Source organism: Homo sapiens, chromosome 5 (assembly GCF_000001405.40).
Source record: "Homo sapiens chromosome 5, GRCh38.p14 Primary Assembly".
NCBI classification, from domain to species: domain Eukaryota; kingdom Metazoa; phylum Chordata; class Mammalia; order Primates; family Hominidae; genus Homo; species Homo sapiens.
The window spans coordinates 143,768,915-143,841,003 of NC_000005.10; the positions used below are offsets into that span (position 1 = coordinate 143,768,915).

At 39.5% G+C, this 72,089-nt stretch overlaps 1 protein-coding gene across 1 annotated transcript, besides 6 other annotated features; it reads left to right on the plus strand.

The window, feature by feature from the left end:
* Positions 23,473-23,572: an enhancer, noted in NCBI's record as "active region_23351". NCBI's record gives its function as "activates an Ori minimal core promoter by ATAC-STARR-seq in GM12878 lymphoblastoid cells {active_cell/tissue: GM12878}" and the evidence as "EXISTENCE:reporter gene assay evidence [ECO:0000049][PMID:35858748]".
* Positions 23,693-23,772: an enhancer, noted in NCBI's record as "active region_23352". NCBI's record gives its function as "activates an Ori minimal core promoter by ATAC-STARR-seq in GM12878 lymphoblastoid cells {active_cell/tissue: GM12878}" and the evidence as "EXISTENCE:reporter gene assay evidence [ECO:0000049][PMID:35858748]".
* Positions 27,982-28,041: a silencer, noted in NCBI's record as "silent region_16485". NCBI's record gives its function as "represses an Ori minimal core promoter by ATAC-STARR-seq in GM12878 lymphoblastoid cells {active_cell/tissue: GM12878}" and the evidence as "EXISTENCE:reporter gene assay evidence [ECO:0000049][PMID:35858748]".
* Positions 32,400-32,459: an enhancer, noted in NCBI's record as "active region_23353". NCBI's record gives its function as "activates an Ori minimal core promoter by ATAC-STARR-seq in GM12878 lymphoblastoid cells {active_cell/tissue: GM12878}" and the evidence as "EXISTENCE:reporter gene assay evidence [ECO:0000049][PMID:35858748]".
* Positions 37,851-37,920: an enhancer, noted in NCBI's record as "active region_23354". NCBI's record gives its function as "activates an Ori minimal core promoter by ATAC-STARR-seq in GM12878 lymphoblastoid cells {active_cell/tissue: GM12878}" and the evidence as "EXISTENCE:reporter gene assay evidence [ECO:0000049][PMID:35858748]".
* On the plus strand, positions 43,247-51,802 carry HMHB1 (histocompatibility minor HB-1). Its single transcript, NM_021182.3, has 2 exons — positions 43,247-43,390; positions 51,566-51,802. The coding sequence occupies exons 1-2, from the start codon at positions 43,354-43,356 to the stop codon at positions 51,652-51,654; spliced, it is 126 nt and encodes a 41-aa protein (NP_067005.1). The 5' UTR covers positions 43,247-43,353; the 3' UTR covers positions 51,655-51,802.
* Positions 56,327-56,466: a silencer, noted in NCBI's record as "silent region_16486". NCBI's record gives its function as "represses an Ori minimal core promoter by ATAC-STARR-seq in GM12878 lymphoblastoid cells {active_cell/tissue: GM12878}" and the evidence as "EXISTENCE:reporter gene assay evidence [ECO:0000049][PMID:35858748]".

Here is a 72,089-nt window from a genome sequence, read left to right on the forward strand (position 1 = left end):
ATGTTGGAATTGATTCCAATGTTTGTCAGTAAGAGAGCAGAGATTAATGAATTGTGATGCATTGATGAAGATGAAATGTTGTACAATAGCTAAAATAAGTTAGGAATATTTTCATACCTCAACTTGGAAAGAGCTTAAAAACAATGTTGAATGAGAAATGCAAGTTATATTTTGAAACCATTTCTTTACAAAATGGTGCATATAATAATGTTATGTGGCATTTATGGATATATATGTATATCTATATAGCCACTCACATTACATGTTTAAAACCGTGATTTTCAACATATGTATACAGATTGAACATACTGTGTGGTGATGTAAGTTGCTTCTGGGATTGGAGAGAGTAAAATACGTCTGAGGATGGGAAGAGATGAGATGGCGTCTTCTTGGAAATGTGTGTGCTTATTTCTTTAAATACAAGATATTTTGAAGTAAATAATATACAATATTGTTCATTTTCAGTGGTGGGTACATCAGTATTTATTGTATTTCCTTTGTAAATGTTAGGTTTTTTCATTAAAAACATCTCAGACATTTACTCTTTAGGTCACTGGCCCCCTGTAACTAAACCCTCTGGGGCCTTGTGAGCGGCAGAGCACTGGAAGGATGAGCAGGGGCTTCTTTTTCTTTTCTGTGCCTGGAAAGCTGTCTTGCCAGCTCTCGATTTGGTCTAGACCTATCTTTTCTGGCAGCATTCTGCTCAGCTAAGCATATGTGAAATACTCTTAAAAGGCAATTCCAATCCAATTTTGGGGGAGGATCTATTTTAAAACTGCAATAATTTATCTCCAATGATTTTTAATTTTTTAAATATTTTAGGATAAATGCTAGAATACAATCTAAATAGAAAACAATAAAATGAAACATTTTTGTACTCAGACATTATTCCTATTTGTTTCATTGCCAACTTTAGCTGGCATTCTCAGGGGAATGTAATTCTTGAAAAAGTAGATTGTGGTCTTTTTGTTTTACAACACAACATTAGAGATGCACACATATTTCTCTGACTTTCTCCACCTGATAATCCTCCTTTTAACAGCTAACCCAAGAGCCTGAGTGTTGTTAAAGTAAAATGAATATGTAGAGACAAATCTCTAAATGTAAGGATTTATTTGGGATATAAGAATTGCAATTTGGGGAATACACACAGACCTGGTGGTCTTCAGTATGTCTGAAGAACAAAGAGGAATTTGCAGGTTTTATAAAAAGGAGAAATGTTACATATTGCTCTTTTTTGTTCATTGGCACAAGTACAGTTTTGGGGGGCTGGCAAGTTCTGATTGGTGAGTGATGGCAGTGGGTAAAATTAGAGTTGCAGCAGTTTATTTCAGAAGCCATTAGATCACACTGGCTTCAGGTTACAGCAGGCAGTTTCAGCAACCATGCTGCAGAGAATTAACATTTTTGGAGCAATATTATGTGTCCCGAGTGCTTTTCTCCCCCTGGCTTCTGACTTTGTTTGAGTTGGGTATGATGAGAATGACCCAATTCATATGACTGACTTTCACGGTGTTATGAAAAGTAAAATCCAGGGGAAGAATTGCATTTTTAAAGACCTCACCAAAATTATTTGGAGGGCTTTGAAGTGTTTTAAAGGAAATCCTGCCTTGCCTTGGGCTGGTGAGGGCTGGGAGTAAAGAGGATAGATCAATATAGACTCTGCCTGAAGTGCTGTGGTGATGAGAGGAAATGGCTTATCAGTTGCTTTTACAATCTGGAAAAGAAACCATTTGTGGAATCAATGGGTGGGTGGCAGAGCCCAACAACTGGAGCTCAAAGATACAGTACATCTTCATTACTATCAGTCACCTGCATCAGTGGGGCGGTAACAAGGGACCTAAATTCTACAGCCCGGTGCATTGTCGCAGTCAAATGCATCACTGTGGTTTTAGACATGATTATTATATGCAAGGAAAAGCTTGGCATTAATTTGTCTTATAGAGAAACAAATGCTGGTTTTACTTTTATTATTTACACAGCATAATACGTTCCTTCTGAGAAAATTTCAGCTCTATCTTGACCCACTTGCAAGGACCAGCAAAAATAATGGAAGGACATAAAATATAACTACTCTGGCAATGATGTGTGCAATCACCTCAGCTGCTGGAAAACTCTGGGTTGTTCAAACAGCTAATGTGAAGTCAAGAAGGAGAGAATATTTTTCTGATTAGTGCTGTGTAAGGAGTGCTGAAAAAGAGTACATAGAAAATGTTTGTACCTGAGTGAAACAGCCCAACCAGAGCTGAAATAAGACCCCCTTTCATCCTGCAAGTTATTTCTGGGCTAGAATGTTTAAATAAGAACAAGACGGATAGTTCCTCAGGATTTCAGAGCTGGAACAGAGAACCTTTTAGCTGAGGCAGGGTGGAATTGTGGAGACAGTCACATTCCAAGGAAAAAGTCCTCAACCAAGAAGGTTTGGCTCAGAAAGCAGCAGCAGGGCAGCTGGAGTCCAAAGACTTGCATCTTTCAACCGGGAAAAATCTGTTTATAGGTCCTTGGAAATTTTGGATCCTTGCGGTCTGGACTGGCTAGGGAATTGCATTGCAGTGTAAACAAACCATACTGGGCTTGAGCATTTTTCTTCTAAGCAATTCAAGTCGACTCTAAGATATTTCTTGAGACTTTGGGGGCCACATAGATAACTGCTCATTTTCCCCCTCTGGGTTTAGATCTCACTGAGAAATTTATCACTGGAAATGAGATGATTAAACACCAAAATTTTAATGATGAAAATTGAGCCAGAACATAGCTTGGTTCTGCAACCAACAAAGCTTTTCTCTGTGAATTAAACCTGCCTACTCAGCCAGGGCAGAAGGGGACAGCCGTTGGTCTCTTGCAGGGCAGGCTACTCCACTCATGCTCTGGGGAGAGGCTGATCCTGCAGAGAATGCTGAGCTGCCCAGTCCTTCTCCCCAGCTCACTCAGCCACTCAGGGAGGAGGAGGAAGGGAGCAGGAAGAGAGAGGTCTCAGTGTTTCTCCCACACTTTTCCTGCATAGGGGAATGTTTCCCTCTACAGAAATTCCAAAAATGTTACATTGTCTGCAATTTGCTTTAAAATACTCCATCCTGACGAGTTAGTGGGTGCAGCGCACCAGCATGGCACATGTATACGTATGTAACTAACCTGCACAATGTGCACATGTACCCTAAAACTTAAAGTATAATAAAAAAAAAGAAAGAAAAAATAAAATAAAATAAAATAAAATAAAATACTCCATCCTAGACAATGTGATAGATCTGTTCATTTTAACCCACATCCTTGGGCTGAGGTTGGTTAACCTAGATAGAAATATACATTTCATAATTGCCAGGAGCACTCAAATCTCACTGCTGGGAGGTTATAAATTAGTAGTTTTTGAGAATCAGCAATGCCAGTCTAACCTCCTCATTTATAGATTTGAAATCAGGGACCTTGTAAGACCAACCTGCTCAGGGTCCAAGTTAGCTCACTTCAGAGCTGGGACCAGCAGCTAGGGCTCTTTCTCAATGGGCAAAATCTCCTTCTAAGGAACTGTATTTACTTCAGTGCTGGGATATTACTAGTTAACATTTTTGATGGAGAGGCATGTGCTTATCACATAACAAGTACTGTTCCAAGCATATGTGTTATCCTATTTAATCCTTACAATCACAATGAGATTGGTAATACTATTATTCTCATTTAACAGGTGAGAAAATTGATGCTTAAAGAGGGACTTGTCCAAAGTCATTCAGTGAGCAAGTGACAGAGCAAGGACTCAAACCCAAACACTGGAGTCCAGAGCCCAACCTTCTTCACAAAGTCAGGGCTAGAAAAGGCCATTAGAGAAGATTCTGCCTACCCCTCCCGTTCCACAGCAAGGGAGCAAGTCCAGAAAACAGAGGAATTTATAAAATGTAGCTGATCTTGCTCAAAGATTCTTCCTGAGGGTGGGGCTGTTGAGTACTCTCCAGAAGAAATGACCAGTTAGTCTTTTACTCTTATTATTACATAGAGTTGTACATGATAAGTGCTCAATAAATTGCACAACAGAGCCTATGGTTTCTCACATTATTAATGATGAATATCAGACACCTGGTTGGTGTAGTAGTCCATTCTAGCAATGCTATAAAGAAATACCTGAGACTGGGTCATTTATAAAGAAAAAGGTTGAATTGGCTCATGGTTCTGCAGACTGTACAGAAAGCATGATTCTGGCATCTGCCTAGCTTCTGGGGAGGCCTCAGGAGACTTATTAATACAATCATGGTGGAAGGTGAACAGGGAAGCAGGCACATCTTGTATGACTGGAGGAGGAGCAAGAGAGAAAGGCAGGGAGGTGCCACACACTTTTAAAACAACCATATCTCGTGATAACTCACTCACTCACTATTGCCATAATAACACCAAGGAGGATGGTGTTAAACTTTAAGAAACTGCCCCCATGATCCAATCTCCTCCCAGCAGGCCCTATTTCCAACATTGGGGATTACAATTTGACATGAGATTTGGGCGGGTCCATATCTGTTGGTTCACTTAACACATTGTGATTTCACTCATTGAGAAGATTTCCAATTAAAAACTTACAGAGATAATAGGAAAGACCAAATGCCAAATCATGGTGTTCTGTAATTACATGAAGAAGTCTTCAGAACTAAAGGCTATGTAAAGTATTTCGATATATAATGAACAATTAGTCCTATTGAATTATAATGAACAATTAGTCCTATTGAATTCTAATTACTTATGGGAAAGCTGTGGTCTCTGAAATATTAGAGGTGGCAAATAAACAGAATGTTTTCATTAAATAAGATCACAGCAGCTTGAATAGTGAACTACAGTAGGGTCTTCCAAAAATATTTTCAGAGTCAATGAAGGGGACAATGCAGTTAACTAAATGCATATAGACCATCAGATGTTTTGTTCTTCATCTTCTGCTCACTCTCCACATCCACAGGTAGACAAAGGAAGCTTTGTTGGGGTTAGAGGTGTAACAAGGCTACCTGCAGACAATTAAACGAAAGAAAGAAGGAGAGGACAGGGGATCTTGAACCTCTGATTCTTGCCATATCACCTTCCCAAAGGACCATGGGAGAAAGTCATCAATACAGAACAAGAAAATTAGTCTGGAAAACAGATATTCTATGATGCTGAGATTTTGGCCCTGACTTCTAATGTTGAACTTGATCAAGCTAGGCTGAGTTACAGGAAGACTCTTTTTGCTGAGACTGGACAGTTCAAGTGGTCTAGAAAGAAAGTAAGCTGAAGCTTTGCTTTTTCGTCCAAATCTCAAGGCCTCTTCCCAAATTGTAACATTTTCATGTGGGTCTGTCTAGTCTGGAGCTCACCTGGCAGTGAGAGAGGCTTGGAGAAGTCAAGGCACCAGCCATGAGCAGACCATGGGCTGCAACTGGCCCAAAGACATATTTTATTTGGCTTGAACAGTGTTTAAAATTTTAACTGATTTTAGAGTCAAAAGACTTTTACTTGAAGTAATTGGATTTCCACCTCTTTTTAAGTTAGAGATCTGGCTGGCTGGGCTGATGTTCCTCCAGGAGGCCAGAGTTACATCCTGGCTGCCCCTTTGGATGATGCATGGATTGCCAGTTTATACAGAGCCTCCTGCCCCCTAACAGCTCTTTTCACCTCCGCATGCATATTACTTGTCTTGCTCTGTCATGTTTGACTTTGGAACCTCTGCCTGATCTAGATTGTTTGAGACTCCTGGGAAATAAAACCCAGCAAAGGAGCAGATACCTTCCCTCCCCAACTCTGATGGTCTGGCCTAGTCAAGTCTTTGGTTTGGAGCAACACTATCCCTCCTTAGAAAAGGGAGTGAAATAAAATATGGCAACTCTTTTCAGAGGAGTAGTAGGACGAGGGGAGATGGAAGGGGGGAACTGAGACTGCTACTTGCTTCCAACATGGTGTCCAGAATGGGTGGCTAATGCACCCTCCTTGCCCTTAACTACCCAACACCAGACCATCATCCAATCTTGTTGATTCTGCTAAAAATGTAGATAATTCTATGAAGGAAAAAAAAACAGTGAGAAGCAGATCAGCCAATCCTGCTTTTTTGACTTACTTGACCACTAACCTTTGTGATCACATCTACCTTGACAAAAAGGGCATCTTTATATCTGGGATAATCAAGGAAAAGATCTTGCTGGTCTGGTGATCGATTGTAAGTTGTAGTTTTCTTGCTTCATTTATAAAGTTGCATCAGGAAAAGTGAGTTGGGGATGTGAAAATCTGTGTGACATAAGAGAAAGCAAACCAGGGATAGTATGGTCCCTCATTAGTATTCATATAAAGTGCATACAAATGAATTCCTGATTTATTCAGGGTTTCCAGAGTTAATTCATTCCCATTTCCTTGACTTCTGAATAATAAGCTTCATATTGTTTGACTGGATACTATTCCTAAAATGGCCTTAGAATTTATTTCACATTGTTTTATTATAAGAATTTCTTTGTTCTATTAAACCTATGTCTGCAGAGGAATAAATAAATGGATAAAAACCTTTGAACCAAATTGCTGTGCTGCAGGATGAGCTCATACGTTAAGGAGACCCAGGTCATAGTCACAGCTCTGTCAGGAACCACTGCATGACTCAGCATAATCACTTCGCCTTTCTGGGCCTCAATTTTCAATTTGTGAAAAGAAGATGTGACCTAGATGACTCTTCAGATTCTTTGCAACTCTTATATTTTGACAGGCAAATAATTGGGGTGTCTCCTTAAATTCAATATGGGTCCATACCACTGAGTACTAACACATGAGTAGATCTAAGCATAGCAGCTTCCCTCTGGATTTCTTTATACAAAGACCTCCTGTTCAATTTGATTACTCAGTTAATTTGAGAAAAAAATACATAAACCAAGAAATTATAATAAATGATATATACCTTAAGTATTTTTACATCATTTAATGAACATTAAATAAACATTCACTTATTTTCCAATTTTTCATAGGGCCAAAGCCTTGCCTTTGATTTTTTGGGTCTGCTGATTGGAATCACCCATTGGGAATGGTCTGTCATGTCCAATTTTGATTTGTTTAAAGGAGAATAAGAACTTAACTCTTGAGAAATGATTTTATTTAAAAATTTCTTCTAGAGGACTGGCTGTGATGGCTCATGCCTGTAATCCGAGCACTTTGGGAGGCCTATGTGAAAGGATTGCTTAAGGCCAGGAGTTCAAGAGCAGCCTGGGTTATATACTGAGACACTGTCTCTACAAAAAATAAAATAAAATAAAACCTAACCAGGCATGGTGGTGCATGTCAGTACTAGCAACTCAGGAGGCTGAGGCAGGAGGATCACTTGAGCCCAGCAGGTAGAGGCTGCAGTGAGCCATGACTGCACCAATGCACTCTAGCTTGAGAGACAGAGTGAGACCCTGTCTTTAAAACCTAAAAAAAGACTAGAGTTTTATTATTTTGTACCATTATCTGATAATCCTCTCTGTCTTACACACACCTAATTTATGACAGCATTTTTACTTGCCTACCTTTATCAAGACTCCCACACAGTTTTCACAAGAATAAGCACTGGTTTTGCCTTCACATTTCATTGGTTTACTTAACATTTAATTATGTTACATAATTGCTATACTATGTACAATTGGCATAAGCAGATTTGAAAACAAATACTATGATGGTTGGTAAGTATAGAATCAAATGGAGTGCACAGGTGTAATGGAGTCAAGCTTACTAGAGGTTGGGGATCAGCATGCTGAGGTACTAGTTAGTACTCGGTTAATAAAATCAGTTAAGTTGAAGTTGATCAATCAGACTGCTAATTGAATGTTTTATCAGTTCATATTGTTGCAGGTAAATAAAACCAACCCTATAAGCTTAGGCAAAAGGCCGGGCTCAGCGGCTCACGCCTGTAATCCCAGCACTTTGGGAGGCCGAGGTGGGTGGATCATGAGGTCAGGAGATTGAGACCAGCCTGACCAACACAGTGAAACCCCGTCTCTACTAAAAATACAAAAATTAGCCAGGCATGGTTGGCAGGCGCCTGTAGTCCCAGCTACTCGGGAGGCTGAGGGAGGAGAATCGCTTGACCCCGCAAGGCGGAGGTTGCAGTGAGCCGAGATTGCACCACTGCACTTCAGCTTAGGCGACAGAGTGAAAAAAACAAAACAAAACAAAAACCCCTTAGGCAAAGAAAAAAGTTTATTGGAAGGATAGGAACCAGGGAAACACTGGTCATCTTGGAAGCAGGCACTAATGGATAGTCTCAGTGTGTCATCACTGGATAAATTGGTTCCAACTGTTTTTTCATCTTTGTGTCACTCTGATCAAGACTAGAGTCTCCAGCAGAAGGACTCTGATTGGCTTGCAGATTACATGTATTCCTCAACCAAGGGAAAACCAGATGCTATAAAAGACTCTCCCCAAAGACTACATGCCCTGGGGAGGAGTCATTCCCAAAGACAACCTGAGATGCTGTTACCAGAAAAGGGGACTATGCATGGAGGATCTAGGTCTGTAAGTGCATTAGTCAGGGTTCTCCAGAAAAGCATAACCAACAGGTTGTAGATAAATATGTAAAAAGAGACTTATTTGTATTTTTTTTATTGATACATAATAAAAGTATGAATTTATGGTATACATGTGATATTTTGATATAGGCACATAATGTGTAATGATAAAATCAGGGTAATTGGGATATCCAAAACATCTCTCATTTTGTGTGTGTGTGTGTGTGTGTGTGTGTGTGTGTGTGTGTTGGGAACATTCCAAATCTTCTAGGAAGAGATGTGTTATAAGGCAGCAGTCCTCAACCTTTTTGGCACCAGGGACCTGTTTTCATGGAAGATAATTTTTCCATGTATGGCGGGATGAGGGGACACAGCGATGGTTTTGGGATAAAACTGTTTTACCTCAGATCATTAGGCATTAGTTAGACTCTCATAAGTAGTATCTAGATCCCTCGCATGCACAGTTCACAATAGGGTTCCTGCTCCTATGAGAATCTAACGTCACCTCTGATCTGACACAAAGAAGCAGAGCTCAGGCAGTAACACAGGCTCACCCACTGCTCACCTCGTACTGTGCAGCCTGGTTGTGTGGCTGATCTTCTTTACTAATCTATGGATTCAAATGCTAAACTCTTCCAGAAACACTCTCTCAGATACACCCAGAAATTATTTTTACCAGCTATCTGGGCAGGCCTTAGCCAAGGCAAGTTGACCCATAAAGTTAACCATCACAATAAGTATGTATAGGAAACAGCATTAGCCATGGGGAGATCCAGAGCCCAAGAAGTAAGTACTGATTCTGGTTAGAAGGGGACAGATGGGGTTCAGAATACAAGGAAAACTTCAGCTGCTGACTGTTGCTTTATGCTTTGACATCTATTTTCCTGGCAACTCTCAAGGCTGCTACCTTCTGAAACTCTGAGTAAAAAACCATCCACATTGTTCCAGCTCAGATAGGCGTGGAGATCTGAACCCAGGCCCCAGTTTGTTGCTTATTAGTTGTGTGATCTTGGGTCAGCCATTACTTCTACAGACCCCAGATTCCCCATATATAAAATGAAATCTCTTTTCGGATGTAATATTTTATTATTTATATATCTTGGCACATCCCTGTCCTTCATACATTTGACTATATAATTCAGTAAAGCAGAAATATCTCCATGTTGTTTGTTGGAATTATTTTTCATGCTAGTAAAAATTAAAGTGCAAAGTTGTATTTTGTTTGAATGGAACTATATAAATATATAAACATGATGCTTAACTATAAATTAGAATTTTCAAATATAGCAATAAGAGGCATTAAAACATGCTGCCACTTGTTATCGCATTATATACTAGCTAGCTGACTACTACAATAATCTCCTATCTTAGGTTGCTCTTCTATTTTTTTCATGAACATATGTGTATCAGAGATTTTAGTGTCTACAATTAACTAATTTTTTTTTTATTTTTTTTTTTGAGACGGAGTCTCACTCTGTCACCCAGGCTGGAGTGCAGTGGTGCAAACTCAGCTCACTGCAACCTACGCCCCCACAGATTCAAGCAATTCTCCAGCCTCAGCCTCCCAAGTAGCTGGGACTAGGCATGTGCCACCGTGCCCGGCTAATTTTTTTCTTCTTTTTGTTTTTTGAGACGGAGTCTCGCTCTGTTGCCCAGGCTGGAGTGCAGTGGTGCGATCTTGGCTCACTGTAAGCTCCGCCTCCTGGGTTCACACCATTCTGCCTCAGCCTCCAGAGTAGCTGGGACTACGGGCGCCCGCCACCACGCCCGGCTAACTTTTTGTATTTTTGTTTTTAGTAGAGACGGGGTTTCATCATGTTAGCCAGGGTGGTCTCGAACTCCTGACCTTGTGATCCACCCGGCTCGGCCTCGCAAAGTGCTCGGATTACAGGCATGAGCCACCGCGTCCAGCCCGGCTAATTTTTTGTATTTTTAGTAGAAACAGGATTTCGCCACGTTGGCCAGGCTGGTCTCGAACTCCTAACATCATGATCCACCCGCCTCAGCTTCCCAAAGTACTGGGATTAGAGGCGTGAGCCACCACTGAGTCCAGCCTACCATGAACTTTTTTAAGTTTCCTCCACCCTTGTACCCACAACAACATCTTATTTTCTTGCTTTTTTTAAAAAAAAATTTCAGTGCTACTGGGCTTGGCTTTCCTCCTTTCACTAACTGAATGAGAGTCTCTCAAGATATGGTTTCCTTATAAATCATTCTAACATAAAGACATATGCACACATATGTTCCTCGCAGCAGTATTCACAATAGCAAAGACATGGAGTCAACCTAAATACTCATCGATGGTAGACTGGATAAAGAACATGTGGTACATATACACCATGGAATACTACACAGCCATAAAAAAGAACAATATCATGTCCTTTGCAGGAACATGAGTGGAGCTAGATGCCATCATCCTTAGAAAACTAATGCAGGAACAGAAAAACAAATACTGTGTGTTCTCACTCATAAGTGGGAGCTAAATGATGAGCACATATGGACACTTAGAGGGGAACAACACACACTGGGGCCTATTGGAGGGTGGAGAGTGGGAGGAGGGAGAGGATCAGGAAAAATAACTAATGGGTACTAGGGTTAATAGCTGGATGACAAAATAATCTGTACAACAAACACCCATGACATGAGTTTACCTATATAACAAACCTGCACATGTACCCCTGAACTTAAAATAAAAGTCAGAAAAAAAAGATATGATTTCCTGGAGTGTTATAAGGGCAAGAGTTATGTTGGTTTCTTCCAGAAAATCCCTCTATGATGACTCTATGAGAACTCTGTGCCTACTCAAGGCCTTGGCTTTGTGTGATACCCCCAAAACTTAGATCTTACTCCAGATAAAGGAGGGGGAAACCTCTGAATTAAGGTTATAGTTCTACTACCTGTCAAGATAGGAGATCAAAATTGAAATTAAGTTTAGTCATAGACCAGAAATATTATTTGTACACTTGAGTTTGTGGACTGACAGTTTTATTTTTGAGGGATCTGAACTTTATTCGGTAGGGGATAGACAGCTAAATAAGGCCAGTGACATGCCAAATAATTGTTTTAGAAAAGTCACTTTGGCAGCAAGGTGAAAGGTGATTGAGCGGTGACAGACTTGAGAAGGAGAGACCAGTCAGGAGGTGACTATCGAGTCAACGGGGTTGTGTTGGAGGGGATGCAGGGAGACGAGCTAACTTACTGATGGCCTGCTCACCCAACACGGCTCCCTTTGCTTCGGGGACACATGGCTAACATGTTTTCCCAGCTTTCCTTGCTGGGTGTGGCAGTGTTACTGAATTCGGACCAGACGAACGTGGCCAGAAGTGGGGCACGCCATATGCTGCCTCCCATACAAGCCTCTCTGTGCCCTCTCTTCCTCAGTCTACATGTGTCGCTGGCAGAGCCTCCATGGGGCTGGGCCCCTGAATGACTGCATGGAGTACATACAAATACACATGCCTCTAAACATATGAGCAAGAAACAAATTTCATCACATTATGATACTGACATTTCCAAGTTCATCTTTTAATGCAGCTGGTGTCAGCTTCATTTATAAAATTTCTGAATCTCTCTGGTTAGAGTAGGGCTCAATCCTTTGCATGCACTGTTGGCCCTGCTGTGTACCCACACTTCCTCTATCCAGCCCCCATTATAGGAAACACAGAAAAGTAGAAAGAAGAAAATAAATGTTAAGTATCACCTCACCTGCCAGGGACAGGCACTCCTCTTTGTATATTTTCTCTCATTCTATTTTTTTTCTATAGCAAAAAAGGCTGTAGTCTTTTTTTTTTTTTTTTTTTTTTTTTTTAGATGGAGTTTCACTCTTGGTTGCCCAGGCTGGAGTGCAGTGGTGTGATGTCGGCTCACTGCAACCTCTGCCCTCCGGTTTCAAGTGATTCCCCTGCCTCAGCCTCCCAAGTAGCTGGGATTACAGGTGCCCACCAACCATGCCTGGCTAATTTTTGCATTTTTAGTAGAGACGGGGTTTCACCATGTTGGCCAAGCTGGTCTCGAACTCCTGACCTCGTGATCTGCCCGCCTTGGCCTCCCAAAGTGCTGGGATTACAGGCGTGAGCCACCATACCCGGCCAGTCTTTTCATACAACCATTATTAGATACATCCCTGAGTTCAGATGTAGCTTATCTTATATTTCTCATTTAGTGACTTACTTATTTAACATTCGTTGAATGCCTAGGTGTCAGTCACTGACTCAATGGTAGGAATGAAAAGGTGAACATGGCATAGTTTCTGCCCTCAAGGAAACTCCAACCTCATGGAGGAGAGACACTTAAACAGATAACGGCAAAATATGTCAGCAGAGTGATAAAGGAGTTAATAAAGCTAGAGGGAAGGGTTTCTAACACATTTTTAAAAAAACAAACATTTATTATTTACTATTTGCCAGGAACTCTTCTAATAGCCTTGCAGATATAAATTCGTTTAATCCTCCTGGCAATCCCAGGAGAGACATCTCACAGCATCTCAACGTTGGAGGTGAGAAAACAAAACAGAGAGGTTAAGTAACTTGCCCCTTGCTCAAGATCTCACAGCTACTTAGTAAGGAAGGAGATTCAGCAGTGTGTGTGTGTTTGTGTGTGTGTGTTTAAGGTGTGTGTGTGTGTGTGTGTGTGTGTGTGTCTCCCCAGAGTTGCCTTCCTAGAAGCCTCTCAAGGAAGGGAAGAGTAAGCGTGAAAAAGAATGAGTGACTAGTGAGAAACTATGAGTGGGATAATGGTTACCTGGTAAAGCCAAGATGGAACATGTGGCCCAGGTCTTTTGATCTTATCATGTTATACTGGGCTCCAGGCATTGAATCTTAATGTAAGGATGTGTTAGGCTCATTTGAGGAAGTCAGATGACTAAACAAGATAATAAGGCTTTAAGGAGCCTGGCTGGCTTACAAATTGTGCATAGAAGGAAAACTGTTCAAGTATGTGACCTTTGAAATCACAGTGTGATCCCACTGGCTAGTAAATGCGAACCAAGTGGTATTCTAGAATATGAGAGATTTGTAACCCTTTCTCCCTGGGGCTTGTCAAAATTAAACAAGCATTTAGAAGAGAGAGAAAGACTTCTTTTCTCTACAATGATGACAGCTCAAAGTGCTGTCACATCCAGAGAGGGGGACATGAATTTTCATTGACCCAAAGCCTGAGTAAGTGTTAAGAAAGAAATAAGGTACCTGTGATGATGGGTTAGGGGAAGTGGTGCTACTGGAGAGAGGGTGAGTTTTCAACACAGACCTGTGAACAAGGCTGGCTGGAATCCACCCTTAAATCAGCTGTAAGGCAGCCTTTCAACCTTGTTGTCTTCATCTAAAGGGCATGGAAACAACCCTCTGAGCCCTCCCTGTCAAGGGTGCTCTCTCACATGCCTGACATTCTTTTGCCCCTTCTATACGACACCATGAATGGGCCTGCTTTTCTTTCTGCCCCAGGAATCTTTTATAGCATTCCAGGATTGTTCTTTTCCCCATAGAGACAATGGTTTTACATCAATGATTCAATGACTGTGGTAGACAGAATAATGACCCTCCAAAGACACTCACTTCCTAATCCCAGGAACCTGTGAACATGTCCCCTTACATGGCAAAAGGGACTTGCCTAATAGATTTAGTGAAGGATCTTGGGATCAGGATGCCATCTAGATTATTTGTGTAAGCTCAGTGTAACTACAAAGGTACTTAAGAGTTGGAGAGGCATAAGAGAGAGGCAAGGGGAGATTTGATGACAGAAGAGAAGGTGATGCAATTTGAGGAGGGCTCAACTTGCCGATGCTGGCTTTGAAGGTGAAGGAAGAGGACCACAAGCCCCAGAATGCAAGGGTTTCAGAACCTGGAAAAGACAGATTCTTCCCTAGAGCATCCAGAAAGGATTGCAGCCCCGCTGACAACAAGGTTTTAGCCCAGTGAGACCCATGCCAGACTTCTGATCTCCAGAACAGTAACATAATAAATTTGCTTTGTTTTAAGCCATGAAATTTGTGGTCAGTTTTTACAGTAGCCATAGAAAATGAATACGATGAAATTTGCTATTTTCTGTCTTTATGAGGGCAAGCAATTCAGAATTCCATAACTCAAATAACTCTGCTTATCCCATCTTGTATCTTCTTAGCCCCATCAAATTTCCTCATTTATCTTGACCTGTGTCAGCCCACATGCATTGTGACTCTGGCTTTCAAGTTGGCTTTTGAAAAGTGCTTGCTTTCTGTGCCTGGGGAGACATTCTTCCTATACCTGGAATGAAGCCCCCAAGCCTATGTCATGATTTGATTTTGCATCAGTGGGTATCTTATATATTTTGAAAGGAGAAGTGGACTTGGGAAAGATTTGGCCTTTATGATTTTGTTAGAGGACTAACAAAATCTCACTCACTCTTCACTTCTTTTGGAAACTCTTATTTTTAAACATTTTACTGTTTACTGTAGATCTTACCTGATACCCAGCATTGTATCTGCCCCAGTTTGGGGAGAGCGGCCAGAAGATTGAATGGACTGTTAAAATCTGCAGAATTTTAGAGTACAAAGAAATTGTAAGAAGCCATAGTTATTCAGTTAGGATGGCTCAGCAGGAATCTGGAAGGCTATCTTGGGTTCCTCATTTAAGCAATTTTGGTCTAAAGTTATTGTTACTCCAAAATTAATCAAGGTTACAGACTCAAGGTTTATTAAGCAAAGTTACCTGTTAATACAATCTACACTTACAATCTGCACTCTTACAAGTTTTCCTCTAGTTCAGTGTTTCCCATAGAGTGGGATGCATACATGTCCCACCTGCTGGTATTTGATGTGGTTTGAAGTGGTTCATGGACAGAGCATTTGATAACATTGAATTACGGAGGGTGAGTGTTATTCCTCTTTGATTTCTCATTCAATCCCTCTTTGTGCAATCAAGGTTAAATTCTTTGGTATGCCATTAACACTTTCTAAGCTGAGCCAATCTGCCTTTTACAATAGGGAGAGCAGGCCATAGTCAGAATATTTTTAACAGCTTCATTGAGGTATAATTGACATAAAGCAAGCTGCATGTGTTGAAAGTGTACAATTTGAAAAGTTTGACCTATGCAGATACCCATAAAACCACTTCCATAATCAAGATAATAACTACTTCTGTCACTCCAAAAGTATTCCTGTGACCCATTGTGATCTCCTCTTCCCACCCTTCTGCTCAATCCCATCCCCAGGCAACTACTGACCTTCTTTCTGTCGCTACAGTATGGTGAACTCTTTTCTGGGAGGGTCTGGCTACTTTCACCTAACATTTATTTTGAGATTCATCCAAATTTTTGTGTGTATACAGGCAGTTTTCCATTATATAAATAGATCACAATTTGCTTTTCCATTCACCTGTTGATGGACATTTGTGTTGTTTCTAGCATTCGCCAATTGCAAATAAAGCTACTGTGAATGCTCGTGATCATGTTTTGTAAGGACGTATGCTTTCATTGTTCTTGGGCCCATACCCAGGAGTGGAATGGCTGAATCACATGGTAGTGTATGTTTAACTTTAAAGAAATTGCCAAACCATTTTTCAAAGTGGTTGTACCATTTTACATTCATATCAGAAGAGTATGAGGATGCCAGTTCTTTCATATCCTCCTCAGCACCTACAGTCAGTCTTCTTAATTTTAGCCATTCTAATAGGTTTATAGTCACTTATTGTGGTTTTAAATTGCATTTCCCAAATGACTAATGATACTAAGCATCTTTTAGTGCTCAATTTGCCATCTGTTTATCTTCTTTAAAATCTTTTGCTAGTTTTTAAAATTAGGTTATTTGTCTTATTGAATTTTGAGAGTTCTTTACCTGTATTTGATGTAAGTACTTTACTAGATATACAATTTTCAAATGTCTTCTCCAAGTCTGTGGTTTGTCTTTCCATGCTCTTAACAATGTTTTTTGAGAGCAACATTTTAATATTTTGACAAAGCACAATTTTTCAATTGTGTTATTTTTATGTATTGTGATTTTGTGTCTTATCTAAGAAATCATTGCCTAACTCAAGGCCACAGAGATTTTCCTCTATGTTTTTCTTCTAGAAGTTGTATAATGTAAGGCTTTAAATTTAGGTCTATGATCTACTTTCAGTTAAATTTTGTTTATGGTGTGATGTACAGATTGAAGTTAACTCTCTTTCTCTTTTTTGCGTACATCAAATTGACCCAGCACACTTATTGAGAAGATTACACTTTTTCCACTGAATCATCTTTACACCTTTGTCAAAAACACATTGTCCATATATATGTGGGTCTACTTTTGGACTCTATTATATTCTAATGATGTATGTGTCTATCTTTATGCTGATACCACACTGTCTTTGTTATTATAACATTATAATAAATGTTGACATCAGGTAGTATTAGTCTCCAACTTTGTTCTTTGTAAAAGTTATTTTGGCTGTACTAGAGCTCATTTTCACTTCTCTATAAATTTTAGAATCAACCTGTCAGTTTCAATAAAAGGACATGCTAAGATTTTGTTTGAATTGCATTGATTTCATAAATCATTTAATGGATAATCGACTTCTTAATATTTAGTCTTCTGACCCATGAGTACCCTATCTCTCTGAACTTGTTTATGTCATCTTCAATTCCTCTCTACAATGTTTTGTAGTTTTTAGTGTATATACCTTTCACGTTTAGCCATATTTACTCCTAAGTACCTAACATTTTTGAAGCTATTGTAAATGCTTTTGTTTTTAAATTTCAATTCCGATTATTTGTTACTAATATTTATAAATACAAATGATTGTAGATGTTGATCTTGTATCCTGTAACCCTTTAAACTCAATTATTGGTTCTAGAAGGTTTTTTGTAGATTCTATTACATTTCCTACATAGATGATCATGTTGTCTGCAAATAAAGGCAGCTTTATTTCTTCCTTTTCATCCTGGATGGCTTTTGTTTTCTTTCTCACTTATTTTACAGGCTATCACCACCAGTACTGTGTTGAATAGAAGTAGTAAGAGCAGACATCCTTTACTTTGTACCTGATCTAAGTGGAAAGCATTAGGCCTTGACCACTGTTTGATGTTATCTTTACCGTTTAGACATCTTTAATCACATTGAGGAAGTTCCCTCAAATCCTTAGTTTGCTGAGATTATTATTTTGTTAAGAAGGAATGTGGGTCTTAGCAAATGCTTTATTGGCATCTATTGAGATGTTCATATGGTTTTTCATTTTTAGTTTGTTAATATGGTGAATTAGATTGATTTTCAAATGTTAAACAAAATTTTAAATCTTGGGATATATCCCACTTGGTAATGACGTATTATTGTTTTTACATCTTGTTGGATTTGATTTGCTAAAATTTTATTTAAACATTTTGCCCCTATGTTCTTGAGGATTTGTGGTCTATAGTTTTCTTTTCTTGTAATGTCTTTGGTTGTGGTATCACTGTAATTTTGCTCTCAGATAATGAGTTGTTAAGTATCCTCTCCTATTCAATTTCTGAAAGAGTGTTTGCAGAATTGGTATTATTTCCTCCTTAAATATTTGGTAGTGAAGTGGCATTGCTCATTTGGGATAATACCCGAGGTTTGTTGCCCTATGCCAAAGAAATCAAGGGCATGGACACACATGGAGTGAGGTTAAGAGTGGAGGTTTAATAGGCAAAAGAAAGAGAAAGGAGAACAGCTCTCCTTCCTGCAAGAGAGAGGGGCACCCGAGTGGGACTTCTCATCCTTTGGTGAAATGCATGGGGTTTTATAGACTGGCTTGAGGAGGTTGTGTCCCAGCTACTTGTAAGGCTGAGACAGGAGAGGCAGGAGAATCACTTGAACCTGGGAGGTGAAGGTTGCAGTGAGCCGAGATTGTGCCACCTCACTCCAGCCTGGGCAACAGAGCGAGACTCTGTCTCTCTCTCTCTCTCTCTTTCTCTCTCTCTCTCTCTCTCTCTCTCTCTCTATATATATATATATATATATACACACACACACACACACACACACACACACATATATACATCTATATACACACATATGTATATACACATTTATTTTTGATTCTACCTGACATCTTTAAAAATGGGATATATTTGTCAAAACATTTAATGTCCTTGTCTGCTAATTCTAATACCTATACTACTAACCTTCTATTTATGATTGATACTGATTTTCCATTTTAATATGTAATATTTTCTTTTTAAAATAAGTCAATTGCAGTCTAAAAAATTGAGTCAATTTTAAGAAAAAATATTTAGTAAATAATAGTAAAGATGGTAAAGAGCTATGACAAATAATATGACAGTGATAAGCAAATGATGGAAATTTGAGGAAATGATGCCTAAGCTTATTTGTAAGGTGTGTGTAATGCTGGGTATTAGAATCTATTCATCAGGACCTGGCTAAGGAGTCTTGGCCCCTGAAATTTATCAAGCTCAAATCCATTAGTACTCGTGGGTGGTGTTGAGGATCACAAGATTTCTTGAGTTACGAGATACTCAGATTTCAAGGAGCCTCCTAGGATAAAAGAAAAGATTTTGCACTGGCTACCTGATATAGCCTGTCTCTTAAAATATGATGTTTACTCCATTGACCTCTCACAGTGTATGGGAGGTAATGTGTTTTGTTGAGGGCAGGGGAGGTTGGTGTGGGACTTGGGAGATGTATAATGCTGAACTAAGAAGAGGTTTGTTTGGTTTTCCTCTGTAGTCTCGGTAAAAAATGAAAGGTGGGAGACATCACCTAATCTGTCTCTTCTATGGCTGTTTGCCCATAAAAGGTGAATGAAATCTCTCAAGTTATGGCCAGCCTGCCTAGTATTTCCTATAGCATATGTTGGCACTAGTAACATTCTTCATTTTCCTCAAGGAGTGGGACTAGAATATACTCTATGAGGATGATAAATACTTCCATGTAAAGTTTAGTTGACTGTAAATTATATAACACAAGCTAACAATATCTATTTCCTTTTCTCTGCCCCACCAAAAAAATATGATAATACAAATTAAACCGTAGACTGCTAAACTGTCTTGCTCATCAGTGCATCCCTGGCAGCTAACTAAGTGCCTGGAGCAGAGCAGGTATTCCTTAAATATATGGTAGAAGGGAAGCAAGGAAAGGAGAAAGAAAGGAAGAGGGAAGAAAGAAAAGAAGAATGGGGAAGGAATATAGTCCAAGTGGCAATGGAGCCTCCCAAGTAGAACGTGAACTCCATAAGAACAAGGACTTATGTGTTCCCCATTGCTGAGCTCACTGACTGGCATACTGTGAGCACTTTATTCATATTTGTCAGACACATGCATGAATGAGGGCAGACATAGTCCTTGCTTTCTCTGTTTAATGAGAACAATAAAGGTATTCATATATGGTTATATTTACTGTGGTGATAAGTGTTTTCAAGGCAAAAATATAGCATTAGAAAAAAGAGAATATGGTGCAACTAACCTAGCCCTTGGTTGTAAGGCAGGATTTTTCCAAGAAATGACTACTGACTGGGCTGAGACCTGAAGGATGATAGAAGTTGGCCAGGAAAAGAGTTGGGGGAATCAGAGTGAATACTTACCTCTATCCCAGGGTTCTTTGGATTTTGACCAATTTATTCAATTGTAGAAATTCCATAAAACTCAATATTGCCAAATCCAATGTAACTTATTTTTAAATCATCTCTTTTTGGGAGAGCCATCACCACTGTATCATCTAGCCAAATAATACATATTTATAGCTGTGTTATTTCTGTGCTTATCAGTCATGTTACTCAAAAGGAAGGGTCACATCTCTATCAAATTTGATAGGGGAAAAAACACTTCTATAGGCATTTTTCCCATTAGAGAAAATGAGAGAGTCAGGTTTTCTTCCAACTTTCAGCACTTCCTGGTGTCCTAAAGTCCTTCCACACCAGAAGTGTTTGACCCACAAAACACTGGTCATCTCCAAGGAGAAGATCCAAGGAGTCATGGAGGACCCAACAGTGCCTCCATAGTATTAGAGGGAAGTAGACGAAGTGGACAAAGGCACAGATGCCTGAATGAACTCAGCAGGGTGGAAGGATGTCACAGGATGAATGTCATCATTGTCACCCAAAATTTTTACTGACAACTCATGCAAGGCCTGGCATGATTTGGTTGCCGTCTACCTTTCCAAATTCACCACCTCCATTTTCTCTCACTCCTACTCCATACCATCCTTATATCTTGGCTAACCACCTTACAGCTGTTTTAGCCTCCTTTCTATGCTTCAAACAGGCTGAGTACCTCTTGCTTTGGAGCTTTTGTGTTTTGGCATGCTCTTCCCCTGATTATCACATAACCAGGTTCTTTTTAACCTTCAGTGCAGGATCAACTATTGCCTCTTCAGAAAGACCCTCCCTGAATATTCAAGGAAATAATTTATTTTACTAATTTACTTCTCTGTCTGTCTCTAGAATGTAAGCCCCATGAGGGCAGGAGCTATCACCTATGCTATTCTTAATTGTAACCTCAGAGCTAGCACAATACTTTACATATAGTAGGTGCTCAATAAATAGTTTTAAATGAGTGAACTAAAATCAGACACCACATTGGGTTGTAGTCAATTTATAAGCTAAATAATTCTGATTAAAAAAAAGTGGTGGAGCTATTTGGTTTGCTATGACATATAAAAACAAACAGTTGATTTATTTATTTATGAATTTTATTTTTTTCTTTTTTTGAGATGGAGTCTTGCTCTGTCGCCCAGGCTGGAGTGCAGTGGTGCGATCTTGGCTCACTGCAAGCTCCACCTCCTGGGTTCACGCCATTCTCCTGCCTCAGCCTCCCGAGTAGCTGGGACTACAGGTGCCCGCCACCACGCCCAGCTAATTTTGTGTTTTTGTATTTTTAGTAGAGACGGGGTTTCACCATGTTAGCCAGGATGGTCTCGATCTCCTGACCTCGTGATCCGCCCGTCTTGGCCTCCCAAAGTGCTGGGATTACAGGCGTGAGTCACCACGCCCGGCCCCAACGTTGATTGATTTTTAACTTTTTAGTTTGATGACAGGTCTCACCAAATAACACCAAGACTGTATGCCTTTATTTAAATGACGTATATCAGCTTTTGTTGCCACTGTTGCTGTCACAGACATGGCAAATAAACCAGCTGTGACCCCTAAGAGACTGTCTTCTCTAATTGATGAAAACAAAAATTGCTGTTTTGGCTTGATCTGAAGGCTGGGTATATAGAGAAAACATAAATTTATTTCTAGCCTTGATATAAACTCATCTGTTTGCCATTTGCCTGGTACAATTGAAAGTACCATTCTCACAGCCAGCCTGCCTGTAATGATTTCTAATACTTGCTGCTCCCAATGTTGTCAGAACTGTGTCCGCAACATAATATGCAAACACTAACTTTTGCAGATGTCAATAATTATGCAGGTTTATCAGTCTAGAAGGTCAGCATATATTATAGAGCAGACAGTTTAGGCTGATTAGAAACCTCAAACACTGATAACAACTTGAACATCTCTTATTGTTTAAAACAAACGAAAAGCCCAGGAGCTCTTTCCTGTGATTTATTCCTTGAGGATGCTGTGAGAAAGATGATTGCATCAGATTGTCCAGAATCACAGGTTGATGGCATCAAGCTCTTGCTATTTGCACTTGTATTCTTCATCAGGAGGCACAAAGAAACACAAAGCCTGTGTGGCAAGGCAGGGAAGGCAGAGAAAAGAAAGAGGCTGCCTCTGAGGTCCAAGAACTATTAGTAAGGCCAAGGTGGGGAGGGCTGTGGAAGCAGAGAATCTGGGTTTGAATCCAGGGCCTATCACTCATTGGCTGTAGGATCCAAGATAGATTATCTAATCCCTCCCAGGCTTAATTTTCTGTCTGTAAAATAAGAAAAATAACATTTTCCTTCTAGGTTGTTGTGAGGATTAAATAGCATAATAAATACATAGCCCTTTTAAATTAAAAATTGCTATTGAAATACCAGGTATTAATTATATTCATAGATGCTCTGCCATCCCCATTTTTAATAGATTTTGGAAAAATAGTAGGAATGTCTGGGCATCAAAAGCCCTGTGTTCTTTTGAAGCATCCTGAATGTTGGGAAGACAATAAATATGTAGTGGGAAAAATTCAGGCACGAACAACCTGGGTTTGAATTCTGCCTCCACGCTTCCTACGTGACACTGGGCATGTTCCCAGACTTCTCTGTACCTTTTTCCTCATCAATAAAATAGGAATCCTAACAGTAGTTCCTTTAAGGGCCATTGCAAAACTAAATGAGATAAAAGAGTTATTCTTTATAATTAGCAGGATTATCTATGGAATGAAATTGCTGACTAAAAGGCTACTTAGCAATTTCATTCTATAGATAACAGGTGATGGATTCCAATTCCGTAGATCAGGAACAGTACATGGAAACCTTCATTTTCAGAAGTTCTAAGTAACTCTGAGATATAGCCTTGGTTGAGACCTGTTGTTGCCATAAAGCAAAATGTAACCATGATTTCTTGTTGTTTATGGAACAGGTCCATAAAGATCCTACACACTGCTAAGAGATTTTTCTTCTTGACCTTCTCAAGTCTCAGTTTCTGTGTCATTACATGGACATAATAAGGTCAAACCTCGCAGAGTTCCTATAAAGAACAGTGTTTATGAGTATAAACTCTGGAGTAAGACGATATGACATGGAAGGAACTCTTATCATACCAGGCGAAGGGCAGAAATCAGTAAGGTTTGTTTCCCTTTCTTCCCCTGACATGCGTTCATATGTCTGGTCTAGTGGGTGAGGGAGCCTAGCCCCCTGCCCACCTTCCATATCCCCATCTCCGCATGGTTTCATTGTTCCTTCCCTACCACATGTGCCATGACTCTTAGGAAACAACAAAAAATATTTGATTTATTTTTAGAAAACTGCTTCTGAAAAAAGCCAATGTTAGTGCCAGTGAAGAAAAGGAAGAGAAAGTGAAAGGGGTATGAAAAAGCATTCTTAGCCAGAGAAAACTAGTTTAGGTCAGAGTCACTAAGGATCTGAAATCATCTGAATGTTATGGAGGAAACTGTGTGTTCACAAGTACAGATATTCCCATAGGATTTGGGATAATTTCTAGTAAAATCTAAGGGCTATCTATATTATGGAAATCTATGTTGGGCCCCTCACTCCCCATGGCCATATCAAGCTTACAACTAATTGCGCCTGCCAGCCACAATCACCCAATCTGTGTTACCACCAGACAGAAACTCACTTATTGCCTTCGTGAAGAAGTGGGTTATTCTTTGTCGTCTGCCATCTGTGTGGTCTTTGCAGTCTCCCGTATGCTGAACACAAGAATGAAAGCCTGGCTCACTGCCCTTTTTCAGCAGGGATAACACAACCATGTGCTTACTGAGTGTGTAATTGAACAATCGGCTCAGACCCCCTTTTCTTTGGAACCTCAGGCAGAGATTAAATTTTCACTCTGCAGTCAACCTCATGTCTCTTCCCTTGAGGACTGGGTGGCAGATTTTCCTCCCCCGCTGTGAATTGTGCTGGGTCCATTATTAAATTTTTTGCTGGTGAATGAGGAAATCCAGGAGACATGAGGTGATTTCAAAAGCACATATTCCTTGTTTTTTTTTTTTTTTTTTTTTTTGTAAGGCCTTTGGGGAAAGAACACAACTAGATTATTTTAGGACTTTATTTTATGAAAAGAGAATTAGTGGTCTCTGGAAAATTATATGTATTTGAAAAAAATTCAAGTTATAGTAATTCAAGTAATTAGGAAGTTAGTTTTGACAACACTGAAAATACCAGCTGAGCCCCTAAGGACCCAGGGTTCATCACAGGGGGTGAGAGGAAGAGGAATAGCAATTTAGGCACAAGATACGTGGAGCAACTTGTCCCTGTAAGATATGGCTGCTGTGTGTCCTATCTCGCAGGAGCAGAAGCAGATTTTCTGCAAGGTTGTTGTGATTCACTTGCAACTCCCTCTGCCCCTTACAACACAGCAGTACAAACCGTGTTGCTTTGTTGAGGATTTTAAGATTGAGCTCAGGGTGGCAGTTTCTTATGACTATGCTCAAGGCACTGAGTGAATCACTTTACATCCAAAATTCACTTAAGCCTCCTAATATCTTCACAGGAGGGCACTATTGTTACCCAATTCTACAGCAGGAAAAATGGAACTTAGGAATGTGAAGAAACATGCTCTCTGTGGATAGCTTGGGAGCAGTGGAGCTGGAATTCAAATCAGGTCTGATAGATGTTAGAGTCTGTGCTCTTTAGTGTTATGCTGTGAGGCCTCGGCTAAGGACCATTCTCCTTCTGCTTACCAGGAAGCTTCAGCCTGAGCACTCCCTCCCACTGGAAGTAAATAAAATTTAGAGTTAAAATTTCAGATAACTCTCCTCCTTCTCTTCTGTACCACCCTACAATTGTCTTTATTTCCACAAGATCCATGTTTATTTAGATCCCTAATATTCTTTTTGGGGCTTTACCTTACCTAGTTTATCACTTCACCAGATATACTCATCCATCTGTCCGTCTGTCCATCTGTCCGTCCATCCACCCATCCATCCACCCGCCCACCCATCTATCCATTCATCTGTCCACCCATCTACTTTTTTATTTCTTCAACATCCCTTGATGAATATATATTGACTAGCCAGGCATGGTAGCTCACACCCGTAATCCGAGCAACTTGGGAGGCTAAAGCAGGAAGTTTGCTTGAGGCCAGGAGTTTGAGACCAGTCTGGGCAACACAGTGAGACTCCAACTCTAAATATATATATACCTACCACCCAGTAGACTACAGGCACTGAGTTAAGTGCTCAGAATATGATAAATGGTGAACAAAATAGTCATGATTTGTGACCTCGCTGAGTTTATAGCCTAGCAGAGGAGACAGAAATCAACCAAATAGTCACCCATAACTACAAATTGTGACAAGTACCTTAAAGAAGTGGAAGAAGTTGCGAGTGCACCTAATAGGTTGTCCAGGCTTGGCCTGGGGGAGTTGGAGAGGCCTCCCAGGGAAAGTGCTATTTAAGCCGAAAGCTGAAAGTTGAGTAACCTCCTGAAACAGCTATCACTTACTGAGTGTAGACTAGGTATCAGGGTTTACTCTAGGCACTTTTCATGTAGTAACTCTTTGAGTCCTCAATACAGCCCTGCCTGTTATTTTCCAGAACCATTCTCTTAACTACACTCCACTGCTTCCCATATAGGTGGAGAAGAGGGGAGAAAGACTCCATACCAGATGCACAGGAGTTTGGGGCTGGAGCACAGAAAACAGAGGGGAGCAGTGTGTGATGAAACCAGCCAGGTCAGAGAGGACGATGCTGGGGCCATTTACCTTACTTTGAAGAGTTTTGAGAAATCACTGTCTTTTTTCTTAAGCTAGGGAAGTGACAAGATTAGTTCTGTGTTTTCAAAGATTACTTTGGCTGCCGTGTGAACACTGGAGTATAGGAGAGTAGGGTTGGTGTCGGGAGAACAGCTAGGAGACTATTGCTATTCTCCAAGAAAGTATTTGAACAAGGGTGGTAGCTCTGCAGATAGGCAACAAATAGATGGATTCAGAGGTACAGGTGGGTAGTCATATATTCAACTCCAGTTATGTGTGTAAAACCTCATGTTGATTTATACAATAAGATAGTCTTAAAATGTATTTCCACTCTTAGTTGCTTTGGTCCCTTCTCCCCTAGTCCCTAAGAGATATACTTTTCACTCTTCAGTTAGAAGTCCTCCAGGTGGGAAAGTTTTTTGTGGGGGTGGTTGTTTCTTACAATCACAGATTTCCCTGAGTCTTGAAGACTCTGGGACCCATACAGTTAACCTGCAGGCAACAGAACTAAGCATCTTGGCACACTTGTAGAGGTTACTTGACATCGACAATAGTAGTTGAGAAAAATCTAAATTCAACAAGCCCATGACTATTGTCAGTTCAGTGCTTCAGTTTGAAGATAAAACAAAAAACTGTCATAAACTCCATAAGCTAAGTGGCAGTTTAAAGGGCAATTTAAAAATATTTTATAACGAGGAAATAAAGGTCTTATTGTGATAACCTGGCCATAAATGCATGAGAACTGCTTTGACCCTATATTTATTAGGATACTTATGAGATTTTTTTAAGCTAAATGGAAAAGTGAGGGGCCAAACATTCTTGTTTGCAAATAGGACAGAATTTCAGCAGGTACTGACTTTTAAAAATTCAGACATAGAAGAAACATCTTTATAGTTTATAAATATAACTATATTGTGGATGCTCACACATATAAGCAAAATGAAGTAGGTGGCTGAAACACTTATTCACCTAATTATTACCCCCAGAATTGTCAAACCAGAAATTTGAGGCAAAACATGTTTTTGTTTTTGGCAAATGTGTCCTGTTTTGTTTTGTTCATGGAGGTGATGTTTGAATTTGAATAATGGAGCAAGGATATGTTAAATTCATTCAGAGCAACTGAATTGTTTTGGAGCTGAAAGAATATTATTAATAGACCATGGAACTGGGAATGGTGTTTCTGGCTTTTCACATTTGCACATACAAGGCATGGAGAATTTAGATGGGATCTAGAATTTCTTTAGTTTTATCCCTAAAGTGATGGCTGGCTGTGACTATAGTTCTGGAGAGTTTTGCAAAGCTGCAGCTCCCTAGGAGGGCAGAGCACCCAGTTAAATCACCAGGAAGAACCCCATCTGAAGCAACGTGTTTATGGGTATAATACTTCTGCGAACATATGCTCATTAGATTGTCACAGCCATGTGAGGAGGTTAGGGCCAATTCTGTGAGCTCCATTTCAGGGCTGAGGGTAACAGAAACGCGGTGAACCATTGATAGTAGGGGAAGTGACCAAAAGTGATGAGGTTTATTAGCAATCATTTGGTGCAGACCTTCATTCTCGGGCATACACGTCCAGTGGGTTTGCTAACAAAGAGGCATCCTCCTCCCTCCCTGCTGCCCTCCTTCTCTCCTCTTCTCTCTGTCTTTCTCCCTTACTTCCTCTCTCCATGTATATTTATGAAATCGCTCTGAGAACAATACTGTGGTAGTCACTGATGAGAGAACCGAGGCAATAAGCCAGATTACCCAAGCCAAAAACAAAACAAAACTGTTCCTAGAAAAAAGAAGAGTATAATTTCTGAGCCAAACTTTAAGAATGGTGAGCCAAAATTCAGATAATTGAGGCAAATGGTTTGTTTTGTCTATTTGACTTAATTAGCTAAATAACATCCTTATCTCTAATTATATCTTGGTGGTGAAACCCCAAATCATAAGAGATCCCTGCCCTTGGGCAATTTGGGGCAAGTTGCTTCAGTTATAAATTAAGTTTCCTCAATTATAAAATGATTAAAGTGTGGTGAAGATTGAATGAAATGATACATGAAACTGCTTGGCACATAGGGAGCCCTCAGTAATAACTGTTTATTGTTTATATTAAGGTGGGATGTAAGGAAGAACTTACAAGGATGAGAGGGGAGGTGGGAGGGGCTTCCAGGGAACCAATATTTGTAAAATGTCTATGTAACAGGGTACTCACCGAAAAGGTGTGTGTTCTCTCTCTCCGCATGTTGGCCGTGACCCGAATGTACCTGTCTTGGGCCCCCACTGAGTTTGCAGGTCCCTGTAACCAGAGAAATGGGGTTGCCCTTAGCAGCGCCCTGTAACAGGCACTTCCTCATTACTGATAGTCCTTAGATAAAAGCATTACATCTCCTTGCCCCACAGGATGAGGAAGTGATTCCCTTTTCAATTCCTTCTCAGTGCTGATTTCATCAAGCAGAAAGTCTAAGTTAGGAGCTACAAATCTTTAACACATATCTTTTACACTTCATAAACTCCATCTTTAAAAAAAGCAGGTCAGAAGCTCAGAATCTTAGACAACCTTCTAGTTAGAATTTATACTTTTTAAAATTTTCTTTTTATGGTGATTTTTTAACATTGAAAATAATAATATAAACTTTCATTTTAAATAATTTTGGGTAAAAAGAGGAGGTGACTTAAAAGAATATTAAGGAAGTATTAAGCAACTATGATAAAAACATAAAGATGAGTTGGTGTGTCAATGTGACAAAAATCATGGCCATCATATTAAAATGACCAAAGTTTGGGAACTGCTGCTCTTGCCAAAAGAAAACCGTGACTGTTCTTCGTGGTCTTATGATTGATCTCTCAGCCTTATTTTAAAGCCATCCAAGACTGACTGCTCCAAGAAAATGATGAGTTGATAGACATGGCTGTCTGAACCCACCTATCAGCATGGGAATTTCTGCATTCTGGATATGAACAATAAAAGCATATGTATAGGGACTACACACAGTGAGCCTGAGATAAATTTCTAGAGGGGAAAGAAGTGACCTAACCAAAAAAGAGCAAACCTTTATTGGGTCCCTTCATCCATCTATGTTCCGGAAGACTGTTCTATGTGGGCATGAAGTGGATTTGGAGATGAAATGTCCAAGGAAAACAAGAACAGTAACCAGATAAGAAGAAATCTGTTCTTGGCATCAGCATACTTGTTATATTCTTACTGCATGCTTCTCTGATCAACCTAATAAATTCTCCTTTCTCTTGGAAAATGGCATGAGCACATTACTTTGTAGTCAGCAGCAAAGGGTATGTTAGTGAACATACTCCAAGAAGAAAGAGGAATCTAAATAGAAAATTCCTATCAAGTGAAAAGAACCCACAAGGCCTTTACCTTCATGAGCTTACTTAGTATATGTACTAGGTTAATACACTTCCAAATAAGTATGGGTAGCACATTTCAAAGACAAGGAAAAAGGCTCGAGGGAGTTAAGTAACATTCCTGAAGCAAACAGAAGAGATGGAGCAAGAATCCAAGCTTAGGCCTGACATCCTTTTGTTTTTCACTATATGTTCTAATTGGATGAAGCAATGTTTTTGTTTTGCTTTCTCATCTTTTTTAAAAAAATTAATAGAAATGGGGTTTCACTATGTTGCCCAGGTTGGTCTCAAACTCCTGGGCTCATGTGATCCTCCCACTTTAGCCTCTCAAAGTGTTGGGATTACAGGCATGAGCTATTGTGCCCAGCCTGTTTTCTTATTTTTTAATCATGACCTGCATATGTAAGACATAAAACTTCTGTCTCCTTTTTTTTTTGAATTTGAGATACCTTTATCTGCCAGCAATTTTTTTAGATGTACTAAACAAGTTTGGATTCATTTTACTGTTTCATTTGTTGATGCAATAAATTGTTGGTGATGCGATAAATCTATGACCAAGCAGAGAACTTAGACGACTCTTTCTATGGTGTTTTCTCTACATATGTATGGTTCAACTTGTTTTGTGTTCATTCATTGGTTTATTCATTTGACTGTATTTATCAAACGTTTACTCTGCACTTTTGCATTGGACTTAGTATTCTGTGTCTATCCACAAACAAATTGGAACCAGCCTTCAATTTGCCAGTATCACATATCCTCCTGGATAAATGCTCAAGTGTGTTGTGCACACCATTGTTACGTTAAATGTGTTCCTAATATGTGTTATCATCATATCAACTTGGGCAGAAGTCCTCCCCAGAGAAGGCGAGTGAAGATGAGGTCAGAAACATGTGTTTTGTTGAGAGAAATGGTTTCTAGAAATCATTTCTTTCTGGTTTTTCTTCCTATTCTAAAAGAACCAAATAAGAGAAAACCTCCACAAGCAAAACAAATGGTGGCTTCAGCACATGGATGGTCTCCAATAGATCTTCATAAATATCAAGATGCACAAACACTTTTTCTCTCTCTTAACTCACCCTCCCAGCACAGTGCTCAGAGTGCTGGTAATGTGCAGACTTCAGTGTAGGTGATGCCTTAGGGTCTGAAAGAGAAGTTAGTGAAATAAGCTTCCTTCTTCCTGTCTTGCTCCAGGGTTCCTCACTATCACCTTTCCTTGTAGTTTCTACCTAGAAAGTCAACACAGCGTACTGTCTTCTTTAATCTAAGTGTACTTTTCGACACCTCTATATTCTTGCCTTTTCACACCTTTATCATTCCTTCTTTGAATGTAAACCTTCCCCTGTACCTGTTTTCTATGTCCTTTCAAGAATGGTTTGGGAAGCTCTCTCTTTTGATAAGACTTCTATCCTCACTCTTCTGTTCTTTCAGAAGCAAAGATGGATTTTTTTAAACAAAGTTTTTATTGCTTCTTTTGGCCTGAAGCACCAAACAGGTCTCTGAGTCTATAACATGGGCTTTTATTTTAGATGAGATTCAAGAGAAGAACATGGGAGATACTACATATCATGTGTGCGCTTTTACTTACTCCTTTACGTCCTGAATGAATTTAATATATTTTTCATTGATTAATACATTAACATAGCTGCTAAATGCCTAGTATGTGTAAGACAGTATGCTAAGGTTTGGTGAGAAATTGACAGACAAGGTATAGAGTACTTTCGATTCTCTGTTTTGGAATAAAAGGGTAGTTCTACAATCAAATATCAATTACCTTCAGGTATATGAAATCAAATATTGCCTTCCTCAGCTACAAAATTGAGATGTGGCTATGTACAGTATGTAAGTCTGGATATAATAAAGCAATACTTAGTAAATCTTTGAATAAACAAAGGAATACAGAGCTGGAGAAGAAAAGTCTCTGGGAAAGATCATTTAAAATTAGAATTAGGGATTTTGGTAAATATACAAATGGGAAAATAAGCACTCAAGTGAGAAAATACGAAGACTGAGAAGACATAGAATTGATATTTTTGAAACAATTGAGGGGACCCAGAGGTGAAAAACAAATATATTGACATACTTATGGACCTCATGGACCGGGTAAATGAAGTTGTTCAGTGGAAAGTTAGTTATTTTTAGAGCAAAAGGAACAGGAAATAATGCTTTACACACTGGTTTATTTGTAGCACTTATTACTGAAGAAGTGATGTCAGTCAAAACGAAATAAATTGAACTATGTTGAGAATGGATCTAAGCCAGTTTGGTCATTCCCAATTATTAGCTTCTTTTTTTTAAGAACTAGTAACCTTCAAAAATTTAGAGGTAGTTTACAGTTTAGGATCTCCTCCCCTGCAACTTTCCTACCAGGTTATAATGAAAGTAACTCTTAGCCGGGCACAGTGGCTGATGCTTGTAATCCCAGCACTTTGAGATGCTGAGGGGGGTGGATTACCTGAGTCAGGAGTTCAAGACCAGCCTGGCCAACATGGCAAAATCCCAACTCTACTAAAAGTACAAAAAATTAGCCAGGCATGCAGCATGCACCTGTAATCCCAGATACTTGGGAGGCTGAGACAGGAGAATTGCCTGAACCTGGGAGGCAGAGGTTGCAGTGAGCTGAGATTGTGCCACTGCACTCCAGCCTGGGCGACAGAGCAAAACTCTGTCTCAAAAAAATGAAAAGAAAAAAAAGGAAAATTCTCAAACCCAGATCTTTCACACATTTTTTTTTTTTTTTTTTTTTTTTTTAGAAAGCAGACACCAAACAGTCTAGAACCTGTTTGGCAATCTTCTTGAGTCCCAATTCTATCCTTTTAGTTTCATTGGACACAAAATGGATACTATTCTGGGGGCAAGATGGATTCAACACTATGGCTGGCATCATGCAGAAGAGTCCTTCCCACCAGCAACCTGGGTCCTGCATTGGCTGCCATTTCAAAAGTGCAGATGGGGCTTTCCACTTAGAATAGAGTGGTTTATGGCAGCTTAACACTCCCACGGGAACACAACTGAAAAAAAAGCTAGATCAAATTCAAAAAACACATCTGTTTCAAGGCATCAGAGAGCTGCAAAAGCAATGAGGACTAGATGGGCTAAAATTCCAGACGGGAAAATCCCAGAGGGGTGAGGAAGGGATCTTTTGCAGCTTTTCCTAGGGGGTATTTGCCTAGTTCTAGGTGTGGCTATGAGGCTGAGAAGCCTTTCTTGGCTCCAGCAAAGGGCCGCTGTTGCGAGGGAAGGAGAAAACAGCAGAGACTGGAGCAGGTATGCAGTAAGGAGGTGACCCAACTGGTGATTTCAATGGCCTTAACACACAGCTAGTTACTTCTTGAAGACATTTGCTCAATCCTGAAGCTGAGCCCAGTGGGAGACTTAGAAACTAAGTTTAAAAATCTTAGAAAAGCAGAGCAGAACTTTCCTCCAGTTCATGGTTCTACGAAGACGCTGACTGCTGGGGAGGAACTCTGGTTCATGGGGCCTGGGGGCAGTGGTGAGGTGACTTGTTTGCAGCTGCCTGTTCCCTGTCAGCTTTGGCCAGTTCCGGGTATGGCCAGAGCTAAGCATCTTGCTTGGCCCAACAGAGGGCCACTGTTGGGATGGGAAAGCAGAGGTTTTTGCATTTATGTGAGGCTGGAATTCACTGGAGACTTGAGGAGCCTCAAACACACAGCTGGTTTCCCTTTAAGAAATTTGCAGAATTCTGAAGCTGCATGGAATAGGAGATTAAAAATCAGAAAACTTCTGAAAAGCAAATGGGAGTTTTCTGTATTCTGTGTGCACTGAGAAGTCAAGGATCTCCCAGGCGCTGGGGTCCTGGTCGATACTTCATGTTCTCACTTAGAAGAAGGGCCTCATTCTGGGAACAGGAACAAACCCAAGATACACGCAGCCCAGTCACAAGCTTGGGGAAGATGCTTCTCCCAGCCCCAGTCTATCCACCCCACAGAGGAAAGGGTTGATCCTCTCCTGGTGGAAGATAACATCTACAGCCTTCATAAGTTTTTATACACAACAATCTGTCATTCAACTAGATATAAAGACCACTGAGGTCAGAAGATTCTCATACCCTGTCATGCAAGGATGGAGTATGTCTCCATGCTATTTTTAGCCAATCTACCTCTTGAACACCCTAATTGCACTAATGGAAACAGCTTTGATTATTAGCATGATAGAAAATAATCTATTATGCCAATAAACAAAACATATTGTTGATTAGAGATAAAGAGCTGAAACTCTTGCAGCAGCACTTCCGGGGTATCACTCTAATAATTAAGGGCTGGTTGATCACTCTGAAGTATGTATTTTTTATTAGAGTGTAGAATAAACACACATGTATTATAATACTTTATGATGAAATGTTTTAAAGTAAATAATAGCTCATATGAGACTAAAAGCTCTTTAATAATTTGTTGTATATTTTCAAAAAGTTAGAAGAGACTATTTTGAACGTTCACAACACAAAGAAATCATAAATGTTTGAAGTAACTGATACATTAATTATCCTGATTTGATCTTCATATATTGTATACACATACTGAAATATCACTCTGTATCCTATAAATATATATAATTATTACATGTCAACTGAAAATAAAATGGAAAAACATCAGAAGCCTTGGTAGATTCAACTCTGTGTGCCTAGCTCATTCAGCTCTCAGCTTGTAATAGGGGATCAGTCACACTTGTTGAGTGAATTAATAAATTAAATATTTAGGTAAAATAATAAATGATGGGCTGGGCGCAATGGTTCACACCTAAAATCCCAGCACTTTGGGAGGACAAGGAGGGTGGATCACGAGGTCAGGAGTTCAAGACCAGCCTGGCCAACATGGTGAAACCCGGTCTCTACTAAAAATACAAAAAAAAAATTAGCTGGGTGTGGTGGTACGCACTTGTAGTCCCAGCTACTCAGGAGGCTGAGACAGGAAAATTGCTTGAACCTGGGAGGTGGAGGTTGCAGTGAGCTGAGATCACACCACTGCTCTCCAGCCTGGGCGACACAGCAAGACTCCATCTCGAAAAATATAATAATAATAAATGACGGATTATTCTGGGCGTTATTTCAAATGGTGAAAATCAGAACAAGGGGCTGTTCGCCTGTTGGTACCTCTTCTCCCTAACTCATTTTGAATCCCCAGTAATGTCCTATATCCTGATTGGTTCTCATATCCTGTCTTGGATTGCTTTGTTACCATTCTGATTATTTTCCATGCCTTTCCTGGAAGGCAACGTAGCAAGGAGACTGGGAAGCAGGCACTCAGGTGTCAGGCAGACCTTATCAAGGGGCCTTGACTCTACAACTTACCTACCACCCATTTGGCCACTAGCAGGTTACTTAACCTCTCTGGATCTCAGCCCTCTACTGTACAATGGGTATAGCATAGTAGCTTTTACAGAAAGTTGATGTGAGGATTAAATAAGATAACACTTGTCAAATGCTTAGGAGAGTTCCTTCAACATAGTCCAATGTAGTTGTACAATAAAATATTAGCAATTATTGTATTCTTTTGTAAGCCTATGCATTGCTCAATTTGGATTTTTCAAACAAACAAAAATTAAGATTACATCAAGATTGTGCACCTTAACAAAACAAAAGCTCAGGAGAGATGAGACTCAAATAATAAATGCTAGAATACATACTTTTGTGTTAATATTCTGCCTTCAAAGAAGTCAACTTGAAAGACTAACACTGAGCTGAAGACATTTAAAAAGCAATTTCCCAGCCTGTTAACATTTTCCAGTCTATACAGGTCTCAAACATTTTGGGAGACCCCTAAAACCAGCTTCCTCACTTCCTAGGCATGTCTTAATATATATACGTGTGTGTATGTGTATATATATATATAATATTTTATATATAATTATATATAAAAATATATATAATATCTTTCTACCAAAATTGGTATCTCTAACAGAATTAACTTAACATAAGATCTAACTGAAAATTGCATTTACTTTTACAGAAATTAAATCTGACTTTAAAAGATGAATAATCTACAGACTCTCAACAATGAAGAGTATGTCTCGGCTTTTAAATACCACTGCCAAAGAGTTCTTTTAGGTCAAGACTCATTCATTTGGGGGTAGGATAACAGACTAGACTATTTACCTTCATTAACCTGAAACTATGGGAGGTGTGGAAGTCAACCTGTATTTGTCATTGGGTCCGAGTGTCTCTGCGGTCTACCTGTCCTTGAGCTGTCATAATGGCTGGTACATTTTCTAGGAGCATTGCATAAGGACTATTAGCAATTCCAAACAGCCAATCAAGCATATGTATATGACAACCTGCATTAAATATCAGTTAGTTTTCTCATCTCTGAGCAACAGAGCTGATTTTAAATCATATAAGTGTGTACGGCAAGAGTTGCATATAGCCAAAATTACCTTTTATAATCTTTTAGGAAGACATCAAATTGAATGCCAATAAACCCAACGCAGCCAGTTTTTTCCCACTGTCTAGACATATTCCTGTTTCTTTGGATTACTACCAGAATAAATAGTTGGCGTGCATTTGGAGGCCATATTTTAGGAAATGTTCTTATCTTGAAACACTAGTAGCACATTCAGTGCAGAGAGATGTCCATACCATGAGAGGAGCATGCGGGAACTGGCACCAAATGTGGAAGATCAGATTCACTTTTCCCATCTCTCCTGCACTCCAAGCACATATGTATTGAGGAGGTGGTCAGGTAGAATCACTGCACTATTTACATGGTTTATAGTATTTTCTTTTATTTTATGTTTCGCCTGGGCACACTGTATTGAACTCTACCAGTTGGCTCTATTAAATTAGATGCATGGAGATATACTCTATACCACAGTCTTGGAAAGAACTCATAGATAAAATTTACTGTCTGCCAGGGACTCTATTAAACATGCATTATTTTATGTAATCTTGTTTAAAGTTTTATTTTTTAAAGTCATACAGTAAAATTGACCTTTTTGGTGCACAGTTCCATGACATTTAACACAGACATAAATTCTTAAAATACCATCACAATCAGGACACAGAACAGTTCCATTACCCCATGAAACTCCCTGCTGTTCTCTTGCAGTCAACTCTTTCTCCACCCTTAACCCTGAGCAGATCCATGGCAGCCAAGCTCCTGTTTTCTGTCAATATACCTGTGTCTTTTCAAGAATGTTACATAAATGGAATTATACAATATATAACCTTTGAGACTGGTTTCTTTCACTTAGCCTAATGCCTCTGAGATTCATCCGAGCTGTGTGTATCAATAGTTCATTCCTTTCTGTTGCTGAGTAGTATTCCATTGTATGGCTATATCATAGCTTATTAATTCATTCTCCCAGTCTTTTGGGTTGCTTCCAGTTTTGGTGATTATAAATAAAACTGCTGTAAGTATTTACATATAGTTTTGTGTGAATATAAGTATTCATTTCACTTGGGAAAATATCCAACAGTGGGATTGTTAGGTCATATGGTAAGATTACATACAAAAAAACTACAAAACTTCTTCCAGAATGGCTGTACCATTTTGCATTCCCATTAGCAATGTATGAGAGTTTCAACTGCCATGCATCTTCATTAGAAGTTGGTATTGTCAGTAGTATTTTTAGTCATTTAATAGGTATGTGGCATATAATACTCTAATATCACTATAAAGTAGGTAGTATTATTATCTCAGTTTTATGAGTGAAGAAATGAAGGCTCAGAGAGTGTAAGTACATCACCATAGACCTCACATTATGTAAGGGTCAGAAGAATCCCAGGATTTAACTCCAGAGTCCTAAAGACATTCCACATTGTGGTATAAGAGCAATCTATTTGACAAGACATGTATCTTCATATGTGACTTCTATTTGCAAGTCATAAGCTTTAATACACCTTGTTGATTTCTTTTAAAAGTTGGGGATACGTTGCATAACTGTCAGTTTGTGAATAAGCTGGAAGATGCCTTCAATCAGACATGTACTTTCTTTTGAACAAAAAAAAAGAGAGAGCTTAGCAGAGACATTGAAGACACCAATTTAAATTTTCTCTTGCATTAAAAAAAATATTCAGGACAAGAAACCATGAAAAATTTTTAAAAACACATACACACATAATGCTCCCTGTGACCTTTTATTTCCCTTCTGCTTTTTCCTCCCACTGGGCAACCATTGCTTTTGGCTGGTTAAGAAAAATTCCAGCTCTTAAGAACCATTTTTATAGATTTGAAAAGAGAACATTTTTTGCTTTTTTTTCTTTCCCCCGAGGTTTTCTTTTTTCTTATCCTTCTTGAGCTATGGTCTTAGGACAATTTCACAGCCTCTCTGCAGCTATGATCGGGTTCCTTAGTAGAGGTAAAGTCACAGAAGAATGAAAGGCTGACTGCCGGGTCCATTTACAAAGAAGAAAATTTTAAAACAATCCGGCATCTTTGCATTTGTTATAATATATGCATATCATAAGTCTAGAAATATCAAACATCTGCCGATAATTTGGTTAGGTCATTTTCCATGGGCTTTTCTTTGACCTTTTTAATTGGTTGATAAGCACTTGGTCTAACCACAGGCAGTTGATAATAAACTAGAAATAGAAGAATGTTCAAGATTCAGACACTGGAAAGGAACCAATTACCTTTCCTAAAAGGGTAGATTTTCAACTTTGAGGACCAGAAATAATTCTTTGATTTTTCTGTCATCTGGCTCATCTTTAGTGCAATCAATTCTCAGCTACCTGCTTGTGTGTGCTCTGGCCTGCCTCCCTTGGGTGCTTCCTTTCTTCCTACTCACCCAACTCTCCCTCCCACTTGGGAAAGTCCTTCTGTTGTGTACAGGGGATATTTTTAAAGCCATGTACCGGAACTTCAATGCTGCTGGGAAATTCCTCCAAACGGCTTTATTTGTAAGAGAAGTATGCTGCATGCTGGTTTTTTCAGTATTTCATTACAGACCACAGATGGAGGAGTGCCTCCTAGGGTAGGTCACATGGAGCCTCTGGATTCTGCATCTATGACCTTTCTCTGTGGGTCCCAGATACCTTATTTCCCTCCTCTCTTCCATCTCTTCCAGCCTGCAGCTTCTGCTTCTTTCAAGCACATTGGCTCAAAGGTCTCACTATCTTTGGAGAAAAATGAAACTGAATCCCTTCCTAATACTATACATGCAGGTGAAGTCAGATGTGTTGAAATGTAAAAGATAAATTGAGAAATATAATAGGAGAAAATGTAGGACAGTATCTTTGTTAACTCGGGTGGAAAAAATTTATTAAACAGAACATCAAAAGCACAACCATACATTTTAAAAAAGATTAATATGATTACTTTAAAAGTAGGAATTTTGGTTCAATGAAAGGCAAAGATAGCAGGCAGATGAGAAAATTGAAAAAGAATTAATCATATCTAAAATTGACAAGAAACTCTTACACATTATTTAGGAAAATATATAATATCAAAAATTCTTAAGCATCAACAAGGAAAAGACAGAAACCCTAGAAGTGCAGACAACGGGTAGGAACAGGCAATCTATAGAGGAGTGCTTTGAAAAGACCCAGAAGCATTGAAGAGATGCTCAAAATCATCTGCTAATAGACAAATGCAAATGCAAATAATTATGATATATCACTTGACTGGAAAAAAAATTGAAAGCAAGATCATTTCAAGAGCTGGCAAACATATGGGGCTGGAAGACTCTCAGGTGTTCTGCTGTTGCTGACTGAGGAGCCATCTGGGGGAGTAATCTGGCAGTAATTAGTCAAACTAAGTATACATAATTGTATAACCTAGCAATTCTATCCCAGGTATGTACACCAGATAAATTCTCACACAGATCCAGAGGGGGCCACGTACAAGGTTGTGAACTGCAATTTAATTTCTGGTGGCAAGGAGCAGGAGGCACCCTGGCTGTCCCTCACTGAGAAAGCAGGTGGATACAAAGTGATGGATGTGACCACCCTGCAGTTAGAGACCATGAATTAGATGTTTGTGTAGAAACACGGAGGGGCCATACAACATAGTGGAGGTGGAAGAAGAAATAGAATTAGTTATAATCCAGTATCATTGCTGTAAATCTGAAATACACACACATGCACAAAATATCATCATATCCATTTTGCACATAAAAATATACACATTAAACACATTTATTTAGAATGATGTGGGAGGGGGGCAATGAAAGACAGAAATGGGGGTTAAGGGGAATAAATAAGCACAATAGAGGAACCTCCATGGACCACTGATGACATTGCGCCATGAACCAAAGAGTGTTATTAACTCAAGCCTCTGTTCCTGAGAGCCAGAGTAAACAAAACAAAACAAATGTGCTCCGTTGAAACTTTCAAGCTTCCTCCAAAGGGGCCTGTCAAATTGGGGATATCCTACCTGCCCTCAGTTATCCCCTCTTAGGTCCTGAAAAATGCTAAACCTGGCCTAGACCACTGAAAGGGTTGATGACGTTTCTGTGTTTCCTCTCTATCCTGTTGGGGTATTATCCATGATATTGTGATTTTCAATATGTTATATTAACCTCTATATGGTATACATCTCTTGCCACCTACTTATATTTAGGGTTCATGATTCTAAGTCCCACATATGTGGGTGTCCATGACAAAATTCCAATCTTAGATGATACTTTTTGCTGTTCTCTCTTTTTCTAATAGCAAATAATTTTCATGATAGTAAACAGCAAATCGAATAGCAAAACTTAAATGCCCATCACTAAGAGACTGGTTAAATAATTATGATACATCCTTACAATAGACTATGCAGCCACAAAAACAAATGAAGAAGGTTTTAAGGCACCAATATAGAATTAACTTGTAGACATAGAAGTAAGTGAAAAAAAAGAGCGTGGAAAATCATGGGGATAATATGCTACAATTTACAAGCTTGTATATCTCAAGCATCTCTGAAAGAATATATAAGAAACTAATATTGGTTGCCCTAAAGGAAGAGACCCAGGTGACTCTGGACAGAGATAGAAGGAGATTTTCTGTACGTTTATACCTTTTGAACTTTTGGATTATGTGACTGCATGAACTGTTTTAAATTAATATGTAAAAATCAATAAATTTGGGAAAGGGGTTAGGGAGATGTTGGTCAAAATAAACAAGAAAAGATAAAAGAGGAGGACCAAATTAAAAATATAAAATAAAATCTACCAATAAAATTTATAAATTTATAATAGTCAAGGATTAAAAGTTTTCAGAATATTATATCATATATATGTAGATACAGAATAAGCAAACAGATTAAAATGATTATAACTATGCCCGCTATTGGTAGGTATAAAGTGATGCTGAATTTTAACAACTTAATTTAAAATCTTTAATTTTAAAAATTAATTTAAAATTAAATAATTTAAAATTTTAAAAGGTTTACAGTAGGTTTAAAAGTGGTGCTGAATTTTAAAAATAACCATGTATGTCAGAACTTATACACCATGTAAAGAATAACCTGTTTAAGGTCACCTTAAGAGGTAATACACTTACTTAAATGTAGCTGCTACTGCTGAACCTATTCTGGATTTCTCTAATATAGGGTTTTAAAATTTGGGGTCCATGGAGTCTGTGGATAAGATTCAGAGGCCTGTAAATCTGGGCAGGAAAAATTATATCTTTCTTTGTACTAACCTCTTTATGAAAGTTAAAGTTTCCTGGCCAGGCGCGGTAGCTCAAGCCTGTAATCCCAGCACTTTGGGAGGCCGAGGCAGGCGGATCACAAGGGCAGGAGATTAAGACCATCCTGGCTAACATGGTGAAACCCCGTCTCCACTAAAAATACAAAAAATTAGCCGGGCGTGGTGGCGGGTGCCTGTAGTCCCAGCTACTCAGGAGGCTGAGGCAGGAGAATGGCATGAACCCAGGAGGTGGAGCTTGCAGTGAGCCGAGATTGTGCCACTGCACTCCAGCCTGGGCGACAGAGCAAGACTCCGTCTCAAAAAAAAAAAAAAAAAGGAAAAATAGAAAGTTAAAGTTTCCTTTAATTATGAAAGCAATAGTAATACCTAAATTTTTGTTACCAGTGAAAATTCTGAGTCTAATTTAATTCTGTTATTTTCATAACACATTTTAGTTTTTGCAGATATCTGTAAATATCATTCCCAGGTTGATATTAGACATTTTTAGATCTTCTTATTTAATATGTTATTAAAGAAGAAAATATGTTACTATGTCACAATTTTTAACATTTTGATAACTGTATTCAATATAATTGGCTCTTTATAATTCTATATATTTTCTTTTATACTTATAAAAATGATGATTCTGAGACAGAGTCCAGGGGCCTTACCAGAGTGCATAAGCTTCCCAAAGCACAGAAAGTTAGACCTCCACACCTCCACAAATAGATCTAATTTCAGGGCAAGAAAAGCAGTGATGATGCTTTATGACCATATGTTCTTTTTGACAAAAAAGCAGTCTTTAACAGTTTTGGCTAATTGCAAAAAGCCAATGCATTCTCAAAGGAAAAAGATATGCCAACACTGAAGATACTTTTGAGAAAATTCCATCATCAAAGAAGATGGTTTTTGTTTTTTACAGACCCAGTCTTTCTCTGTCATCCAGGTTGGGGTGCATTATTGGAGTGATCATGGCTTACTGCAGCCTCAAACTCCTGGGCTCAATTGATCCTCTGGCCTCAGCCTCCTGAGTAACTGAGGCTACATGTATGCACCACCGTGCCTGGCTAATTTTTTATTTTTTATTTATTATTTTTTTTTGTGTGGGGATGAGGTCTATGTTGACCAGGCTGGTTTCAAACTCCTGGGCTCAAGCGATCCTGCTGCCTTGGCCTCCCAAAGTGCTGGGAATTACAGGTGTGAGCCACAGTGCCTGGCTAAGATGGAGTTTTATATACAGAATTATCAGGCCTTCTTTCATATCTCATCCTCAATATGCAAATAACTAATTCATTTAGCAAATATTTATTGAACGTCCATTATGTATGAGGCACTATTGTAAGTATTGGAATAAGTGCAGTGAACAGGTCAGATATGGTAACTGCCTGGATGGAGTTTATGTTATAATGGAAGCAAATAGACACAAGAAATATGATCGCATCAGGTATTTATAAGTGTTATGGTGAAAATAATGCAGAGTAATCTAATCTAGGGAGTGAGAGGGTGACTAGGGTCACCCATGTGGTGGCTAGGTGCCTGGGTCTGGCGTTGCACTTCTTCCATTCAAATCCTGGCTCCATGCACCTCTGGCTCTATGGCCTTGTCCAGTTGTGCACTCTCTAAATCCCAGTTTTGTTACCTGTAAAATGGACATATTAACATTACCTACTTTAAAGAGGTGTTTTAAAGAAAATGGCTACTCCTAACATCTCCCCAAGAACCAAGCACAGAATTTTGGAAGTTTTAATATATTTTCTTAAAGAAGTCTCTTTCTCAGCATTGTAAGACAATTAACTAGATTCAAGTCTCAGAGTTGTTAAGTTATTTTATCTTAAGGCATCCAACGGCACAGATTGACATTAAAGTGAAAGAAGAACTAGCTTCATCATTGCCATTGTTCTTTACCATAGCCCATGGGAACACAGGACCCGGCTGACTGAGAAAAGTGAATGAGGGGAATTATATCAGAAATGACAGAGAAGGATGGGCAGGATTTCTGGCAGGCACAGGTATTTCTAAGTAAGAAATGGTGTGGTTAGGAGAGAATACTCTCAAGAAGGGGAGAGATGGATTCTGCGGCAAAGGGAGGTTCCTTCATTCAGTGTTTATGGAGAGAATAAAGGCGCTGGCCCCTCCAGTGAGGATATGGAGTAAACGAGACAATCAAGTCCATCACTCCTGGAGCCTGCATTCTAGTGTGGAAGACAGACAGCAAATGATACATCAACATTAAGAAATTCATGAGTAAATAAAGATAATTTCAGGCAATAATAATTACTCTGAAGAACATAAACAGGGACCTATGATAGAAAAGGGGTGTAAAGGAGTTTGGAGGATTTAAGCTGAGTGAGCAATCTCATCTCTATTTTGATAAGGTCACTGTGGATTCTGTGTGGATAACACATTGGATGTGGATAAGAACAGGAGCAGAGAGACCTCCAATAGCAGGAGGCTGCTCTAGGGGTCCTTGCAAGGGATGCTGGCAGCTTGGACCCGAGTGGTGGGATGCAGATGGAAGAGGCAGGTGGACAGATGAGACAGCTGAAGCAGGAAAAGCAGGCACAAAGGCTAACACAACACAATGTAACAGAACGGGAGTTTAGAACGGAAGGAACACTCCAGAGTCATTCTGGTCCAATTCTGCAGATGAGGAAACCACATCCCAGGAGGCCGAGGCGGCTTGCCCCGCATCTCAGAAGCCGGGCAGGCCCTGAGCCTTCTGACCTCACATCCTCTGCCACACCACAGTGGAGAAACCAGAACTGGAGGAGCAGCCAGAATGCAGAGAAGAAAAAAGAGGTGAGGGAGCGAGGAGGAGGGAGAACAGAGAGAGAGGGAAAGAGGCAGCGAAGGGGCAGAGAAAATGAAAGAAAATGCTGGTGGAATGAGAGGGAAACCACAACAGGTGAAAACAGGGATGGCGGAAGGCAGGGGAGAGGAGTGAGACGGCCCTTGTTGCTGGGATTATTTAGGGCGGATAGTTTCCAGTTGAGGTTCGGTTTCATAGCCCATTGCCTGGCTGCCTGCAGCTGTCAGGGCACCAGAGGCAGCAGTTGGAGCAGCTGCCTGCACCACCTGAGCCACAAGGACAACGGCAAGGGAAGTGCAGATGGGCAGGAAGTCCCTCTGGGTCGGAGCCAGGGTAGCCAAGATCACATTGTTCTTGCCCACCGCGTGGGATGCTCAGGCTTCCCAAGGCAGCCCAGAGACCAGACCCGTCCTTTATCCTTAGCATGGCCACCATCATCACCATCATCGCCATGCTCCCACTTCTTAGGATCATGTGCCGGGGGCTTTGCATGCATTTCTCTCTTTCATCCTCACAGAAGCACTTGAGGGGGGTATAGCTTTCCCCAGTTTACAGATAAAGACACGATGGCTTCATTCCTTAACTCACTAACCTCATTTCAGAGCCAGGAAATGGCAGAAAGGCCCTGCTGTCGTGTTTTTTGTTTGTTTGTTTGTTTTTTTGTCTTGTTTTCTCCTCTTGAAGAGGACACACGGAGCCCTGGGTTGACGTTATAGGAGGTGTTGGTGCCGTGCACTGAAGGGATCTGCTGTTTTCTCCTTCCTGCAACTGGAGGTCACTCAGCCTGGACTGATGAGGCCGGGGAAGCCTGTGCTCTGTCTGGTCCACACAGCCCCCTCAGCCACCCCAGGGAATGCTCAGATCCAGTTGCACAGGTAGCCCACAGAATACAAACAGAACTTTCTTTTAGAATTTTTATGCTGTTTTATTGTTTCATACAGACAACTACCGACCTTCCCTTTTTTCCTTCAAGGCCCCTTTCAAATGTCACCTCTTCTATGAAGGTTTTATTTCTTTCCAGGCAAAATAAACCACTCCCTTTTTGGTGCCCTCATAGTTTTACATTTTGGCCTAAAGCACTTGTTCGCCTCCTCCATCAGAGCATGGGATTCTTGAGGGAAGGAACTGTGTTTTAATCATTTCTGTATCCTTGGCATCTAGCACAGTGCTTGGCACAGTAAAAGCTGTCAATAAATGTTAGCTGAACTGAAAAGTAAAAAATGGAAAGGGCATTTGTTGGGGCCAGCATAAGTCAACTGTTTCCATCCTTGTTTCCTTAACTCAGAAACTCAAATGAAGAAAGACATTGTCAGTCTCATGAGCAGTCCATATTTTTTTTTATTGGTGAGAGATAAAGTAAATGGCATGTGGATTTCCTTTGGAAGAATAACAAATAAAATTCTTTTGTAAGGATGTGAATTATAAAATTAACTTTTTTTATCTCCAGATTGTCATTTTGCAAGGAAAAAAATATAAGTAATAAATATGAACATACCTTTTTTATTTCAGACTTTTGCTCCATAGGCAATAGAAATGAGATGGCCAATTACAGTATTGAAGCAGAAGTACAGATATAACTCAGTGCAGAGGCAAATATGGCACATGATATTTTCATATTTTTATGTGTTACTATGAGTAACACTATTGCAAATTCATTTTATTTATGATTTGGTCTTTGTAGCTCCAATTTCATTATTAACTGAAATTTCATAGCATCATTCTTACTGACATGCATTGAAGATAAAAATGTTCTATATTTTCCTCATCTATCCTTGTCTTTTTCTTTATTAAAAATGTAGCCATTGGCAAAATAAAAGAACTAGCAATAAGCATACTGAAATCACAACTGAGACACATGACAATAATCTATAACCATGACACCTGTCCAGGCTGCATCCAGCCAAATATGGATCCAAAAAAAGGAATACTCATATTTGTTACTTATATTTTTTTCCTTGCAAAATAACAATTTGGAGATAACAAAAAGTTAATTTTATAACTCATATCCTTATAAAATACTTTTATTTGTTATTCTTTGTCTCTCGTCAATAGAAAAAAATATGGACCGCTCATGAAATTGACAATGTCTTTCTTTATTTGAGTTTTTGAGTTAAGGAATAAGGATGGAAACAGTTGACTTACACTGGCCCCAACAAATGCTCTTTCCATTTTTTGCGTTTCAGTTCATAGTAGGAGCTCACTCAGGACTTAGCTGTCAGAGAGAGGACAGTCTGAGGCCTATGTGCACTTCCCAGCACAACATCTCACATCCTCCTCATTTTTTATCACTCAAGATATTGAAAAACTAATATGCAAGGATGCTGTCATTATAGGGGTAATCTTCAATCGTCTCTAATTATATTTAAAATTATGTCATAAACTTCAGAAAGTAACCAGTATTAGTGTATACCTTATTATTAGCATAATCCAAGCTGGCCTCACCTACAAATAGAGTCATAATTATAAAAATTTTATCTTTTAGTCTCCTACTTTCTCAAAATGGAATTTGTCCCCACTAAAAGTTATCCTTCAAAGTAGTGCTTCACCTGTGCCCACAAATACCTGTGGCTATTGCACAAATATTGTGTGGCTTCTACCAGGTTTTCTTCCTGACCTAGCTCTCATTTGTTGATATTTGTTATCCCGTCAAACCTTTCTGTTGCTCAGCTTTGCAGCATGGATGGTGCAAAAATGCAAATGTTGCTCTGTCTGATACTGTTCCCAAAGCTGGCAAATTGTAGGATGTCACCATGGGGCAAGCTCCATGAATGAAGGGATTAGGGGTGAAGAGAAGAGAGAACTGACCTTTCTAACAAAGTTCAGAGACCTAAATTACTGAACTTTTCCCTAATTCTGTATTAGTTTCCTATTGTTGCTATACTGAATTACCACAAATTTAGTAGTTTAAATCTGCACAATTCATTATCTTACAGTTAAGAGGACAGAAATCCAATCAGGGCCTTATTTGGCTATAGTCAAGGTGTCAGTGGGGCTGTGGTTTTAGCTGAAGGCTCTTAGGGAGAATCCTTTTCCTTTCCTTTTCCAACTTACAGATTTACCTGCATTCCATTGCTCATGGTCCCATCTTCCGTCTTTAAAGCTAACAATGTTGCAGCTCTCTAACCTTTTTTCAAAGTAATGTATCCCTTTAACTTTCCTGTTTTGCTTCCCTCTTCTACTTTTTACTTTTTCTTTTTTCCTTGTATTTTTTTCTTTTTTTTTTTTGAGATGCAGTCTCGCTCTGTCGCCCAGGCTGGATTTGGAGTGCAGTGGCGCAATCTTGGCTCACTGCAACCTCCACATTTCGGGTTCAAGTGATTCTCCTGCTTCAGCCTCCTAAGTAGCTGGGATTACAGGTGAGCGCCACCATGCCTGGCTAATTTTTGTATTTTTTTTTTTTTTTGAGACGGAGTCTCGCTCTGTCGCCCAGGCCGGACTGCGGACTGCAGTGGCGCAATCTCGGCTCACTGCAAGCTCCGCTTCCCGGGTTCACGCCATTCTCCTGCCTCAGCCTCCCGAGTAGCTGGGACTACAGGCGCCCGCTACCGCACCCGGCTAATTTTTTGTATTTTTAGTAGAGACGGGGTTTCACCTTGTTAGCCAGGATGGTCTCGATCTCCTGACCTCATGATCCACCCGCCTCGGCCTCCCAAAGTGCTGGGATTACAGGCGTGAGCCGCTGTGCCCAGCCCTCTTTTCCACTTTTAAGGGCCCTTTTATTACATTAAGCTTTCTCAGATAACCCAAAAGAATCTCCCTATTTTAAGGTCACCTGATTAGCAATCTAAATTCCATCTGCAAACTTAATTATCCTTTGCCATAGTTCTGAGGATTATGACATGAGCATCTTGGGGGAGAATATTATTCTGCTACCAAGAATATATTTTTTAAATATTCTCATTTCCATAGGTTATTGTGGAGTAGGTGGTGTTTGGTTACATGAGTCAGTTCTTTAGTGGTGATTTCTGAGATTTTGGTGCACTCATCACATGAGCTGTATACATTGCATCCTATTTGTAGTCTTTTATCCCTCACTCCCTTCCCACCCTTTCCCCCTGAGTCCCCAAAGTCCACTGTGTCATTATTATGCCTTTGCGTCCTCACAGCTTAGCTCTCACTTATGAGTGAGAATATATGATATTTGGTTTTCCATTCCTGAGTTACTTCACTTAGAGTAATACTCTCCATTCTCATCCAGGTCACTGTGGATGCCATTAATTAATTCCTTTTTATGGCTGAGTAGTATTCCATTGTATATATATACCACAGTTTCTTTATCCACTCATTGATTAATGGGCATTCGTATTGGTTCCATGATTTTGCACGTGCAAATTATGCTGCTATAAACATGTGTGTGCAAGTATCTTTTTCGCATAATGACTTCTTTTCCTCTGGGTTGATACCCAGTAGTGGGATTGCTGGATCAAATGGTAGCTCTACTTTTAGTTCTTTAAAGAATCTTCACACTGTTTTCCATAATGGTTGTACAAGTTTACATTCCCACCAGCAGTGTAAAAGTGTTCCCCGTTCACTGCATCCATGCCAGCATCTACTGTGCTTTGATTTTTTGATTATAGCCATTCTTGCAGAGTAAGATGGTATTGCACTGTGGTTTTGATTTGCATTTCCTTGATCATTAGTGATGCTCAGTGTTTTTTCATATGTTTGTTGGCCATTTGTATATCTTCTTCTGAGAATTGTCTATTCATGTCCTTAGCCCACTTTTTGATGGGATTTTTTTCTTCCTTGCTGATTTGTTTGAGTTTGTTGTAGATTCTGGATATTAGTCCTTAGTCCTTTGTCACATGTATAGATTGTGAAGATTTTTTTCTCACTCTGTCAGTCATCTGTTTACTCTGCTGTTTCTTTTGCTGCGTAAAAGCTCTTTAGTTTAATTAAGTCCCAGCTATTTATCTTTGTTTTTATTGCCTTTGCTTTTGGGTTCTTGGCCATGAAATCCTTGCCTAAGCCAATGTCTAGAAGGGTTTTCCCAATGTTCTCTTCTAGAATTTTTATAGTTTCAGGTCTTAGATTTGAGTCCTTAATCCATCTTGAGTTGATTTTTGTATATGGTGAGAGATGGGGATCCAGTTTCATTCTCCTACACGTGGCTAGCCAATTATCCCACCACCATTTGTTGACAAGGGTGTCCTTTCCCCACTTTATGTTTTTGTTTGCTCTGTCAAATATCAGTTGGCTGTAAGTATTTGGGTTTATTTCTGGTTCTCTATTCTGTTCCATTGGTCTATGTGCCTATTTTTATACCAGTACCATGCTGTTTTGGTGACTATGTCTCATAGTATAGTTTGAAATCAGGTAATGTGATGCCTCCAGATTTGTTCTTTTTGCTTATCTTGGTTTGGCTATGCGGGCTCTTTTTTGGATCCATATGAATTTTAGAATTGTTTTTTCCTAATTGTGTGAAGAATGATGGTGGTATTTTGATGGGGATGGTGTTGAATTTGTAGATTGCTTTTGGCAGTATGGTCATTTTCACAATATTGATTTGCAGTAGCATCCAAAGATATCAAATACCTAGAAATAAATTAGTAAATGCAATGCAAAAATTCTAGGCTGAAAACTACAAAACTGCTGAAAGAAATTAAAGGAGACCTTTGAAAATGTGGAAAAGTATATTATATTCATGGATTAGAAGGCTCAATATTAAGACAGCAATATCCCCAAACTGATCAATAGATTCAATGCAATTCCAATACAAATACCAGCTGGATTTTTATCAGAAATTGACAAGTTAATTCTCTAATGTGCAAAGAAGCATTCAAGGTAGGACACATTAGTCATTTGTGGCAAATATTCATGCAATTCTGTTCAAAAAATTATTGAACTTCTATATTATTCCAATAGGCATAGTAAAAGAGGAAACAGAAGCATAACAAAGTGGTAAGACAGCCCTGGGTTTAAATCTTAACTCTTTGCCCATGACCTTTACACATCCACCAGAACTTATAGAATTCTTTAGGGGAAGGGTAGGGTAGGGATGAAGGATGGGTAAAATTTGAAAGGACATCAAAGCTTAGATCTAACTCACCCACCTCCACCCCTACTCAAAGTACTGGATAAAGAAACACTGTTCTAAATAATTTTTTAAAGTGATACTATACTATTAAGTTGGAAGGGACCTTAAATAGTATTATATTTACCCAAGGCCTAAATAGAGTGAAGTGCTTTGCTCAAAGTTACACAAGTATCAAAGTGACTATTATTTATCACAGTCAGACCAGAGCCCAAGCCCAATAGCCCAAATGTGGATACAAATTCCAGATCTTCCACCAGCCAGCTATGCAGCCTATAGTTAAACCTCTGAAATTTGGAACTCTTCCTTGAAAACATGGGGAGAAATAACATCTTTTTAAAGGATACTTTATGGAGTAATAAGATAATTTTTAAAGTGTTTAGCCAGTTGCTTGACACATAGCGAGTACTTGCTATTTTTTTTTTCTCTTCCTTTTTTTCTTCCCTGGCTCCTACCCCTAGCTGGTCTCTCCTTAAATATGTACTCCACCACATGCAATGGTTAGACCTTCTGTTGCAAGTACAGAATTCTATTCAGGTTAACATCAGCAAAAGAGGGGAGGTCTGGTACAAGGATAGAGGAGTATCGTGAGGACCTCAAAGTCAACAACTCAGCCAGGCTTTAGGAAATCACCTGAACTAGAAAACATAAAAACAAAAGACCATTCTTTTCTATTTCTTTTCTCTGATTGTCTCTCTATATCCATCCTCCAACTCCCACCTCTCTGTCTCTGTATCTCTCTCAATCTCTCTTTTCTCTGCTTCTCCATGAATGTGGTAACAGAAGATAGGAATTACACAATTCTTGACAGATTTCTTCCACTTACCAGCCAAGACTCACAATATTTTAGTCCCAATACCAAATTCCTGGGAAAGAGAATTTGGTTTGCCACTGGTAGGGAGGAGCATGGAGTCACATAATATACATTAGTTGCCAACACTTAAGCTGAAAAGAGCAGTTATGGGGTTATTGTAAGATGGGCAGAGAACCCTAAAAGTCTACTACAATATCCTGGCAACTTCCTTGTAGATATCTGAGAGGAATCCTTATCCGTATGTGAAAGGCTTTCAGCCTAATACAGTTTAAAAAGGGTCACACCAAGATGGTGAAACCCTGTCTCTTCTAAAAATACAAAAATTAGCCAGGCACGGTGGCAGGAGCCTGTAATCCCAGCTACTCGGGAGGCTGAGGCAGGAGAATCGCTTGAGCTCGGGGGGCGGAGGTTGCAATAAGCCAAGATCGTGCCACTGCACTCCAGCCTGGGCGAGAGAGTGAGACTCTGTCTCAAAAAAAAAAAAAAAAAAGGTGGGGGGCGGTGGGGAGCACAATGGCAATACCCCATGTCTCAGTGTATACATTGAACATTTAGATTTTATCCAGTTCCAAAGCTCCCTGTTGATTTTTTAAATGCCCAGAGTGATGGCAATAGAATAAATTTTCTCTAGTCTCCTTTCTTGGCTTAGTCATGGCAAGGGTGACATCAGATATTCTTGCCCTTACAACCTGGGCTTATGGAAAAACTGTTCTTAAGAGAATAATCTCATTTCACATAGGCTTGGCTCTAAAATAAGGGGCCCCTTTCATGGTTGCTCTGGAAATCTGCCATGAGATATACTATATCAGGAAATATTGGCTTAATGTTTTTCTGCTATTCAACAGTTACTCTCAGAGTTCAGTTATTAGAAACTCTCCTGCTCAGCAGTTTGGTTTTCTGCATGTATACATGATTTTATTTCTAATGAATGAATTCCATATGAGCTAATTATAGAAAATAAGATTTTTTTGCAGAAATTAGCATGGTTCTTTATTAGCAAAACTAATTGCATTTCATTAATTTTCTTCTTAATTAAAACCACTGGTTTTCGTGGGAAATTCAATGAATAACATGCTTTTCTAATGAATGTAAGCTTATGCTATGCAAATACCAAAGCCATGCATTACTACAGGTGCTGCCCCGGCTCATCATAAGTAAAAAAAAAAAAAAAAAAAAAAAAAAAAAAAACAGAACAAAACAAAACTAAAAAGCTAACACAAGTCCTCTTTACTCTGTTTGGAGTTTTATTAATCTAAATAGAAAATACTGCTGAGAAGTTGTAAGCTCAAGTCTCAGCTAAGCCATTCTTTTCTATAGGTTCTCTGCATGTTTGGAAGTCGGAATTGGTTGAAGTTGAAGATGATGTGTATCTGAGGCACAGCTCTTCCCTGACTTATAGGCTTTGACACTGCTGTTGAGGTTTGACTCGAAGCCCAGAGTTTTGGTGTGGATGAGCAGGGACAAATTGCTGAGCATGAAGAAGAGTAAAATTAAGCAAGTGGAACATATGCCCTTTGCCTCTGCTCTGCACAGTGAAATGAAAAGTCAACCTTTGAACATGTGTGTGTGTCTCTCATTTTCCCAAACAGGATCAACCCACCATGATTTATGAATTCACCACTTTCTTAGAGGCTTCCTTTCTTTTTTATTAGATCCTCCTTTGAGAGCATCTAGGGTCCTATCAAAGAGGGAAGTGACTTCAAGCAAATCCACACTCAGACGTGAATTAACAATGGCTACCAAGCACAGAGCCCTTTTCCCTGGCACACTCCTGGGAAACAAGCAGTTACAACACTTGTGGAGAGTAATGTGATAGTATACATTCATTTTTTTTTAAGTAGAAACATTTATATTTAGAAATTTAACCTTTAGTAATGTGTCCCACAGGAATGCTTGCCTGAGTGTACCAGGATTTTTATTGTAGCAGTGTTTCTCAAAGGAAAAACAACAACAGCAACAACCTTAAAAACAAACCTAAGTGTCTATCGCTAGGGAAATAGTTACATAAATTATAGTACATTCATTCATACTATGGGACACTCTGTGGACAATAAAAGGAACGGAGTATACCTATATGTTAGAACATGGGGAAAATGTACATACTACCTGGTTAAATGGAAACAGCATTTTTCATTTATGATTCAATTTTCATAAAATAAATATTGCACACAATAAAAGATGCAGTTGGGAGTCCGAGGCAGGTGGATCACAAGTTCAGGAGATCGAGACCATCCTGGCTAACATGGTGAAACCCCTTCTCTACTAAAAATACAAAAAATTAGCCGGGCGTGGTGGTGGGCGCCTGTAGTCCCAGCTACTTGGGAGACTGAGGCAGGAGAATGGCCAGAACTGGGGAGGCGGAGCTTGCAGCAGTGAGCCGAGATTGCACCACTGCACTCCAGCCTGTGCGACAGAGCGAGACTCCATCTCAAAAAAAAAAAAGAGATGCAGATGAATACACAACTAACTGTTAACAGCAGAAAGTGGGTATGGAATGGTGAGTAGGACTTACACATTGATACTGTTTGAACTTCCTACCATTAGAAGACATCATTTTAAATTAAAAAATTAAAAATAGGTATGGTTGGTTAGAGAATTTCAGTTTGCAGTGATGAAAAACTTCTGGAGATGGATGAAGGTGATGGTTGCATAAGAATGTCACTGAACTGTATACTTAAACATAATTAAAATGGGAAATTTTATGTTATATATAGTTTACCACAATAAAAAAAATGGTGACCTTCACAAGGGCATTTCCATTACATAAGAAGTGAGCAGTGTGTAGCTTAAAGACGAGTTTGGTAAGGGGGCCTGGGCCAGATTGGAAGTCCTTTGAATGCAATACCAATGAATTCGATGTAATAGACCCTCTAGAGTTACAGATGATGTCTTAACAGCATTTAGGATAAGACAAAGGACACCTTTGGCTGTGAGCAGCAGAGGAGGCCTCCATTTGGTGAAATAGATATTGAAGGGAGGTTATTTGTGGTCTCTAATATCATGCCACCATTGTCCCCGTCCCCATCAGTCATAACTTTTTCTTTTGCCCTCATAAAGCTGAGCCTGCCAAGAATAATATGTTTATGTCTTTATATACAGCTGCCTAAACCCATTTATCAACTATTTAAGAGTCTGTATTACATTTCATTTTTTGGCCATTTAATTGTATGGAATTACAACTTTCAAGCTTATACATACCCTATTTGACATAAGAAGTAGTTACTGGTATCTATGAAATAAAAAGAAATAAGAGTCCAAAGCCAACTTAACACTTCCACTACCAAGGTGTATCTTTAAGTAAGGCAATCAATAAGCACTTAGCAAGCTCCTACCATATAAGCCAGGTAGGACACAAAGAAACATAGTAAAGTGCCTAACCTTAAAGGGCTTACCACCTATAAAGGAAATAACCAGTATACAAGGCATTGAATTGAATTGAATTGAATTGAATTGAATTGAATTGAATTGAATTGAATTGAATTGAGCTGGATTGGATTGGATTGGGTTGGATTCTTTGCAATTTCATACAGGGAGCATTTAACACCCACTAAGATATCCCACTGTGCAAGGTAGTATGGGTTTGAAGGAGATAATAAAAATACTAATAAAATATGTTCCCTCTCCCACAAGACTCCCAATTTAGGGGACAGCAGGAAGGAACTAACTAAAATGCAAGTCAAAATGTAATCGTGATATAATAAATTATAAACATAAATTTGCAAGGAGGACTAGCTTCATTCCCTTCGTGTAATGAATGAGCATTTGTAAAGGGGTTGAACATAGGAGCAGACTGAGAGAAGGGAGGGCCATTCAGGTTGAGAGAACAGCATGAGCAAAGGCCTGGAGGAGGGAATGTGCCTGACTGTTCAGAGAACAGAGAGAGGTTCTTGTCATTTAGAGCGTAGCGTACAGGTTGGGGCACAAGACTCTGCGTGAGATAAATTAGGGGAGGGAGAGCAGGGCCAGAGCCTTGGGGCACTTGCGAGGAATCACAGATGCATAGAGTCCAAGGGCTGCCGGAATGTTCAAGAGTGGAGATTTTGTGCACAGGAAGCCATACCCTCTCACCCAGGTTACTGTACCAGCTTTCCATCGTTCCCTCCATTCTGTTTCCACTCAGGCCCTCTCTAATCTATTCCCCACACTGCAACCACAGTGGTCCTTTGGAAACTGCAAATCAGATCAGGTCAGTCTTCTGGTTTCCTTTTCTTTTAGAATAAGTTTGGAATGTTAATATGACCTCTGGTGTTGTGCAGAGCAGGTCTTACACACACACCCCCCAACACCTGCCTGACCTTGTACCAGGACACTCCATTTCTCCCATAATGTTCCAGTCTACCTGACCTGCTCCTCCCTGATCCTAGGCTGCTATGGGGTATCTCTTGTGCTAACTGTAATGCTGGAAAATAGTAGGTGGTCAATACACAGCTGTGGAATGCAGTACGAAAGGTAGGCGTGCATGAAGGAATGAATGGAGTGCCGCTATAAGATTCTTTTCAAGTACCATTGGGCCTTATCATGAAGTGCCTGCAAGAGCAAGAAACTCCCTATTCTGCTTGGAGAGCCAAAGACAAATGGGCACAGGTGGAGGAAGATTCTGAGGTAAAGACAAAGGAAGCTGAGGATGTTCACATGTTTTCTTACATTTACTACAATGTGCATTTAGTATATTTGGGATTGAGGGGAGTAGAAAAGGCCTGACATGGGGACCATGGAGAATAAAACAGGAAGCAAAGAAAGTTCTCCTGAAAGGTCTGCAGAGGAGCTTTGAGGTTTGGTCAGAGAGGATGAGTGGGAAGAAGGTCAGGGCAGTGCTGGGGAAGAGAGGGCAGAGTGCTAGGTAGACTCAGGATTGGTCAGGATGGGCATCATGGAAGGTCAGGGGATTTTAGAGCAGGAACAAGGGTATGGCTGAATTGACCTGCCATGGAGTCCTGAGCAGACAAGAGAATACAGAAAGAGGGATTATACACTGAGGGTGGAGGAAAGGCTGGCTGGAATCCAAAGGAGTGTGAGAGACATGTGTCCATGAGATTGCAATCACAGAGGCGATTCAGAAAGGTCAAGGTCACAGAAGAGAAGACCTGCTCGAGGCAGGGTTGCCCGGTGGCTGCAATAGAGAAGGAGATCACGGGAATCAAGAGCAGGAAATCATTGGTCCAAGAGCTGAGGTCACTAGGGATAATAGCTAACCACTGGACCTTTTTAATGGCATGTATAATTATAATCCCACATGTACTGGTTTACTTGCCATTGTCCATTTTTCACCATACCAAACTAAATTATAAGCCCCTCAAGGGCAAGGATGAAGTATGTTTCTGTGTGATATCCAGTGTCTGTCATAGTAAGAAATATTCATTAAATATTTGGAGAGCAAATGAATGAATGATTGAATGTTTGACTACAGCACACCACTTCTCACGAAAAAGACTTTGTTTATAGCAATTGTGTAGTACCAGTGGAAAAACACTTGAGACTGGGGAGTAGTGAAAACATAGTTTTACCAAGCCGTGAAGCTCTGGATTATATACAGTTGTTTGTATGATACCTAAGTTGTTCTCTCCATTCTGAAAGTGTACGTACTTCAAGGGCAAGAGCCAAATCCTATATAATCCTTATGTAATACTTCCTTTCTATCCACAGAGCAGCCAGCAGAACTCTAGAAAAATAACAAGCAGATGTATACAGCCTGGAGGAGGAGGTTTTATAGTGAAACAGACTTTTATAGAGTTAGAGAAAACTGCCCCATCACTGATCTTCAGTAACTTGTTTCCTCATCTGTAAACTAGGAATAAAAAACAGGATGCAGCACATAGGGTTGATGTAAAGCTTAAGTGAGATAATGCGTATACCCATCTGTCAGTGCCAGGTACATAGCCCTCCATGTAAGACAGCTAAAGATAAAAATACTATTTTATCTGTTTTTTGGACTGTGTAAGCTGCAGTTGGATTTAGGGTTTGTCACTGTTTGTAGCAGCGACATTCTCATGCTCTTCTCAGTACCCTGGCCAAAAGGTTTGCTTCAGCAGCAGTGATTCCAGACCCCAACTCTGCTCTTCTCTGGAAGCAGGTATCTGCACGCTCCCACAGCAGGGGCTGATGACCTCAGGGGCTGATCTGTGCAAGCACAGCTCTATGCTGCCCTCTGGTGGATGTATTTTGGGCTGCCCCTTCCCTGCCATGGACTTGCTGCTGTGCTGACATTAAGGTGCAAAGATAAACTATATGAAGAGCACCTATGAGGAGGTTCTTTGGAGATTACAGGGTAATGAGGGAGGAACGCACTCCACCAATTGTTGTGTTTGGTTCAGCTTCTCAGTTGTACAATCCTACTTCTACCAAGGGAATGGCTATTTCTGCACCAATGAAAAACTCATTACCTCCAAGGGATTTTGGAGGTTAATCAAGGTGGTTCTGAGGCTCTGAGAGGGGCAGCGTCGAGCCTAAGATCACACAGTTAAACGACGACTTTGGCCTCTTAATCTCTGTATTATAACCATTTGCAGACCACTTTCTTTCTGTAAGGAAAAAGTCACAGGGCTCACTGTAAAATGCAAATTATTCTGGAAGGGCATCTGCTTTGCCTCACCTGAGAGTAATCTAAATGGCCATAATAGACCCAGGAGCCATGTTTATGTCTTCTCTTTTCCTCATCTATTACAGCCAATAAATAAGCAGGCTCTTCGGTTTTCCATATCATGTGTCTTATTCGCTGTGCTCCATCTCATCTGCTACTAACTAGCTCCATTCCCTATCTCTTTGTTTGGATGACTACAGTTGTCTCCTAAGGGCTCTCTCTGCTTTTCTCCTCCCAGCTCCTTCACAATCCTCTCTCCTCCCAGCAGCCAAGATGAGCTGATACAAGTCCTGTTTAAAACTCAACACTTCACCCTTGTCTAGACATCCATATGTGATTTCAATCTCATTGTATACCCATGCCCCCTTGGCTCTCCATATTCCAGCCAACCTGAGCCCTCTTCCATCACTCCGACATGGCCAGCCTTTGCCTTTGCACTTGCTGTTCTCTCTGCATGGAATAGTCTTCTCTGCACACTTCTCATGGCTGGCTTTTCCTCTTCTTTCATCTCAGTATAGATGTCTCCTCTTAGAGAGGCCGGCAATGACCACCCTATCTAAAAGAACTCCTTCCCCCAACATTCTCCTTCCCCAATATGGCAGCTCTTGTTATGCGTTTCTATGAATTTCCTTCATAACAGTAATCACTACCCGTCATTATCTTGTTTATTTGCTTAATGCATGTTCTCCATTAGAATATAACTTCCAGGAGGGCAGACTCTTTGCCTTCCCATTGCTGGAGTCTTCTCAGTGTCTGGTACATAACAGATACTCAAAAAAGTGCTTAGTGGAGTGGAAGAGGAGTACTTTATAGCTTGTGGCATTGGCTAACTTTTCATAACCTGGCCCCATCTGTAGCTGCTCCCCTGCCATACCCAGCCACGTAGAACCATCTTGATCAGATCGTTCCCTTATGTTGGTTGACTGAGTGAATGAGCATGTTTAAGGGATTTCATTTTCTCTATAGCATGTCCTGTATGAATGTTGATATATGCATAGACAAAGCTTTATATATTTACACAAAATCACATTCCTTCCTCCATGAAACTTATAATCGTGAATTTGAATTCCTTTCTTTATTCATTGCTGTAAGTCATAGTAACAAGATTTGATTGTACTAAACGCCATCCCATCACATTAATACAAACTTGATATTATGTTTATTTGATGAAGGTTTCCCCTGAAACTAGGCACTCAGGAATTGTTTCCAAGAAAAATAATTGAATAGGGAAAGAGACTGCAGTTGCCATTAAAATTAAAACCAGAAATCATTTCGTGTGTGTTATTCTTCCCTGGTTCCACCTCCAGCAATGACTGGAAACAGGTCCTTAAGGGCAAGTAATAAGAATGAATGTCACAAGAGTCAGAAATAATGAACCAATATCTTGCAGAAACACTACAGCATATGCCAACACAGAAAGAGGGTTGGGTAGGAAAGTGTGTGCATGTGAAAAAATAAACATCCCAGTAAAGAAATACGCAGAACCACGTTGATATATATACACAATGTCAGGTTCCTTTTGACTCAACAACAATAATCTGGTCACACAGAGTGAAACTGCAACCCTATCTGGCCCTTGATGTGGAAGGTGCTGAATCACCTGCCCAGGGGAAACTGCAGACATTTAGCACTTTCAAAGATGAGAATGAGCTAATAAAATTAGAGTCTGGCTCACTAAGCAAACATCACTGTGTGCCAGCCTCTCTTTGGAGCAAACCTGCTTTCTCAAATGCACACCACAATTTACTCTCCATGTACCATTTCCCTTATGTCAGTGAATGCCTTTCTCATGTCTTTGAATGTCTTTCTTGATAGCATACGAAAAATGAAGAGAAGGTGAGTTGAGAGGGGAAGGAGTGGGGAATAATAACATTTAACTAGATTTGTCATCTACTATTTCTATTAATTACCCTGGGGTTTCATCTCCTGGATCTTGTTATCTCTTTAGAGTAAAAAGCATTTAGTTTACTTAGATGATGGCCAAATACTCTTTTTTAAAAAAATACAGTTAGATAGAAAGAATAAGTATTAGTGTTCAAGGGTGACTATAGCTAACAATAATTTACTGCATATTTAAAAATAGCTAGAAAAGATTTGGAATGTTCCCAACACAAAGAAATGATACATGTTTGAGGTGATGGATATCCCAGTTGCCCTTATTATTACATATTATATGCATGTATCAAAATACCACAGGTACTCAATATACATATACAATTATTGCATATAAATAACAAATATTAGAAAAATACTTTTTTGTCCTCAAATACTTTGACCTTTTTTTCATTTACATAGCTGCTACTCAATATGTGAAAAATTTATGCTTTCTAATTTAAGATTTGAATACTCTAGGAAAACCAGTGTCAAAGATAATTTTGCAGCAGGGAGCGGGGACTAACAATGAAATCAAGATTAGTAATCCCAAGACCTAACATGCTGAATAAATTTAATGAAGAATTTGAAAGAAGGATTTTTATCAAAATACACATCAGGCAAGCCAGCGACAGTTAACCAGATGACCTGACTTTCCTCTTCAAGAATGCTGGATCACAGAAACTTTATTTGCTGTGGTCTGTGTTTGTTGCAGAAAGAATCTAAGAAGTAAAGATGGGACTCCGTTTCAGATGATGAAGCTCTAAAATGACTTCAGTTGACGGGTAAAGCCCATGACCTCTGGCCTCAGCAGGTTTCAGAGAACAGGCAGATGGGTGATAATACTCAGAAAGGCATCCATTTATCAGTGAGTTTTCCTTCTAAGCTACATCCCACACAGCAGCTTTGTGAATGCCTTCATCCCACACCTCAGCAATTTTGAACCAGAACAAGTTTCCGTAAAGGGTAAGGATGATCTGTATAAAATGGTCTGTGTAAGAATGATCTGCATAAGAAATGAAAAGAGCAGGTGTGTTCAAGGAGTCAGACCTCTTAGACTCTAAGCACCCCCCTCTCTCATAATACCTTGTAACTTTGGAGACATTCTTTAATCTGGTTAAACCTCCATTTTCTTGGTTATAGCATGCAAATAACTAATTCCTGCTGGATCTCTATCTCGGTGGTTGTGAAGTTCAAGTGAAACTGAAAGCTGTGTGAAAACTATAAAGGCCTACAATAGATAAGACAGCATGAGACGAGTGTGGTGCTGATAATGTTGATGGGTCACAGGCATGGGTACTCAAGTTCCTGCCCAAAACCGCATGAAGGAGTGGGTTAGGGGAGCCAGTCACCTCACATCACTGGAGAACAGGCAAGGGTCTTTGGCCTCAGTTATAGCACTTAGTAGGTACTCAAGCCCAAGGGAACAAGTTTTCATGCAAGTGTCAACACAGCCACCATGAATTGCTCAGAGCAGGACATAAATCAGGTGATTTAGCCCCTCCAAGCCTTGTTTACTCTTAGAGAAAATGAGGAAATCAGGCTAAATGGCAGTGGAGTGACACAGTCTTGGATTCGAATCTCATTTATACTCCTGGCTAGTTGTTTGGCCTTGGACAGATAGCTTCACTTTAAAGTTATTTTTTATTTCTAAAATTAACATACAAGGAAACTGATTTTTTTGGTGTGCAGTTCTATACATTTTAGCACATGTATAGATTCACGAAGGTACCACTACAATTAGGATATAGAACGATTCTAGCACCTCATAAAACCCTCACATGCTTTTCTTTTGTAATCACACCCTATCACCACCCATAACCCCCGGTGACCATTGAGTTCTTCCCTGTTACTAGAATTTTGTCTTTTCAAAAATGTCATAGAAATAGAATTATAGACATGTAACCTCTTGAAATTAGCTTTCCTTTGGCATAATGCTTTTGAGATTCTCCAAGTTTTTGCCAGTGTTAATAGTTTGCTCTTTTTAAATAGTATTCCTTTTAAATATTTCCATTGTATAGATATACCACAATTTGTTTAGCCATTTATCTGTTGAAGTGCATTTGGGTTGTTTCAAGTTTTGGGCAATTATGAATAAAGCTACTATTAAAATATTTGTGTGCAGGCTTTTGTTTTCATATACTTGTATATGTCCACCCAAACATGGGACAGTCCATTGTTTCTGTATAGGGCTAGAGAGTAAATATTTTAGTTTTTTGGGTCTTACAGTTTCTGTTGCAACTGGTGTGAAAGCAGCCATAGATAATACATATAGAAATAAGTGTGGCAAGTGGTATGGCTGTGTTCCAATAAAACTTCATTTACAAAAACAAGCAGTGGGCTGGATTTAGCTTGTTGGCCATAGTTTACCAATCCTTGCTGTTATAAATACTTAAGAGCAGGATTGCTAGATTATATTAGATTTTTTGCTTTGTAATAAAATGCTAAAACATTTTTCAGAGTGGATGTACTATTCTGTGTTACCACCCAACAGTGTTTATGAGTTTATGTTGACATTTTCACCAGCACTAGGTATTGTCAGTGTCTTTAATTGTAGCCATTCTGATAGGTGCAGTGGCAGGAGTTTGCATTTCTCTAATGGCTAATGATGTGGAACGTCTTCTCATGTGTTTATAGGCTGTCCCTACATTCTCTTTGCTGATGTGTCTGACCAAATGCTTTGTCTACTTTTTAACTGGGTAGTTGATTTTCTTACTTTTGAATTTTGAGATTTCTTTACATATTTTAGATATAAGTCCTTTTCTGATTATTTCATTTGCAAATACTTTCTCCCAGTCTGTGTCTTTTTTTTTTTTTTTTTTAGTTTCTTAACAGTGTATTTTGCAAATAAACATTTCTATTTTTTTCATTTCTAATTTAGATGAAGTCCAATTTGTCAATGCTTTCTTTTATGGATCATGCTTTTGATGTTATTTCTAAGATCTTTTAGCCAAAATCATGAAGATTTTCTCCTATTTTTTTTCTAAAACTTTTGTAGCTTTACATTTTATGTTTAGATCTATGCTCCACATTAAGTTGTTATTGCATAAAGTTGTGAGGTTTCAGTCACGGTTTATTCTTTTATATGGGTATGTCTAATTGTTCTAGCACCATTTATTGAGAAGACTAATCTTTTTGCACTTATTTGCCTTTGTATCTTTGTAAAAAATTAATTGACCATTTGCAGTGTGGTATTCTGGATTAGGTCCTGGAACAGAAAAAAAAGGGACATTAATCGAACAACCAGTAAAATCTAAATGAAGATTCGAGTTTAGCTAATACCATTGTACCAATGTTAATTTCTTAGTCTTGGCAAATGTACCATAGCAATGTAGGATGTTAATGTTAGAGGAAACTGGATGAGGGGTATATGGAAACTATTATCTTTTCAACTTTTCTATAAATCTAAAATCATTCCAAAATTTTAAAAAATATTTTAAAATCAATTGATTTGTGTGGGCCTATTTCTGTACTCTCTGTTCTGTTCCATTGATCTCTGTGCCTACCCCATTCACAAATACTATATTGTCTTGATTACTATGGTAGCATCACTGTTTACAAAAAATGCACAGACTTCATTTAGTTTGTAAATCTCTCCTACAGACTAAAGCTCTGCAAGGACAGGCACAGGGATGGACAGAAGTTATCTGGTTTACTATTGAATCCCCAGCATCATGTCTGGCATATGGCAAACACTGAATAAATTTTTTTGTTAAATGAATTAGAAAATGAATCTTAGTGACTGACTGAATGAATGAATAAAGTATATCTGAAGTGGTGATTCTGCTTCCCTGTTTCTGTCAAATGACTGGGGAGTGCAGAGCAATGTAGATGGCTGGGTGCATCCTTAGGAGGGGTGAGAGACTGACACCTGGGAGTTCTGTTGGGTTTCAGCTGCAACTCCTTACGCACCCTCTAAGTCTCTTACTTAGGTGCCTTTTTTTCCTATTATCGATTCTTTCTGTCCTATGGGAATTGAGTCTCGCTGCCAGGGAGTTCCAGGTCAAGTTATGCCAAACATTTAACATGCCCACCCAGGAGATGATATAGGTAAAACTCTTAGCATGTTCCAGAGCCTGGAGCATGGTGCGTGTTCAGCAAAGGTTAGCCTTAACTACTATTTTTAATCATTAAGAAATTAAGAGATTTGTATTTTTTACTTGAAACCCCAAATTACTTCATTCATTCTTTCATTTATTCATAAAATATGAATCCATTTGGTAGGATTTATAGACTGTTACATGCCACACATTTTGCTAGGAGCTGGAGACATGTCTGAGAATAGGGCAGATACAATCCTGCCCTCAAGAGTAAATCTTTTGAATGAGCACTGTAACCAATTTACTCCATGTGTCCAAACGTAATGCACTGTGAAGACCTTAGTCCATACAGCTATGCATTTGATGTAGAAGCAAAACTCTCTTTCTCCTTTAAAATGAAAAAAACCAACCAACCAACCAACCAACCTGTCTAGATTCTGATGAAGTAGATCTGTGCTAATTTTCTTAGCTTCAGTAATTGCTTGTGACATCCAAGTGTATGAGAATACGAAAGAGGAAAGGCTAATTCTGGAAACCTGTTGGGGGGTTCAAGAGAAATGGGTGTAGATAGCCTTCAGAGCTCTTCCAACTCTGGGATGTGGTTGCTGAGTTCTTCCCCCCTCCAATATAAAATACAGAGTGATTAACTAATACAAACACACATACACACATCTACCAATCATATTCCTTATTGTAATTAATGACTTTTATCATTGTTCTCAACTCTTTACTGAAAAGAGGGAAAAAAGTATGCAGTGAAACCTTTACCATTTAGAGAGAATTATTTTGAAGTCCCACTTCAGGTAGCTCAAGGAGGTTCCCTTGTTGAAAAATCTTTTCTCATTTTCATGTCAAAGAAACTTCCCCATATCTGTGTCATTGCTTGCGTGTATACATTCCCAGACTCTGTAATTGTCATTGAGTAACCCAAAGAGGGTTTTTATTCCCCTCCTTCTGATTGAATTAGGCCCAAATGAGCACATCTGATTTCTGCCGTATGTTATCCTCATTGGCTAGGAAGAAATGGAGTTATGTACTAGAGGAAGCTAATTAGGCATTTTCCTCTTTAAAATCTGCCTTCGTTTTGAATACTTTGATCTCAGTTAAACTGCATCCTTAGCTAATTAACAGCAAAACAATTAAGAAGCTGTGTTGGCTGTTGAAAATAAAAACAGTTTTCCAGCAAAGCCAATTCATTACATGTGGGCAACCATGGTCTTTGAAATCAATTTCCTGTAAAAACTAATAAGACAAACTGCTTCTTCTGAATATCCGCCTCTAAGATGTATCTAATTCTGTTTACAGTGATAAAATCTTCCCAGCGGAATATCCCTCTGATCCTTGTAACCTCACAGTAAACATGGCAAGCTGGTGGATCTACATCATTCCCATGAGCCAAATCAAAATATTAGGCCTGTCTCATCTGCTCCAGGATCAACATATTCAGGAGGGTTCATCATTATCATGAATTTTATACTTCACAGAATTTGAGAAGAAATAGGAGGGTATTTTTAAAAAGTTTTTTCAGACAAGCACAGCAATCTTGTCTGCATTATATTAATATTTACCACAAGCCTACAGAGTCATTCCACCAGTTTTGTAGACATTTATCTTCTTCAAATCACCCCAGAGAAAAGCCCAGCTTCAAATACCAGCTAGTACTGTCCTGGAAATGATAAATTGAAACTCCCTCCAACTCTGTCATACTTTCAGCTGGATAATGCTTAGTTTGCAAAATGCATTGGTCGTGGCTCTTTTTTCCCCCCTTCATTTGTAGATATGGTAAGGGCAATTGGTCAGAGTTGACACGTAATACTATTTTGGTGTCAGGAAATTTACATTAGTCAGGACACAGTCACGATGCTGAAAAATAAGTTAACTTCTGTAGTAGCCAATGAAGAGGTACCACATATGTGATGAAGACGCCATTATAAATAAGAAACTCTGCAGAACACAATGATTGGTTGGTAAGTAAGAAAACTGGCTGATTGGTTGGTTGGTTCATTCATGAAGTATTTCATTCAGCAATTACTTATTGAGCACAATATGCCAGCCACTGAAGCAGGTGCTGATTTGTGATGGGAGACCTTTGAAGCCCGGCCCAAACAAAAAAAAAATAACTCTACATTTTGTGATAAAATTCCTCAATTATTCTGTGGTCACTCAGTTATTCAGCAGCCCATAAAGCAACACCTACTGTGTGCCCAGCATTACTTGTGGAGTTACAATTTAATTGATTAAGCCAGATGGTGTTTTTCCTAAGCTCATCTATAGCAGATAGCTAAGCCCTCATGAAAGTCTGTAGAAAGGGGATCTCAACCGTTCATAAGGTTTAGTTATTCTCTGGCCCATTGTGTTAATGGGCACCCTCACTGCCAGAAAGACAGAAGGCAGTTTCCAGTCAATTAAGCAAGCAATTGACAGTATTTGTTGAATGTTTACTCTGTGCCTAGTGTTGTGCTTGATGCTTTCCTTCTTTCTAGAGAATAGGCGGAGATTGTGAGAATCTGGTTAATTGCCCATGAACGTACAATGTAGAATTGTTAATTTAGCAAATACTGGCTAAATACAGAATGCCTGCTCTCTAGGCACTCGTTACAAAATAGTACAATAGGTAGAGTAGGTACACATAGTATAGCAGTGCCTTATAAGCAAATGCTTCATCCATGAGCCCTAATTATCTTAATTGGTAGTATTTCCTTTTACTTTGCTTTTAAATATTTTTCTCTAGTCTCCAATACTCAACTTACAATACAAATGGAAACTTACAATAGCTAGACAAAAAAGATGAATATTTCACTTAAGAGACGATACTTAGGTAATATTAATGAGAAAATATTTGATATCTCCTTAGGGCAATGTACAAGCTTTCACTGGACTCAGGGGAATTAAGTTTTTGAATAATGTATTTTTTAGTAACTGAATGTACTGATGGGCTGATATCATGATAGACAAACTTGTTATGCCCCATTAATTCCAATTGTATAATAGTGTAGTATTTGCTATAAACAATTGGCATTTTAAAATACAGTTTCTAAAGTAGATATTTCGAATGTGGTTAATTCATGAGACATTTCAACAAAGTATAGTGAGGGTGGGGAAAAGTGAATATGGGATAACTTTTTTTTTTTTTTTTTTGAGACAGAGTCTTGCTCTGTCACCCAGGCTGGAGTGCAGTGGTGTGATCTTGGCTCACTGCAACCTCTGCCTCCCAGGTTCAAGCAATTCTCCTGCCTCAGCCTCCTAAGTAGCTGGGAATACAGGTGCTCACCACCACGCCCAGCTAATTTTTTTTGTATTTTTAGTAGAGACAGGGTTTCACTGTGTTGGCCAGGCTGGTCTTGAACTCCTGACCTAGTGATCCACCTGCCTTGGCCTCCCAAAGTGCTGGGATTACAGGTGTGAGCCACTGTGCCTGACCTATGGGAGAAATTTTAAGTGAAACAGGAAAGAGGCAGAAGTTCTAGGAGTTAGAAGAATTTTTAGAGAGCATTCAGTCCAACCTTTGCCCTGACCCTTTCTTAGTGCCTCCTATAGCACATTCTTATTCTGAAAACTAAGAAAGTTGGTCCTTTCATTAAGTCTCAGAAATTATTTTCCCTGAGCTCTAGTGAAGAGTATCTTTATAACAGCAAAGTTTGTCAAGCCTCCTTGGTGTCAGCTCTGGATGATGTTGGAAGCCGGTCCTTAAGAATGATCCTAATTACATTGATGTCAATAGAAACACAAAAGAGTGATGATAATAAATAGTGCTTGGTTGAAAACACGATGCCAGATCCTGCAAATGACGGAAACCAGGCCTGGTTCCTGTCTGGGAGCATCTAATAAAATGTTATGAGTTCTGCCTCAGAGAGGTTGAGATTGATGGTATACTGTCAACCCTGGAGTTTTCCAAATGCTTTTTGATTCTGTGTTGCAAAAACTCAAGTAAATATGTTTGTTTTGGGTTATTTGTTGATTTGGAATGATGAACATGATTGATATCTTTGCCATGCAGAAAACTGAGATGAAACCATTATCATCCACATTGGTACTTATTAGACTTTCAGTAGAAATGAATGAATACATTTATCCTCAGATGTGAAGTCAAATTAAAACTTGAACTTTCGGGCTTAAGGAAAACACTATTCCTGCTCAACCACTCTTTGGCTGAGGTGCCCTCCACGTTTTTGGAAAAATCAGGCCTTAGATTGTTTGAGTACAGCGAAGGGCACAATCTTCCATTGTACACAGCTCCACGACACCCACTAATGTCCAGGACAGGGGCCATTCAGGATGAGAAAGGCTTTGGGGTCAGACCCATTCAGGATTAGGGCTTAATCACCAGGTGACCTCTCGGAGTCATTTTCCTTATCTTGGAGTCACATAATTGTTGAGTTTGGTACCTGAATACATTCAGGTATGTGAAGCACATGTAGCAAGGCACAGAATGTATTTGGTAGAAGTGCAGACATTGCAGGCATAGAGTGGGTTTCTATTCTCAGCTCTGCCACTTACGAGGGTGTCACCCTAAACTCATCAATTAGCTTCTCAGAGGCTTAGTTTCCTCCTCTGAAAGAAGGGTCACTCATAATAACTACCTAAAAAGGCTGGCATGAGGATTGAATTATACTAAGTGGAAAACACATGCATGTAAAGCATTAGATTTTTGTGCGTGTGTTCCCAATGTGTCTTACCCACAGACATACCCCTTCAGTGACTGGTTGACATTTTGAAAATTCCAAGACATTAGGCTAACCCAGTTTGAGCAACAATGTTTTTATAAATATCTCTTGCAAATAAACTGGAGGGCTGACAATGGAAAGACATAATGGACTCTGGGGATGGGGTTAGGGAGATCGTCACCTTTAGTGTTCTTTCTTCTTTAAGAGATGACTATAGGAGGCTGCTGTCCAACACTGTTGCTGTAGCATCTCTGACAGTCCTTAACATTATAAACATGTAACATCAGGGAACTATTTTAATACCTATAGTTTTCTCAATCTCATTAAATAATTCCTTCAAGTATCATCCTCCAAGAATAACAAGGTAGATTTTATGGATGGATTTTCTCTGTATATTTGGACAATACTTGAAAAAGAAACGGTGGAATTTAGTGATAAGAACTCCCTTGCAGCCGCCTGCCTCCATTTCCAAAGTGACTGCTCTACTTTGTGATGTTATCTGGAAAGATAACTAATTAGTTTCATGATAGTCAGAAAATAGGCATTCTAATACAGCTTGAGTTCAAGACTGTTGCTCTAAACATTAAAATGATTTGGCTTCCTATCTCAGCTCTACTACTTATCAGTATATAACCTTGGGCCAGCAGCCACGAACCTCCTTAAGCTTCAGTTTCCTCATCTGTAAAATGGGGATAGCAGCAGCCACCTCCTGGGATTGTTTACAGATTCCCTCAGTGAATGCACATAAGGTGTCTAAAGGGGTATGGCATCAAGGCAAGAGTTCAAAAAATGTCAGTCGTCATTATTATTGTAATCATTAGCTACTATCTCAAAGCTACCTTTCTCTTTCGACTGATGAAGTGAAAGGTTGTTAACTGTTTTCATAATTGGATTCTCAAAACCTGATATTTCCCAGCTCATCTTTCTTAAGAATAGTCGTTCATCAGATAGGTCCATCTGGAGGTCATCGTTTGTTCGTGAGAAGGCAAGGAGCCATCGCTTCCTGGTTATATTCGAATGGAAAAAAAGACACTTCTTGAAAGCTGCTCTGGGCAAATGTTTCCCAAAGGAGACTTAGTGCAGGGCAGAGCAGTAAGGAGCAAGGTCGTGCATTCAGGCAGAAACTCTGTTGTCTGTGGAGCCAACCCCACCGCCCCTTGCAGGGCTGCACATGAAGCTCACTCTTATGAGCCCCATCTGGTACTAATCATCCCATTTCCTGTCTGTTGAGTGCTCATGTACACTGTAGCACTGTATGAATTGATGTTTGCTTAGGGCTTTTTGCACGAGTCTGCCTTTTTAAAAGAGGGCCTCTTCCTTCCCTGTATCCAAATGGAGGTTAAGAGCAATGCCTTTGGAGTCAATTAGACCTGGATTTAAATATGCACTCTGCCCCTTACTATCTAGGTTACAGCGCTTCTTTGAGCTTTGCTTTTCTCATCGGTTAAATGGAGAGTTAACATGTGTAAAGGGCTTAGGAGAGGGTTGGCACATAATAAACACTCAATAAACATTAACTCTATCCTGAGAGACTACTTCATAAATAGTAGTGGTGGACAGGATATGAAGTGGTTACAATAATGATATTCTTTGGGTGTATCATTTCCAGAAAAGCCACTGTCAGTCGTAATGATATCATTCTTTCTTGTAACATATAAATCTAGGAAAAGAGTACCCCTCCTCCTCTATCCTTAGATATAACTGCTCTATATTAGCACCTAGTAGTATAATCCAACTCTAAAACTCCAAAACCACTTCAGCTCTTTGGAACAATTTCATAATCTCTTAATTTTATGAAATAACTTTCACTTTTAGACAAAACTGAGAACAACTTCAAAGCAGTTGCTCTTAGTAAAAGAATGAAGATATGGAGTCAAACACTGTTTTCCATTGGCAAAAGGAACTCAAAGAGATATTTTAAGACTTACTCTGTCAGAAAAACAATTTTTTTTTTCTTGAGTGAAATTAGGTGCCTTGATCATAGATCCCACCACTACGTTTTACTGTGTCCCCATCTCTCCTTCATCCTGACATATACACCCTTTCTGTTTCTTAAAATGGTTTTTTTTCTAGACTGGAAGAAGTATTAAAATATTGGTGACAGCCTTTCTTAGCTGCTGAGAAAATTAATGCTTTGGAAGAAGGCTAGACAGATTCACCACTAGGCTGATATATGGCTTTTCTGATATATTTAGAAGTCATATGTGAGCATGAAGAACTTGCAATTTGAAGTTCAATTAATGTTCAAATATTTCCTTATCCATCTCTTTCCCTTGAGTTCTTACTGACAGGCCCAGATTAGAGAGCCAGTTTCAGGAGGAGGAGTGTGTCTGGGGATCATGGAAGCTCTATGTTCAAGGAGATCTCAGGATCATCTAGAAAAACCCTCTAATTGCTCCAGCAATTTTTAAAATTTAGAGAATCATGTATTTCTTTATGAGGCTGAAGGAAACGGAATCACCTCCTAGAAAAATGCACATACAGGTAGGCTCACATGCAATTTTAAATATGGTTCCAGGAGGTCTCACTGATGCATCTCCGGACTTCTAAGTCATAAAGTCTGCAGGTAAGAGCGGCTGGCTGGTACTGGTGCCAGTATTGTCCTGAGGCCTGGCAATCAGGGCCCTGATTAGAAAGACCTACTCTGACCGTTTTCTAGTTTTAAGGTCACAATGGGGCAGAGGCTACAGAGCAAGAAGATGCCTGGTTGGAGCTCACCTCATGTATCCATTTCTAGACCACTCTCTGGGGACCCAGAACACACTTTCAGAGCCTATTATAAGCCTCTTCCCAGGGTTTGCCATCTCAAAGATACACCATATCACCAGGGGGTATGCCTATGGGTAGCTGTTTTTCTTTGGGATGGGTTAAGAGCTTGGGTATTAGCATGTGTGTCAACACATTTAAGTGTAAGTCCCCTTACAGTACAAGATGGAGGCAAGTGAGAAAATAAAAGGAGGCAGTATGGCTTTAGACCTGGCCCCTCCATTTTCACTCGTCCTAGACCCAGCAAAGGGGCACATGCTGTTGCTTCTGATCTCTTTACTCCTCTTAGCAATTTCCACCAGCTAATTCCGACATAGCCTTTCAGCCACAGTTTACATGTCCTTTCCCCGGAAATGCATTCCTTGACCCTCAGGCTTCGTTCCTTAGTGGATTATCAGTACCCTGTAACTTTCCCTTCACAGTACTTATTTAAAGATTATTTGAGTGATTATTTGAAATGTCTGTCTTATGTACTTAAAAACTATTTGTGGTTATTTTTGTAAAGTCTAGCTTGTCACTGCTGTTTCCTCAGAACCTAGCATGGTGCCTGGCACAGAATTGATCCTCAATAAATATTTGATGAATGAGTGAATAATGAATGGATACTATCTTTGGGACCTATGTTGTCCATATCCTAAGAAATGATCCTCAGCCCCCAGCAGCTATCTTCCTTCCTAATCTTGCAGAGCCTACCAGCCAATATGTAGGTGTAATTGCCCTATGATGCCAGGGAACTAGGAGACCAGGCTCACTGGGGTGCAGCAAGCCAATAAAAGTGCAAAGACCTTCATGTAGATCATGGGCCTCTTGTATTCCTGTGATCACTAGCTAACACCTTGATGGACTAATCACCAAAATCTACTATCTAAATGAAAATCAAAGCAGTTCAAATTTGGCATGTAGTGTGACTAACAAATAGAAATTTCTTACTTCAATATTTCCTTTAAAATGGCAGCCTGGCCCCAGATAAAGTGAACATCCTAATTTCAACCCATCAAGAATTGAATTATGTCCAAATAACACAGCTCCCCTTGTTCTGATTGGAAATATCATTGCCTACAAAAACAAATAATTGTCTATGTAAGAAAATATTGCCTGAATGCCGTGATTAAAAATTAATTAGCAGAAATTAGGATAGCTTTTCCAAAGATTTGGTATTAAGTTAAAGGCAGTCTGTTGTGGAGCCATGGCAATTAGGCAAATTATCAGGGTGAAGGCAAGAATATTAACAGTCATAGTTACTATTTATTGGGTGTTTTCTCTGTTCCAGGCTTTCTGTTGAGTGCCTTATGTTCATTATCTAATTTATGTTTTACAAAACCCAGGGAGGTGGGTGTTATTATCCTATTTTACAAATGAGGGAACAGAAACTCAGAAATGTTTGGTAGTTTCTCCAAGGTCACCTTAACTGCTAAGTGGCAAAACCAAGTTTTAAGCCTATATTTTAGGACTCCATTTTACATTTTACCACTAAGTATATTAAAATCTCCTTATATACCAGAAAGAGAGATAACTCCCAGGCCATGCTTAAAGTACAGGAGAAAAGCTAGACTTGGACATTCTCAGGGGCCACTTAATCCTGTTTTTTTGCCCACATCTTACATCAAGGAAGATGTCATTTCAGCTCTGCCTTGTCAGTCCTTCCTCATGTGGACCTCAGAGGACGAAGGCTGTGCTCTATTGTCGATTGCTATATGATAAGCTATCCCCAAACACAGTGGCTTAAAGCAACCATTTTAATTTGCTGATGGTTTTGTGGGTCAGGGATTTGGGAAGAGTTTGGCTGGTGGCTTGTTTCTGTTCCCCAGAGCATCAGTAAAGGCAGCTGGGGCTGGAGCAGCCACTTCCACTTATGGTGTCTTCACTCATTTGACTGGCATCTCTGCCTCCCTTCATGTTTCACTGTACTGATGCCTTATTCT